Source organism: Rhyacophila brunnea, unplaced genomic scaffold, assembly GCF_057557595.1.
Source record: "Rhyacophila brunnea isolate RB1 unplaced genomic scaffold, BYU_Rbru_1.0 scaffold_13, whole genome shotgun sequence".
NCBI lineage: Eukaryota > Metazoa > Arthropoda > Insecta > Trichoptera > Rhyacophilidae > Rhyacophila > Rhyacophila brunnea.
Window position 1 is genome coordinate 8996014 of NW_028232785.1, and position 72089 is coordinate 9068102.

Genomic DNA, 72089 nt, shown 5'->3' on the forward strand with positions numbered 1-72089 from the left:
GAGTGAGGCGAACGGTTTGAGAAGAATGTTCGTCAGCTAAATCAAGCAGGTCACGACTCTGTTACAAGGTCCTCGCGAACAAGGAGAAATATTACATTCACCTAATTTATTTATACTTTTTAGATTCTGAGGGGGTCTGGACCTAAGACCCCCCCCCACCATGTGTGCGCACCTGGTACAATTATATAATATATTTTCCTAGCGGCGAGGGGTGGAGGTAGGTTTTTAAGATTCGACATAAATAGTGCACACTAAACTCTGTCAGACAATCGTATTTGTTCCCATTGAGATAAGTAATATTATAATCTGTGGATGATATTTGTTAATTTTTAAAATTCAATTAAGCCCTGCCTAATACAAGCAATAGAAGATAACGATAAAAAATGTTCGTTTATATATGAAATATCTAAAATATGCCATTTAACCACACATCATTTTGTATATTTTATTAATTTATGGTTTGGTCTTTGTGAATTTCAAGAAACGAACCAACACCATATACTTCTGTAATATGTATTCTTAATTCGATGAAAACAAAAGTGTAATTCTGTCGCTGAGTTTCAAAACCCGCTATAACACTTTTTCATTATGTTAAAACTTTTTGAACTAAAAAGGTTTTTGAATGTTTCAGCAGTATTATAGCGGTATTTGATAGACACATTGATTTTGTTTCATAAATGACAGTTAATCGTAACGGCTTTTGAAAATCGATAAAATCTTCATGTAGAGATTTTAATAACGAATCCAACGATAGATAGGTATATATTAATTATTTCAAAAAAGTGTTATGGCGGGTTTTGAAATTTAGCGTCACAATTGTTAATGAAAAATGTCTACTATTTTTGTCAGATCGCCCATAGTATATCTAAATAATCATGGTTGGACTAGGCAGGGTAAAATTGATTTTTAAAAAATAGCCAGTACCTACCATCTACAATAGTTTTGTTCAATAACTTTTATTTAATAGTTTTAATACTATTTCTAAAAATGTCATGTTGTGAACGCCTTAAATTAATAATTTGCAATGTTCACGTAAGTTTGTAAAAAAGAAATTAAATTTTAATCATTTTCTTGAATCATTTCAATGAAAATTAAATTTATAAGTAAGTAAGTACTTATTCAATATTATTGACAGATCTTGAAAAAAATATTTTGAAAATAGCGTAGTCTCAAAGAGATTGAAGACCAGTCTCTTTGGTCCCAATGTAAAACCGTCTCAAGGTACAACCCTTTCCCCTACGCCAGCGGTCGGCAAACCACGGCTCGCGAGCCACATGTGGCTCTTTTGCCCATTGGGTGTGGCTCTGCCACAAATGACCACGTACGGGCTAAAACAGTGAAAGATATAACAGTCAAAATGTTTTCGAATATAACCAACCAGCAAGTCGAAGATCTTAAATTGGTTTCAGCTTTCTCAATAGCAGTTAACGAGTCTTGTGACATAAAATGATACAGCACAAGTTTCACGTTTTGTACGATTTATTTCATCTACAGGTCCTGAAGAAGAACTTGTAGGATTATTGCCACTCAAATATCAAACACGTGGAGAGGATATTATTGCAAATGCTGTAATCGAGTGTATGGAAAAACATCATAATATTCCACTCGATAAAATTGTGTCAATTTCAACAGACAAGAGTTAAGTATGACCGGCGTAAGAAAGGGGAGGGGGTTGTTGCTATTTTGAAAGAAAAAAATATCACGAGATACTTGCTTACCATTGCACTATTCGTCAAGAAGTGCTTTGTGCGCAAATACTTGCAAAGTTATGGAATTGGTGATTAAGATTATCAACTCTATTATAGATAAAGAATTATGGAGCTCTAAGTTTGAACATCTCTGTGCTGATATGGACATGTTGGAGAAAAACAAATGTGAACATGTTTCACAGCACAAGTTTAGTAGTCTGCTTTGAAAGGCCTGGAGAAGGAAGACATGATGATTTTTAATACTTGTAATAGTATTACTGACTCATAATTATGATCAGTTGAAAAAACTAGCGTTTGCTGTTCTTTCCGGTTCTACATATTCATTCGAACAATCTTTTTCAAGCATGAACCTTATCAAGAGTAAATTGAGAAGTCGTTTTATTGATGAGAACCTGGAATCGTGCCTAAAATTAATGACAACAACATACAACCCTGACTTATCTAAACTTTTAAGTAGTTTGATGCAAGGCCATCGATCACATTAAGTGTTTGTTTGTCATTGTCATAATTTAATTTTATAGATACCTTACCTACAATTTAATTTTTATCAATAAATAAGATCATTATGTATTAAGAACGATTTCACGTTAACAGTGTACCTACCTATATACTTACCTAGTAAATTTCCAAAAATTTGGCTCTCAAAAAAATCTCAATCGTTGTACTGTTGATATTTGGCTTTGTTGACTAATGAGTTTTCCGACCACTGCCCTACGTAGTACGCAGATCGAAATTTTATTCGGTACAATAATATAGGTACCTACTTTCATAATAAAATTATAGTAGGTAGGCACGATTTCTACGGCTGAAAAAATTGTTTCAGTAGGTACCTAGGTACAGCGCTCGAAATGGAAAAGTTTACGAACCGGAGCGCTCGACAATTTTTCTGAAGATATTTACATAGTCATCAAATCGTATTTGTATTTTATAAAAATAAGTGTGTCAGATTTTTTATTCTATGGCCTATCTAGCTCAGACGATCAACATATTTTTTCCACGAGACGGAGCGATAATTTTACAAATTTCACGAGCCGGAACGGCGCTCCGGTGCGTCCGTTCAATTTCCAGCCCTGCCTAGGTAGGTACATAAAAAATGTATCGTTGGCATAATAACGTAATATCCTATTTTGGGACATATTTCTTGCAGGGAGGAACTATAATATAGTTCCTCCCGACAAGAAATATTAAAATTATATTTTCTCTCCAGTATTGCTTACCTACCTATATTCTTTTAGACGTATCGTAAGTGCTACAATTCCATAAAAAATATGACAACACTAAACAGTGGCATTATATCGCTTTTGTCTATGGCACAATTGCTTTGCCGAAGTCACATTGGCTGTCATAATAATCCCAACAGCAGTTTTGCTTTGAATACATGTGCAAAATGAATATTAAATGTGAATCAGAAGACGTCGATCGTGATGCAGGAGAGCATTGGTTTGAGATGCCCGTAAACAATCCTCACACCCCAGAGACGCTTACCCATATGAAGCTAAATACTGCCGACCCTGACGACTCCAGTGGCATTTGTGAGGTTAGTTTTTCCAAGCTGGTTTATTATGGGTTTTAGTTGGTCTCTTCTCTCAAGAAAACATGATAATAATTATATTTATATACATTGTATAATATGAACGACAGTGAAACACATAAATAACGGCTCAAAATTCATATTTTTAATGTCTAAGTCAAACCAATATGGACCTCTTCAAATGTCGACACGGATGGAAACAACACAAACATTGACCCCTCCAAACTAATCAGCCCTGCACCACGTGTGAAAGATCAGTAGTTTTACGCCTGGAATGTCTCAGGGGGAGATACCTAAGACTAATATCTCCACGCACTTAGGTCTACTTTAACTGAGTTTATGCTTTCTTATAAAAAGTGGCCATGGGAGAAGCTAACAAAAAATATTTTAATTAATAAATATATAGTACTTACAAAAAACTAAGTTTACACCATAAGGACATACAAAATTATGCGAAGAGATCTTCATGTCCGCAATAAGAAGTCATAAATTTAGGAATGCACGATGGACCGTTTTGAGCATCTCTTCTCTATCGGGACACATTTTCGGACATTCCCAGATAATGTGGTTAGCATTCTGTAGTTCTCTGCCATATGGACATGTTGGTCCGGTGGCAAGTCAAAGCTCAAAGAGTTTGGCAACGAATCGACCGTGGCCAGTATAAAATTGACCAGTGGAATTGTCAGGGTTCAAACCGCCATTGAACATTAGGAAAGAACAAACGATATTTGTGCCTGGCTTTGGTGGAGGCATTCCACTTCGCTACCTGGTCTTCCACGCCACGAAGAATGGTGGACAAAACCATTTACTTACTTAATATATTTATTGACATGGCGTATTGTAATTTCAGAACAACACCACGGTCTATGCCAATATAAAATCAGAGGTTGATCCTCATCGATTTGACATTAAGGAAGAGTGTATTGAAGACAAAGAAACCCTCTTCAAATATGGAGACTATCAACAAGCATGCTCAGTTACTCAGGTATTTTTTAATGAATATTCCATTTGCGAATGGTGGAGGTAGGCTGTTAAGATCCACCATAAATAGTATACATTAAACTTTGTTTGTCATACGTATATTTGGTTTTAGTGAACTAAGACTACAATTTATAGATGGTTTTGGCTAGTTTTTGATAATCAATTAAATCCTGCCCCACCAAACCATTATAGTTTTGATATATTTTGAGCGATATGAGAAAAATAGTGCACACTTTTTTATTCATACTTTATTTAATTTCGTTGGATTAAGAATACATATTACACATACCTAGTATTGGTTCATTAAAACTGTTATTTGAGCGCACGTTTCGTGGAAATGCCCTAGAGCAGGTGTTCACAAAGTGTGTCCCGCGGCCCAATTATGTCAGGCCTGACGACCATTCATTCTTGCCAGCGAGATTAATGTTAAATCTGTGCTATTTTGTATTCTTCATAATATATATAATAATGAATGGTCCAGAAAATTTGAGCCTAGATTGCAGGATATAATTTCAAACAATTGCACAAATCACATAGTGAAAAATTTTAATTATTTTTTAGTAAGTATATTAAAAAGAGTAATAATAACGTATATTTAGTTAAAAATATAACTTTACACAATGAAATATTTTTTTGCCTTATTTTTTTTAAAAACAAAATATTTACAAAAAAGGCGGGCCGCCATATATTTTTGATTTCCCTTTGTCCCTTTGACGATAAAGTTTGTAAACCCCTGCCTTGGATTCTAGTACCTTTCTAGGTTCTAAGTACCTTTTAACCATTGGTACCAAATTTGCGTACACTTTGAGACAGAGAATGAAAGGGTATGGCATTCTAAGTCTGTCTACGGGCAGCATTTTGCCTAGGGACGTCACTGCCGTTTCAGCCACACCATGGCCCCCACATCCTGAAGCGGGCCCCCAGACCAAGATGTTTGGTGAGCCGCCAATCTATCCATAATAGTTAAGAGTAGTGTGATGTAATGGTATTCCTCGGAACCCCAGAACTCCGCGAGGTAGAATTAAGGGGATAATATTATGGAGTAGTGATTGCGACCCCGTTTTGCGGTAGCGATGGTAACATGCAACCTTTCGCCATATTGGATAAATAGCCATTTTATATTAGACAGGAAACATATTAAAATCAATTATAAAATAAAATTCTACACATGCATTACCATTATATAATCATATTAAATCATCATATCACAACAATATGCATTGCATAGAAATTGCAATTTGCAATGCAATTTAGAATGATCTTCAAGTAAAATAGCACCGCAGGTGACTATTTTTACTATTACGTCAAATGTGTAGTGTGTGTTTACCTCACTTAACTGCTCGACCGCCTACGCCGGGCCCCCAGGGTAGGGCCTATCAGCCGCCCCTGAGCCACAGTCTTCTTATTATCCATTCATTTGATGTCCAGGCTTCGACTCGGTTGATAAGTGTAGGTTTGTGATATAGCATCTGATAACCTTCAATAGAGTGAGTCGATTGCGATCAGGACAATATATGTTGAATTTCTTCAAAAGTGCTACTTGGCATTAATCTCTATCTTGATCTCATGATTCATGTATGGGATACATTATGCATTCGCCCTGAATGCACTCAAATGATAGTGGCTTGTAAAGTGAATTTATTTAAGATTATACGAAAAAGGCTTATGGCTTAGACAAGTCGTCTGCAAACTCATTAGTCAACAGAGCCAAATATCAACAGTACAACGATCGAGATTTCTTTTGAGAGCTAAATTTCTTAAACTGAAATTATATAATATTATGTACACTGTTTATTATATTAATAAACTTTAGTTAAAGATTTAAGTCTTAAACTATTCTAAACTATAGGAACACTGAATAAAACTTGATATTATCATGCTTAATAATGATCTTATTTATTGATACAAATTAAATTGTATGTAAAGTATCCATAGAATTAAATCATGACAATGACTGACAGACACTCAATGTGAATAATGGCCTGTTGCATCTTCTTTTGGATAAGTTAGATACATTGGCGCACCCAGGGGGGGGCGGCAAAGGGCCCTAGCAACACCCAAACATGAAAATTATCAGAATGATTTTAAACATTGAAATTGAAAGCCGATAAACTATACATTGGGCTTAGACAAATAAAAACACGGAAAAAAAATGATTTGTAATTCTCCAGTACCCTTTTTAGAAAAAATTCGTAGATTTTAATTTCTAACACAAAAATTTCGAAATACTAATAAATGTCTGGGTTTCTAAAAAAACCTAATCCCTAAAACTATATTTTTTGATTATTATTTGTCGATACTCGGCAGCTCCATTATTAAAGTAGATGTATTAAAAATCGCCAATAATTCACTGTATGAGTACCTACCCTTAATTTGAACTAAAACACAATTTGAAAAACGTCAATGTAGTGTTTCACACTGCCTTTTATCTTATAGGTAGGTAGGGGGCCGCCAAATATCCTAGCCTGAGGGCCCGTTTCAGGATGTGGGGACCATGGTGTTGGTACACCGAATGCAATAGACAAAAGGCTGATAAACGATAAATTAGGCTGTTAAGAAGAAAAAGAGCCTATGGGACTAATTCTCCTCCTTGCCCCCCCCCCCCAATATTAAATTCTGGGCGCGCTACTGGTCAGATATGTATATTGATGATTTTAATTTTAAGCATGATTCCAGGTTCTCATCAATAGGACGATATCTCAATTTACTCTTTATTTCCTCTCTTAGTTGTAAAGTGTAGTTATGCGCTAATTTTTCCTGACAAATAATAAAGGACGGTAGACCAGTTAAGTTTTGAATACACGTGAAAGTCTCGGTCCATTTAATTTTAAATTCACGGTTTTCGTCATCCGTTTTTCTTTGATTCTTCTTTGTCAAATAGGGCAGAAGGCATTTGTGACAGAGCCGCACTCAAGGAGCCAAAGAGCTGCATGTGGCTCGCGAGCCGCGGTTTGCCGACCACTGGGTTAGACCTATGCTTAAAACAATTACCTATATTCATATTTTTATGGCGTAATATACTTCTTTTCAGAATCTGGTAACAGACCTGGGTACTGTAAATTCGGAGACGGATTCTCAGCGTGTTACCGTCAAGGAAGAGTTCGTTGAAGATATAAAGACCCCAGTTAATTACGAAGATGTTAAACCGGGTTGTTCTTATTTGGAGCGGAGTCCAGATGATCAGGTACCTACTAAATACTTACATTAATTAACTAGCAGGGGTGGCGAACGCCACTGGTGGCACGCGAGATGATTTTCCATGGCACGCATTGGAAGAGAAAAAAATACCTATAATAATAATAAATGACTTATTGCATTGTATAAAAAATAGCAGCCAAATACTCTTCAAGAATGAGTATTACGTATAATGTAAATATATAATTGCATAGATAGGTCCTTAGACTTGCGTCACATATAATATTATCACACTGACCTCACCTCAACAGGCGGCGGACGATGCCACGCCGCGAACCTCTAATTTTAATCGATTTACGATGCTTGAGACCACTGTAGCATAAGTATGTCCCACCTGATCGGAGCAATTTTTATGTCAATTTGTGCGATAATAACCAACCTAATTAGTACATAAACAAACAATTAATTCATTTCAACCCACGAAAAATGACCGAAATATATGGCGTAATTCAAAAAAATGATACCTAATGGTATACGTGTGCTATGTTCTGTGAGTGGTATCTATAACACTATCATTTTATCGAAATTTTAAATATTATTGTTCCTTCCTTACATAAAAAGGTTCGCCAGCCCTGAACTAGAGTACATAAATATTAATAGATATGTTTCCTTTTTGTTATTCCAAAGAAAGACTATTAACGGTTTCTCAGCGACAAAATGTTAAAACTACTTCTTAATGGTCGATAGAAGAGTGGAAATCATTGAAGCGATTATAAAAGTTTAAAAACCTGGTGACCTCTATTGGCCAATACTTTTCAAGATGTATTGTATTCCTTTAACCGTAAAATTCTCGAAGATTTAAACACACACATATATATATATATATATATATATATATTAATATATCCTAGAAACTCAGGTGTCAGAATTCTTTTCTCAGTTCAGACATTCAGATCTGGTATTTTTGTGTATGCGAGAGAGATATTGTGGGGATTTCTGTTACAAATTATAGGTCAGCAAAAAGTGTAAAATGATTAACAGAGATTTTAATATGTTAACTCCGCGCAGAGTTGGGTTTTATTATAATTATTATACAAATACCAATGACATTATTAATGGACAACGCACTCAATACAGTACCTTTAGCAAGTAAATTCGCGCATAGCGACATTCGCACATGTATAGGTATACGTCACGAAATTTCCATTATACGATATCGCGCATCGGGAATTTATAGCAATATCACCTTTTTTGTAATGGCGTTAGAACAGTGTTTCTAGTGTCAATGTTCATTTGAGCGAACTCTTTACATTACTGGGTATTACGAGATTCACTTCTTATTTATTTCGTTGTATCCAATGACATTAATATGGACGAATGATCTGGAAAAGAAAATGACACTCACTTTATTGTCGGGTCTGCCGAATGGCATAATCTGTTCTAACGCCATTACAATAAAGGTGATATTGCTATAAATTCCTGATGCTTTTTGTTGGGTCTGCCGAATCTTTCGGTTCGAACGGGTTCGCTCAAATGAACATTGCCATTAGAAACACTGCTCTAACGCCATTACAACAAAGGACATATTGCTATAAATTCTCGATGCTTGATATCGCATAATGGAAATTGCGTGGCGTCTACCTATACATGCGAATGCGCGAATTTACTTGCTAGCTACTGTATTGAGTGCGTCGTCCATTAATAAATTCATTGGTTGTATCACTGATTTGTTTCGTTTTTATTTCGGTATATTTAGAGACGTAAGCGTGAAAGTTGCATCGTATTGAGACGCCACGAGACCTCGCACGTGCGGGTTTAGCTCCCGCCCGGCTTAAGTTGACTTCCAACTCAGTGGCAAATTTTTAACTATCTTAAAAATATCTCTAATTCACATTTATGAAGGGTGGGAAGGAGATGTGTAGAAAGTTAGAAGGGTAGGTATGGCTTGCTTCCAGTATGTCCTCGGGGTCTTTAGGTTATCACAAAATCCCGTTACTTAAGGTCAAAGTGACCTCGGCTTCGCCAGCGACTAACCAGCAGGTACGGTTCGTACTCAAAGATAGCCCCTCACAAAATTATTTTCGAAATATTATTTGTAATATTTTAACAGGGCTTGTGCATTTGCGGGCAGGATTAATCAATTTATTAATGGGTGGTTTCTATTTTACATTCGATTTTTGATATGTAATTGGAGTCATTTCTTTGGAAAGGGTTAATTTGGTATTATTATATACATATATATCGTAAAACTGCAAGCCAATTGGCACAAACACTGCCTCCCGATGGTGTCTAACTTGAAAAAATCAAATATTTAAAATCCACAGTTGGTTTGCCCAAAAATTAACTTCGAATTTTGTGATTATCGATTTAAGTCTACTATCGCGTCGTTGGTACACGGAGGTTCTAATATTGATATATATATATATGTGGCACTTTATTGTATATAATTAAGTAGGTTAGGTACCGAATGCTTGTAAATTTAATACTACTTTTACTACATAATAAATCTAAACCGAATGAAGTGGCTAGATTGGAGATGTGGAGACCCGACGCACCAGGGTCGAAGGGTAGAGGTAGCCTGTTAATATTAAAGATAAATAGTGCACACAGAAGTTACAAATACCACATGGTGTTGGATAGTTTTTAAAATTCAATTGAACACTACCTGGATCAAGTCGTTATAGCGGAAGTTGGTTGTGGAGATCCAAAAAAAAATAATGTACACTGTTAGCATTATTTCATTTTTTACATTGAGCTAAGAATGTATAGGTAAACATAGCTATTGACACTTACGATGAATATAATATAGATAATTTTCTGTATGTTTAGGACATCGCTGCTAGCACAATAATGGACAACCATGTGAATCTGAATTCGACCTGGAGTATGTCTAAAGTGCAAGGACCGCTCGAAGACATACACATTGATGAAGATAATATTAAAAAAGAGGTTAAGGAATATAACGATAGGATAAAACGTGATAGGTTTAATGCTATTCAACCTTACCCCGAAGTTATAGTAGTTATACGGTTAGAAAAAACAAATCTCTATGAAAATAACTTTGCGTGCAGTATTTGTTTTGCTCTTTTTGGTTCGTCAGACTCACTGAAGGTTCACAAAGCGTTGCATAAAAAAGCAATAAAAAAAACCACATACACGGCTGTAAGACACAAGACAACACAATTACATGATAAGCCGTTTAAATGTGAAATTTGTAATTTCTCTTGTAAAACATCTGCTTACATGAAATATCATCAAAGGATTCATTCTAACGAAACGCAATTTAAATGTGATGACTGTAATTACTCATGTTTACACGCTAGTAAAATGATAGTACACAAAATGACACATACAGGAGAAAAGCCAATGAAATGTGATAAGTGTGATTACTCGTGTATACAGATTTATAGAATGAAATCACACAAAATGACTCATTCCGGTGAAAAGCCATTTAAATGTAATAAATGTAATTTTTCGTGTATAACATCTGCTCACATGAAATTACACAGTATCACGCATTCGGAAGACAAACCGTTTAAATGTGACCAATGTAAATACGCATGTATAACATTCTACAGCATGAATTTACACAAAAAGACTCATTCTGGTGAAAAGCCATTAAAATGTGATGAGTGTAATTACTCTTGTGTACTCGGGAGTAGAATGAAATCACACAAAATGACACATTCGGGTGAAAAGCCATTTAAATGTGACAACTGTAATTATGCATGCTCTAGAGCTGATAGCATGAAATCGCACAAAATGACTCATTCTGGTGATAAGCCATTTAAATGTGATGAATGTAGTTACACAAGTTTTAACTCTTTTACAATGAAAAGACATAAAATCACTCATTCTAGTAGTAAGAAAAAAACCCATTCTGCTGATAATCTATTATAATATATTAAATGTACAGTACCTCGGCCACATTATAAATGGTCGAAATTTCATCATTCCCCATCTTGTATTCTAAGGACAAATCAACGGTTAATTTAGCAGAGGATGACGTCACAATTGTTGGTTTAAAAACCTCCGTGATTAGTACGAGTACAGCTCCACTGAACTGTTTCGGGTGGCACAAGAAGAAAAATATTTTATTTTATACGTATACCTAGCATTATTTTAATTTTATACCTTTACCCGAAGTTATTTTATTTTATTATTATTGCTTATTATTAGGACTTCTGGCACTACAACTATTGGTGCATCTTGGCCTCTTTCAAAAACTTCCTCCATCCTGGACGATCCAGCGCCGATACTCTCCAGTAGCTTTAAACGAGCATTCTTAAATCCCCTGTGGCGTAGTCAAGTTATCTCAATTTCGACCGTCCAGGTCATCTCTTGCCCTGGGGGTTGCGTACGTAGCCCGGCTCGCCGGTATATCCTCCGGCATTCTCTGCACGTGGCTGATCCAGCGCAGTCTCTGTATTTTAATATGCCACGTTATCTTTTCGCTCCCATAAAGAATGTCATCATCATCACCAGCCTGAATCTATCCACTGCTGGATGAAGGCCTCTTCAAGCTACTTCCACTTCTCTCGCTTCTATGCATTGTGTTGCCACGTACTTCCGCAGAACTTTATCATTTCATCGATCCAGCGACCTCTAGGTCTACCTTGTGGACGTTTTGTACTTCTTGAATACCACAGGATGACTAGATTTGTCCAACGATTGTCTCTTCTTCGAGCTATATATCCAGCCTATCTCCAATTAAGGCTTTTAATAAACTCTAATACATCGCAAACCCTTGTCTGCTTCCTTATCCACTCATTCCGCTTTTTGTCCTTTCGCGTTATGCCCAGCATGCACCTCTCCATACCACGTTGTGCTACTCTAAGTTTCTGGATCTCTCTTTTACTTAAGGTCCATGTTTCACACGCATATGTGATCACGGGAAGCACACACTGGTTGAACACTTTGCGCTTTAGGCACAGTGAAAGGTCACTGAAGACATTATTCAGGCGGCCAGAAGCACTCCAGCCTAGCTTTACTCTGCGAACAATTTCATCAAATATACAAAGAATGTATTAATTCTTTATATGTATGTAACCTATGATTTTAATAAATTACCTTAAGATTAATATAAAATGTAGCAAATGTGGAATACAGATAAATTAATTGTAAATAAATATACCTACTTTTATGTGATTTATGTTTATTATTATTATGTGATTAATTTACAATATGATTTTTTTTGATTCTTCACAAGGTGTAATTATTGTATGTAAATTCCGAAATTTTTGTACTTTTGGTGTATTAGTGAAATAAATTAACGTTATAAAAGATACCAACCAGCTGCTAAAAATCAGGTCCTGGAAAAGATGTGCGGAGGACCGTACCGGCTGAGGACGGTGGTGGAGGAGGCCAGGGCTCGACTTGAGCTGTAGCGCCATCGAAAAAGAAGAAGTGAAATAAATATGATTTTTTACGATATTCAAAATAATACTATTTTGGTTGCACAACTATACCCTTTTTATCATACAAGTATGCACACCAAAATTATAGTAGGTTCACATACTCAGTTCGTTTGGAATTTGTTATTTGACCATAAAATACAGTGACTTCCTGTGGGGGTAGGCAGATTGAGCGTCGCTTGGAGGCGGAAACTCGAGGAGAATCATTAGGTATATATATAAATAGCTATCTAAACTTAGTAACAACGGAAATATCATTCCATTAAAAAAATCAGCTCACTTCTTGGAAACAACGTGTATTAATTACTATGACATGCTTAACAGGACTGTAATTTTTTGTCGGGTTCGCGATGTCTAGTTTACTTCCGTTGTCTTTGGACGTCGCGTCCTTGGTGATCAGCAATGACATGCGCAGGTTTGCGAATTACATTTGAATAATAGGTAGGTACATACTTCGTAATTTAAATTTTATTCAAATATTTTTAAAGTATAAAAAACTATAAAAGTTGTTACATGTATTTTAAAATTCACCTATCTGAAACCGTTGACTCAAAATATTTATCTATTGAAACAGAGATGGCATTCAAATTAGAATACATCGCACCCCCAGTAAGATACTGTCGTAAGTCTGAAATGGGCGTTTTCGAGTTATAGATGTGGTTGGATTCGTATTTTTTTTTGCTATTTTAATGAAATACTGTCGTATCTCAAACTCAAATAGTGTCAGAGAGAAAGCACTTAATACAGTACATTACTTTCCGAAAACTTTTAAATCGATAATAAAATAGTGTTGTAACTAAGTTACGACAGTATTTTACAAGAAGCTTTCTAAAAAACTAAAACAATACTTTTCAAAAAAATACTGTTGTAACTCTGTTACTACACGAAGATCTTGAGATACAGCGTAATTTTCTCACTAGTTGCATGGATATTATTTTTACAGTAGTATTGTAGTATTCAAACAAAAAAACTGGAAGCAGCAGAGGCAACAATTTTTGTTATCAACTTCAATTAAATGGAAGTAAAATAGAAGAAGTATGCAAAAAATACTTTATCAACATATTTGGGGTGAGTGAAAGGTACTGCTCCATTGCGTGGAAAACAAGAGATCTCCTTTCCGGAACGCCAATTCCAGAACAAAGAGGTCACCATGGCTATCACAAAAAAAATGATGATGATTTAAAAAAAGAAATAAGAGCTCACATTAAGTCTTTCCCAGTGATCGAGTAACATTATTCGCGTGCACAGACGTCTAGATTGTATTTAGATGGTAAATTAACAATTGCGGAAATGTATCGGTTATACAAAAAACAACAAGCTGACAGCAATATGACATTTGGAAAAGAACAATATTATACGCATCCATATTTAACCTTTCCCTTACCATGATAAAAAAATTACGCCCGTTCCCATGCCGTCCACTCAGTGTCCCGATAGAAATTTGGCATTTTAAGGCATTTTAAAAGCTAATTGATTGCTTCAAAAGGTAAAGTATGTTTTTAAATACTGTTTAGTCATCGTTTAACATTTTATTCTGTGTATATTACATGCAATTATCTTATAATCGTGTATAATATCGGACATCGATAAAAGTACGTCATATCTAAGCCACGGCGTGTCTCGGTCTGTTTTAAATGGAACAACCAACATACGCTGCCATTTCACGGAGAGTGGGGGTGGCTAATTCATCCGAAGCGAACGAGGGATGTTATTAGGTAGGATAACATCTGTGTGGACTTGCGTTATCACGTTCACCACATAAAATAATAGTTATAATTTTGCAATATCGATTCCCTATATAATTTTAAAACACTGTGATCTTATTGTATCATGTTATTAAGTATTTTTAAAAATCGTATTTTAAAACACATTAAAATAATATACTTACATAAGAACAATTAATCAAGAAAAATACTCCGATTGATCGTATAGTTTCCACTAAATATATTTTAATATCATGTTTCTTATGCTGAAATAATACACATTAATAAATATAAATAACTACGCTACTTGAACTTATACGCACGTATTAAGTCTATACCTCTAAGACTTTAGATATATCTTACCTACTTTTAGATAATTTCCCTAGTATATAAAAAAAATACTTATAATTTTGCAATATCGATTCCCTGATTATAATCTATAATATAAAAATGAATATTTGTTAGTTTGTTTGTTCGTTTTTTTATGCGCTGCCATACCGTTCATCCGATTGCGATAAAACTTTGTCAACTTATTGCTTGCACTTGCGCGCAGATTATAGACTATATCTTATACATACAAATGAAAGTCTGTCTGACATATGCGTTCCTATACCATTCATCCGATTGCGACGAAATTTTGGTGAATTGATGTGTGCACTACGGGTGCGAGTCATAGACGCTAAATGTAAAAGCAGCTGAAATGGTGGATTGCTTTGAGAGAAAGATCCTTAGGCGGATATACGGACCCATGAATGATGATGGGGAGTGGAGAATTAGGTACAACACGGAACTATACCGCTTATACCAAGATTCAAAACTCTCCAACTTCATAAAACTCCAGAGGCTAAACTGGGCAGGCCATGTCCAGCGCATGCCTGAGTCACGGATACCGAAGAAGATCCTCGAAGGAAACCCAGGAGGAAAAAGGCCAGTGGAAAAGCCACGCACACGATGGCGTGATAATGTTACAAAAGATGCCAACCAGATACTAAAAATCAGGAACTGGAAAAGACGTGCGGAGGACCGTTCCGGCTGGAGGATAGCGGTGGAGGAGGCCAGGGCTCGACTTGAGCTGTAGCGTCATCGAAGAAGAAGAAGATGTGTGCACACCCACAAAGGTTTCTGAATTAGAAAAACTATCTTCTTCTTCTTCATTATATCTTCTTTTATTCATATGGTTCCTATACCATTCATCGGATTGCGATGAAACCTTCGCCAGTTGTTGTGGCAACACCCGCAAAGGTTTCTGAATCAGTACAACCATCTTCTTCTTCTTCGTCGTCTTCATTCTATATTCTTTTATTCTTATGATTCCTATACCATTCGTCCGATTGCAATGAAACTTGCGTCAGTTGTTGTGCCGACACCTGCGAATGTTTCTGAATTAGTACAACAATTTTCTTCAACCTTTTTTTCTATTCTATCTTCTTCTATTCGTATGCGTTCTTATACCATTCATCCGATTGCGATGAAATTTTGATCAGTTGTTGTGCGCATGCCCGCGAAGATTACTGAATTAGAAAAACCATCTTCTTCGTTATATCTTCTTTTATTCGCATGGTTCCCATACCATTCATCGGATTGCGATGAAACCTTCGTCAGTTGTTGTGGTAACACCTGCAAAGGTTTATGATTTAGTACAACTATTTTCTTCCTCTTCTATTCATATGCGTTCTTATACCATTCATCCGAATGCGATGAAATTTTGATCAGTTGTTGTGCGCATGCCCGCAAAGATCTCTGAACTAGAAAAATCATCTTCTTCTTCTTCATCATATCTTCTTTTATTCATATGGTTCCTATACCATTCATCCGATTGCGATAAAACCTTCGTTAGTTGTTGTGTTAACACCTGAAAAGGTTTCTTAATTAGAACAACCATTTTCTTTTTCTTCTTCATTCTATCTTCATTTATTTTATATAGTTCCTATACCATTCATCCGATTGCGATTAAATTTTGGTGAGTTGTTGTGTGCACACCCGCAAAGGTTTCTGAATTAGAAAAACTATCTCTTCTTCTTCATTATATCTTCTTTTATTCATATGGTTCCTATACCATTCATCGGATTGCGATGAAACCTTCGTCAGTTGTTGTGCTAACACACGCAAAGGTTTCTGAATTAGTACAACCATCTTCTTCTTCTTCATTGTCTTTATTCTATATCCTTTTATTCGTATGATTCCTATACCATTCGTCCGATTGGAATGAAACTTTCGTCAATTGTTGTGCCCACACCTACAAAGGTTTCTGAATTAGTACAACAATATTTTTCCTCTTCTTCTATTCGTATGCGTACCTATTCCATTCATCCGATTTTAATAAAACTTTCGTCAGTAATTGTGCCAACACCCGCGAAGGTTTCTAAATTAGTACAATTATCTTCTTCTTCTTCTTCTTCTATTCGTATGCGTTCTTATAACATTCATCAGATTGCGATGAAATTTTTCTCAGTTGTTGTTCGCACACCTGGGATGGTTAGTATTATATAAAATACAAAGTTTGTTGTTTGTTTGTTCCATCCAATTTTGAATTTTTTACTACATATTAATACTATTAATAACGTTTGCATATTTTGGATTCGATTTTAATTTACAGTTCTTTTGTTTGACCTTTACTCCTATTAGAATTACTTTCATATTGTATTACACAGATATTTTAATATTAAAAAGATAATTTCATTATTATTTTTTAAATATCTAAGGTAAATGTATCCACTAAGCGACCCTGTGCGAAGCCGGGTATCTCACCTATAATATAATTTCAAAACACGTTAAATATTTATATAAGAATAATTAAAAACAAAAATAATTCAATCTTATAGTTTCCACTAAAATTATTTAATGTTATGTTTATTATGCTGAAATAATTACACATAATAAAAATTAAATCACTACGCTATGTGTACCTATACGCATGTAGTAAGTCTATAATATACCCACCTTTCGAGAATTTCATAACAAGAGGTTTTCTAGTCTATGTTAAAATAAATATATTGTATCTCCATAAAAATGTACTTTCATACATATTATATATTGCCAAACTGGTAGGTGCGCAGTGTTGCGAAGGTAGGCACGAAAAGTTTTACACAAATAAAGCCACGTCATGATTGCAGTTTGCAAATAAAGTTTATAAAACAGCCGCTAGTTATAAACTACATAAAAACAGTCCTAAAAAACGTTGTTTGTTAAACTGTCTGAAGATAATATGTAGACTAATTTTTTAATACCTCACTTCTATACTATTGTTGAGTGTGCTGGCTATCTCGTGAAAAAATGATATACAAGGATCAAATCATAATATTGAAATTTGAGGCAAATTTGTTAACGAATGATAACTGTTGTTAAATTTGTCTATTTAGTTAAAATTAAAAAAAAGTGAATAAATCAATGCAAGGACCACTAATGCATTGACTGATTTAAAAAGACAAAGTGAAGGCATACATAAAAAATTGGAGCTTTGGAAATCAAAATTTAAAAAAAAAATCGTCATGTTTCCACTTTTAAATGATTTTGCGCCAGATATATTGAAGCAAACAAAAATCTATTTACTGAGCGTTATGATAGTTTGCTAATGCACTTTCCCCATTATTTATTTCACAAATTTACTCTAATAGTAAAAAAATCATTTGATTTCAAAACTATGATATATTAAATATGTAGGTAGTTGTACGTTTGATGTGATACCTATATCATGAGTGATATATGTAATGATAACTCCCGTGTATGTGTATAATTTAGGAAACACTACATTATAGTACCACACTGCCCTTAACCTCAGAGATAGGTAGGTGGGCCCAACAAATATCCTGGCCTAGGGGCTCGCTTTTCGCAAAATCTTTTTTAAACATCCATCGCATGAAAAATAAATTAATTTAAATAAGTATAAGTAGTAATATAAGTAGTAAAACCTTGTTTATTATTTATATATTTAAGTTTTCTTTATTTTTGTATAAGTGCCTACATTTTTGACTATTTAAAAAGGTGTCTGAATTATTTAATGAAATAAAGGGGGGAGGCGCCAAGTTTCATTTTTTTTTAAAAAGGAGGCGTAATAACATTAAGTTTGGAAATCACTGATGTATTTGATAGGAACCGTAATTTAATACTTGTGTATTATTGTAGATACTAAACATTATACTTACCTACATATAATAAAACAATCATTAGATTTACTTAGGTGGAAGATAACGGTGTGAAAGACCCCTTACTTCAAAAATTGTACTGAATTCCACACCACCGTGGAGGTACAGTTAAATTGCGGGTTTTTTTAAATCTGTGGTTTTCCCATTACGACTATTTCATTGTACTACGTTTTAACATAATTTTCTAAGCATAACATATTATACAAACTACAAATGAATATATCTACATAATATTATCTAATTAAAATTTAAATGGTGACTCATAACTTTATATTATAATATAAAACAATCGAAATAATAAAACTACCTACTATTATATTTCTAAGAAAAATACTCACTTTCTGAAATGCAAAATATTAAGAATAACATTACCTACATAATATATACAAAATACATAAAAACATTTTATACATGTGATAGAGGTATTTTTTGCAATTTACATTAAATTTAGTCAATACCATTATGTACGGACTATGTCCAAAATGGTATACCAACATAAAATGAATTGATTTTACAGACATGGGGTGCAGAGAAATAATATTATATTATGTTTATACCTACATCAGATTGAGTATGATAACATTTTTATAATAAAATAATATTATTTGGTACTTATGACATTAAAAGCAAAATTAATAATTAGTAGGTAATCTTAAATGTATTAGTCCTACCTAAATAAATTCACTGATTTCAGGGACATAATAACATGGAGTTAATGTTATAGTATAATAACTACATGTAAATGCAACAGTTTCAATATAATTAATTATTTAGACATGTACCTACTCACTAATATTATTTTTTTTAAATAAAAAAGATAAAAATAAATATCAGTAAGCACTTATTCATTAGACGTAACCAACTGAAAGAAAGCATAGTGGTTCGTACCACGAGAATGTCGTGTATACTATACTATTGAAAATACTAAAAATACTTTCTGCGACTATTGTATACCTACATACTTCATAAACAAAAGAATATCTAGTTGTATTTGAAATGCATGTCCTGACTAAATAATATTCTTTTCGGGCATAAGTTATTATTAGTAATTTATAACTACAATATAATTTATTATAGAGGTAGAATATGCAAGTACTCATATGCACAAAGGAAAACCGACCGCTTGCTGTGCGTTTTTGTGCAGGTCACTCGAGGTAGGTATATTTTCAAATGCACATGTTCCACAAACTGATGTAAACTTTACAGACCTTGTAATAAGGGTTGGTATTCTTCTAAATCTGGGTAAAAAGGTTTTTATGACATGCCCGAGATACCGGGAATTTAAGGTAAGTGTTTAGGAATAAACGTCATATGAAGCAAAGTTAACATGATAAAATAAACACTAATAACATTACATTAAGGGTTAGTTTGGCATTTATCGTCAGATGCACAGAACATTTTAAATTTCAAGGTTCGTTATATTATGGGAGGATTTATACGAGCCATCAGTCATATAATTAAATTGAACAAACACATAAATTGGTCTCGCTGTTCTAACAAATAACATTTTATAATAGTGTCTCACTTTACAAAATTATTATGTGGGTTTCTCTAACGTATATCTTTTTACATAGCCCTATCACTGTCTTATCAAAATATCGATCAGACTTTGGAAAATGATTAATTTTATATAGAAAACATTCAATTAAACTACTTGTGCATTTTTATTTTTACGCATAAGCATTTTATCTACAAATAGCTAAAAGTAGATTTTTTTGTATATAATAATAAATGGGGTATCCATGATTTAAGGGCCTAAATAAAGTGCGAGTTCTTCATGGCAACGGGAGTGTTAATGACGAATTTAATATTGGCTTCCTTAAGACTAAAAAAGATTTGTGCGTTGAATGCGACCTATACAATAATTCTTCACCAGAAGAAAAAGAACAACTTCAAGAAAAGTATGAGACACATCAACCTGGAAAAAAAAGGCAAAGGATGCAAAGACCAAAGACGTACCTAGCAGAATCCCGAACTAATGGCCAAAATAGCGTCATTAATGTAGCTGTATATGATTTGCAGGCTGTTTTATCGCTTCCTTGCGGAAATGTGTAAACTTTCTATTATAAACGAAAGTTGGCCATTGACACGGCCCCAAAATGTAGGCCCTCAGCCGGCATTTTTCCTTAATAAATTAGTGACGTCACAACTTTTCGATCCGACCGTGAATGTCGATTTTACTTGCAAAATACGTGCCTAATCTCTAAACAAAGCTATAGTTATTGTGTATTGAGTCCCGTAGTGCAGTCTGAGTGACTTATAGCCCCTCAGAATGAACTACGGATGAATTCTCTTTCAAGGGGACCAAATGGTCTTATAAGGTGAAATGTAAGTAATTGAAATGTATAGGATTAAGGTTAAAAATAGATAATAAATTGTAAACGACTTATGAGATATCATTTGCTAAACATTGTACATAAATGTCCATTTCTATTTAATCTGATTTTGAATTATATAAAAATAAATTTTATTTTTCTAAATTGAGTCGCGATGTTTTCGCCGCGGCCAAAGTCAAATGCCTTAAATAAATAAATTATGATATCAAATATTGTCGTAATAAAAATCTAATGATTACGTTTTGTAAGTACTGATTACGCACACTTAATTTAAATAACAAATTAATATTTCGAATTATAATAAAAAGGGTACCAATTTAAGTACCTACTTTTGTAAAAGTTAAATGAAGGAATTTCGAAAATAGAAATTCTGACAATGTAAGTCTAAGGACTCGGTTGCTCTCTTAATTTACGAATAAAAATTATTCTTTAGATCTGTCAATTAACCTCGACAGATCAATATTAAATTACCCAAAGTAGGTAATTTTCAAACTTAATAAATGAAGGCTTGTCATAGAAATTTTGATTGAAACTAATGTTATACCTTTAAGTTGAAGTGTTCTATAAATATAATTGAATAAATTTTAACTGCAACCCTTTCCGATCATCCATAATTAGCCCGCAAAAGTTCTGCATAAAAGAAACGGACAAGTTTGTTTTTCTGCCATTCTCTTTGCAAATACGTAGCCAGTCGGTAGTCTTAATGATTCACGCCTCTGTTACGTATTATTTTTAGCGAAAATATTTTCATTTTTCTTTTCCGTTAGCTCGATAAATGAACTAACAGATATTTGGACAATTTGTGCCAAAAGCCCTATAAGGACTTTCACGATTGTTATCAAACTTGTACCGCCTATAGGTATTAATTAATTATATATTTTTATTCTATTGAATGTTCATAATTTTCCGGAAAAGCCGGGAAATAAACGACTTTTCTGTGATTGGTCCAAAACTTTGGCCATTAGCTCTGTGGAGGAGGTAGAACGATCTCCCATTGGTCCATATTTCGAATGACGTCAAAATCTCGGGTTTTTCCCGCTGTGAATCTATATAACGGCCTGTATTTTATGTACCGTTAGTCGTCGATTTTCTCATATCTCCGTGAGGTTGTGCCCGAGGGTGCACCAATTTCACATAGTTTTAATTATTTTCGCGAAGTAATTCGTTCGCGAAGATTATTCCTGACGCGTCACGAGTTGATACGTCATCGCAGCCGACACGTGTTCGGGCTGTCAGTTGATAACGTGAATAATACTGCGACGCGTCATCGTTCGCGAAGTTATTTCCGCGATAAATATTTTTTTTTTTTTTGAAAGAGCATAGCTCTTCAAAGTTACGGTCGGCGACTCATAGTTATAAGGTGTGATCGTACATGGTACAGTGGTACAGAGTCGTCAGTAGAAAACTACAGGCCGGTAGCTGTTCTCTCTACACCAGCAAAAGTTCTGGAGATGATCATGCACAGCATGATTTCTCCAAAAATTGAGTCATTTATAATGAATGAACAGCATGGATTTAGAGCAGGCCGATCAACGGAAACCAACCTGATGGTATTCACTGATTATGTGTCGTCAGTACTAGATAGAGGCAGCCAGGTTGACTGTTCTTACAATGATTTCTCGAAGGCATTTGACAGAGTCGATCACGATATTCTAATGGAAAAACTCCAACTTATTGGATTGTCGGATCGATTTCTAAAGCTATTCGGGAGTTATTTTAGGAACCGTCAACAATACGTTTCGTACGGCCTTTATCAGTCACAGACCTTTTACACATTTTCTGGTGTCCCCCAGGGCTCAAACTTAGGGCCATTGCTGTTCACGATTTTTATAAATGACATAGCATTGGTAATTAAAAGTGCTATGTTTTTGTTGTTTGCTGACGACTTGAAACTCTTCATGGAAGTTGTCACCTTGGACGATTGTCGTCAACTTCAACTTGATATAGATAATATATTAGATTGGGGCAGGCGTAACAAACTGGACTTCAATATTGATAAATGCAATGTTTTATCGTTTACTAAAGCCTCACGAGTATTGTTTTTCCAGTACTCGATGCATGGCAGAGTTCTCTCGCGAATAGCATCTGTAAGAGATCTTGGAATTACATTTGACGGTAAACTGACGTTTAGTGGTCATATAGATACCATTTGTAAAAAGGCGCTAAAGATGTTGGGCTTTGTCTTGCGTACTTCCCGGGTCTTTTCGGATGTTACGGTATTAAAAATTCTCTATAACTCCTTAGTTAGAAGCAGACTTGAGAGTGGGTCTATCGTTTGGGCCCCGCATCAGTTGAAGTACGGCCTTATGGTGGAGAGAGTCCAAAAGAAATTTTTACGACTCCTTTACTTTCGGTTGTATGGATATTATCCGTGGCTCTATCCGACTGATTTTCTCTTAGGGATGCTTACATACTGTAGCTTAAAATTTAGAAGGGATCTTTATTTAGCTACATATTTTTTCAGACTTATACGCGGCGTAAATGTGAACTCTGCCATTCTTGGTGGTATTGGCTTGTGTGTCTCTGATAATTACCTTAGGAATCGAGGGCATGCGTTGTTTGTTCTCCCACGGTGCAGAACTAACCTGCCATTAGTAATGCCAATTGGGAGGGCAGTAACCATGCTTAATGAAATCGCTTCGGATATTGATATATTCCACTTACGTGAGGGTGAATTTAGGTGGACGTTGTTTTATAAGTTTTTAAGATAGGGTTTATCAAAGTTCACTCTGTGTGCTTCCATCTACTTTTATTTTGTTACTTATTTAATTTATTTTCTTATTTTATTACTTTTTCTCTGTATTTTTTTTTTTTTTTTTATTATTAACACTTATTTTATGTCATGTCGTGAACGCTTTGAATTTATAATTTGTTATGTTCATTATATGTAAAATAAATAAATTTGATTTGATTTGATAAATTAAATATAAGAGAATTATAATTAATTAACTTTAGTTAATAATTAATTTAAATAAGTTTTATAAAATAATTATGCAATTATTTGAAATTAAAATTAAAGTGTATAATTGTTAATAAACAATTAAATAAAAGGAAGATAAATTTACTATTGCAAATAATTTAATAAATAATTTAAACTGAATTACCACAAGGAGTTTTATTTTGAAAATAATCTACGAAGTATTTTACGGAAAACATCTGATCTGAAAATAGTGACAGGTGGTCAGCTGTCTTTGACATTTACGTAAATATTTACGAAAATAAATTCAAACTGAAAGTTAATTGGATAATTAATAACCTTGACGTCTACATATTATTAGGTGGCGATTCTAAATAATATAAAGTTAAATAATATCGATCAAGTGTATTCCAAAAGTGTCAATCGAGAACTTTAGTTGATCACCCTCTCCCCGAATAGCACTGAGCTAGCCAAACAAAGGTTCTTGATCGGTCCGAGGGCAGGACCGGTTGTAGATAAAGTACCTTTGAGACTATTCCCGGACCGGGGTGAACGTCAACTTGGCGCCCGCAACGCGGGACTTTTCGACGTCATATGGAGTCGAACGAACCCGCAGAAATATTGGAATTGTCCCAGTATACAAAAGAGTGAGTAACATGAAATATGAACAGTGAAAACTTATTATCAAGTCTTGAATCGACATCGGAATATATGCGCGATAATATTAAATCAAAATATTATCGAAAATGAAATATATAGTAATTACTAAGTAAATATAGTTTTACTTTTATGGAAATAAAGTAAAGAAATAGTGTCTAGGTATGATACCTGACGATACTAGATAAGAAAAATTAATAAAAATTATACTTAGTAAATTACTAAGTAAATTTTATTTTAATATTTTTAAGAAAAAAATATAGAAATAGTATTTAGACATGATACCGGGAGGTATGGAACGAGAAAAATTGAAAAAACACTTATATAGTTTTTACTAAGTTTTTTTTATTTTCGCTTTTTATGGAAAAAAGTCATTAGTTGGATGTCTAGAATAGATATTAATATGATTGGGGCGGTTCGGAACCCCGGAAAGTGGATTTAAAGTAATAAAACTGAAAATGATGATTCACCATTTCAGAAACTTTTAAATTAAGAATATTTTACGAAAATTTTTGGAATTGAAAAATTTGTGAATTTTTTTTAAATTTTCGAAATTTAAGTTTTGAACTATATACCTGGAGGTATCTTTAGTCGATAACAAGAAAAAAATTTTCGAAAATAAAATTTTTTATGACTTTTGAAAATTTTTCTTTAATGTTGGTTATGATTACCGCGACGTTGTATACTGCAAGATACTCGTAAGCTGGTCTATAAACATGTTCACTTTGCGCGGCGAAGATCGGACGGTCTTTAACTAATATAGAGATTAAAACTGTTAAATCACTTAGCTGGGTGATATGTTCGAACGACGATTGCAGCCGAACGGTTTGAGGTAGAAGATCCAAACAAAAGCCAATCGGAGGCTGGAATTTTTTTTATGAATTTACGGTCGGGTGTTCGCTACTTACAACTTCGAGGAACGGAGGAATTCGAAGAAATAATGCCGAACCCCATTCCTGGTCCCAGTGTTGAAGAGGACTTCGTATTGGAAGAAGGTTTGCAAAACGCGCAAGTTTTCTCAGAGGATAGCCCTCGTACAGACGAAAGTGCCATACATATAAGACGCCCGACGGTAACCCCGGATAAAAAGATGGACACACATTGCAATTTCAAACCTGAACTCTTCGCTACATATGATGGAAACTTAAGGCAACGTGCCGATGTTTTTCTGAAACACTGTCAGGATTACTTTGAAGCGGTTAATTACCCACGAGAAAATTGGACAGAAAGAGCTTTAAAACAATTGACAGGTGAAGCCAAAGCCTGGGGAAGGAATATTAGTCCTTCGGATAGCTGGAAATCATTTAGTCTAACTTTGACAGCATACTTCGAATCGTCCACTCGGAGACGTTGTCAAAGGATAGATTTGCAGGAGAGGCCACAGAGACAAGATGAAGAGGCGTACTACTTCTTAGTACAAAAAGATGAATTGGCGGAAATTCTTTTGCCAGGAATGCAGTCAGAGACGTTGGCTGCTACTTTCTTCGATTTGTTGACGGAGAGAGATCAATTTCGGATCGACCAAGGGACGTGGCGTACGTTGCCCGAACTCTTGAAGAAAGCTTCAATGTTACATCCCTTGAAGCAAACCCAACCTCCAGTAATGACGTCTTGGGGTGATCATGAAAGAGTATACGACAATAATTATAGGAATAACGACAGAAGGGTCGTCGAACCGAATAGGTGGCAAGGAAGGCCACGTGTGGAACAAAGGCCTGAAGAACGTTTTGAAAGGATACAAAATGTTGTGCAAGAGAGACCTCAATATGGGGGTAATAATAGGACGCAAAATGTTGCCCAAGGGAGACCTCAATATGGGGGTAATAATATGAACCAACGTGGTGGTTCGGCTAATGGAGCTAGAGGTGGACGTGGAGGTATGCAGCCGGGAGGCGCCCGACAATTCAGTGACAATCGTAAATGTCACTATTGTTCGGGACCACATGACAACAGAGATTGTCCAAATCAACAGCGCCCTCAACGGAATGGTAATCCCCGAATGTGAGGATGGTCAGCGGCCCCGGTGTCTCGTCGACGACTCTTTGATGGCGAACGCCGGCTTACCGCCGGTAAGAAGACTAGTGTGAAATCAGCGGACTCTCTTCAAGCGACTACTGGTGCTACTAGTGCTTCGATGCGGACTCCCTTTTGGCGCCGTTCATAATTAGTTTTAAGTGATGTGAACGCTCTTCCGGCGAGAAATTTTAGTGATAATAATAAAGTTAAAATGGACACTCTTCCAGTGAAGACATTTAATACTAATGTTAATTTTAAAGCCGAAGCTGGCATTGATAAGTCTGCTATTAATAGTGTTGTCGCTCTTGAGAAGAGCATTGATAACGTAAGACCGGTAGAATATTGTAATGAAAATGTGGTAGAAACTACCAATGATTCGGTAGAAATACCGAATGTAAATATTAATAATGGGATATTGATTAATGCACCATCTGTGCAAAGTAAAGTAACTTCTAATTGTGGTAAGGTGAAAGGGGAAGAATTGCGAGGTATAAAATTTGCCTTGAAAATTGCCTCTTGTGATAAGAAAGTTGTTCATTCTAAAGGTAAAAATAAAACAAATCCCTTACACCATACGACATCTCAAATTAAACAACCGGCAGCCGAATTAGCCACAAAACAAGTTTTATTAGGGATAAGTTCCCAATTGAATTATTTAATATGTATGTTAACAAAACCAAAGTTAAAGGTTTATAAAAATAAACTTCGAAAGGTAGTTACCTGTGCCTTCGGTAGTTCCAGTTGTGTGGATGCCGCCCTTGCAGAGCCGAGAACTTCATTAAAGGTAGGTGCCAGTAATATCACTGAATCTAGTGACAGACATTGTGCATCCACTAACCATTTAATTAATCCTTATGCTCTTGCTAATTTGAATATGAATACTAACTCCATTAATAAATTTAATGTTGATTTAAATAATGCTAATAATAGTATTGGCGTATGTAAACGGGAAGTAAAGCCCGCGTCGAATTTGAACTTCAATGGTTTTCTGAAGTGTTTAAATTCAAGGATGGTGACTGGCCCTGAAGAGGTCGGGCCAAAAAGCGGTCCTGAAGATTATAATGTTGATAACTTTAATAAACGTGAACAGGAAATGGATCCTGAGTTGGAATTTGAACCTGAGAGTTCTATCGAGCATTTGGCTCCTGTGCTAGCTGTTGACCCAGAGGAGGTCGGCCCTAGGCAGATTAAAGGGAAAAACGAGATCTCTTTGAAGTCTAATAAAACCATTGTTAAAGTCGTTGGACGACTTGACAAAAATAAAATTAAAGAGGACGTCGTGGTATACCTCGAAGAGTATAACCACAAGAAGAGATTACATAGGCTTAAGGTGAAATTAAATAAGTTTAGAATAAAGTGTGTTAATTATATTAGAGATAAAGTGATTATTAATTTTAATACCATTGATAGGTTATATCGTAAAATTAAATATCGGAGGAAATTATTGGATGTGATTTCTGTCGCTAGAAATCTATTGCCCTATAATGAGGGGGAAGTCGGTGCGAAACCGATTAATGATCATTTAAATGATTATACGAAGAGCTATTGTAGAAGCGATAGTATATTAAACTTAAATATATTAGATAACGTCCTACGAGATGTATGTGTTCGATAATTTGGCAATCTACTTGATTAATTAAATAAATTATGTAATTTGGATGCTGAGTCGTCTCCAAATTGCATTAATGTAAATGCCTTCGTTAAATTTAGTCTAAGGAACTAAAGAAGCGTTGCTGAAAGGTAAGTGACTGGATCACTACCTCAGCAAGTAATCAAGTAGGTGTAAGCCCATTAATAAGTTAGTTCGTAATAGTAGGTTAGCTAGTAATAACATTATTTAGTATAACATGTTATTGAGTTAATAGTAGTGGTGAGACCATACTATATAAGTTAGTTATAAGATAAAAGTTATGAGGTGTAATGACGATTGACCATAACTTACTACCCTCTTATGCAGGGAGAGTCGGTGTGAAAACCAGCTCAAAACAAAAACAAACGATTCTACGGATTTTTCTTGGCTTGTAAATATTTTAGATCTTAGGGACAGGTGTAGTCGGGGATAGTAACTTTCGGCGTGTCAAAAGACACTACCAGCTGTAACGACTGCAGACCGTCCAAAATAGAGTAGTGAGATTGTGTGGACAATTGTAGGTAGTACTTTGGATGTATCGGGCGACGAGCTATTGCCAACTACTGCAATTGTGCGCAATATAAATATAATTCATTATAAGAAATATAATTTAGTGAGGTCATTAATAATAGTGTTAATTAAGTGTTTCAAATATTAATAGTGTAGTATGTTATATTCGTATTGTGTGAATAATATACTGAATGTAATTGACGTTTAAGTAATAAGTGATCGGTAAACAGGATTACTGTGAATATGTATGTTTTATGTGAAGTTCGGAGTGGTTATATGAACGTGTAGCTGGAAGAAGAAGTTTAAGCGAAACGAAGAAAGAGTTACTAGTGGCGGCATGGAGAAGTATGTTTACTTCTGCGCTAAGTCCCTACTAGTATTCGGAGCTGCGAGATGAAGAAGCTCATGAAGGAGCGGAGAATGAAGATGGATGGGTGAACAATTTAGTTACCCCTCTAACACCACATACTGAGAGGTTTCCAGTCATATCGGTGAAACCTGCGAACGAGAGGAAGTACCAGCAACTGGAACGAACCGCGTCGATGGCGGAACGAATTTCGGAACCACCGACGTCAACAGTGCCAGTAAGCAGTACGGAGACGGACTCGCGGAAATCTTACCGGTATACTTTGGATGTACCTGGATGTGCTTGAGTAAAAGAAATTTAACTAATTCACCGTTAAAATAATAGAAGGGAGAAAGGCTCTTAGTGAGAGGTAGGGTGTTGCAGTCGCAGCCAAGGGCTCCTCCACCTAAACGGCGCCCCTAAGTGAAACGTAGTGAACATATGGTTAAAATAGGACCAATGACCCTCAGAGAGAGGCAAGATGCGTTGGACGCAGTTTCACGAAACGCCCCCATCAAGACGAGGCCCCCTCAGAGGAGATATCTACGTGCAGGTCGGACGGGAAGGAGACGCATGGGTCGGTCTCTTCCTCCGGAGCTTGCGGAATAAAGAAAGTGTTGCTAAATGACGGCATGGGGAAGTACGTTTACTTCCACGCTAAGTCCTTATTAGTATTCGGAGCTGCGGAATGAAGAAAGTGTTACTAAGTGATGGCCTGGGGAAGCGTTTGCTTCCACGCTAAGTCCACATTAGTATTCGGAGCTGCGGAATGAAGAAAGTGTTGCTAAGTGATGGCATGGGGGAGTACGTTTACTTCCACGCTAAGTCCTCATTAGTATTCGGAGCTGCGTATAAGGATAAAAAAAGGAGGAGGATGAAGAAATGAATACTACGTTAATAATTTGTCATAAAGATCGTGGAGCGTGGGGAAGGGGACCCCTCTGGTCTTCTTATCCTACGTAAACGCTCACGAAGGGGAGGTTTAACAGTCTTCGCGTTAAGCTCTGTTGTTCTTAAATATTAAATGGAAAAATAATTAAGTTTACTAAGCGAAAGTTTTATTAGTTATTGATGGTTAATGGGGCAGTTACCCCTTTAAAATGTTAGGATACTATGATTGTTCCTTAGCAAGGAGAGTGCAGCTTACAACGAAGAGGCCGGTTGTACTTCCTCTCTGATGACGAAGACAGCTTCGCGTTATGCAGCTTTCCATTTGAAGAAATGAAATATATAAAATCAAATTTTGTTTTGTATCAAAATTTTATTACTTTCTTTTAAGACTCGATGCTGGGTCGACTATAAATAAATATAAATAAAGTAATCTATGTGCATCCACCCATTTGTAGTGTGTACTTCATTATATAAATTTAGACTAACTGCTTTTAACTGCTTTATATATGGTGAAGTTTAGAGGTGGGACGGACGTTATCGAGATCGGACACTCACAGTTGTGACTCTTTGAAGTAGGGACGTTTGACACGGCCCCAAAATGTAGGCCCTCAGCCGGCATTTTTCCTTAATAAATTAGTGACGTCACAACTTTTCGATCCGACCGTGAATGTCGATTTTACTTGCAAAATACGTGCCTAATCTCTAAACAAAGCTATAGTTATTGTGTATTGAGTCCCGTAGTGCAGTCTGAGTGACTTATAGCCCCTCAGAATGAACTACGGATGAATTCTCTTTCAAGGGGACCAAATGGTCTTATAAGGTGAAATGTAAGTAATTGAAATGTATAGGATTAAGGTTAAAAATAGATAATAAATTGTAAACGACTTATGAGATATCATTTGCTAAACATTGTACATAAATGTCCATTTCTATTTAATCTGATTTTGAATTATATAAAAATAAATTTTATTTTTCTAAATTGAGTCGCGATGTTTTCGCCGCGGCCAAAGTCAAATGCCTTAAATAAATAAATTATGATATCAAATATTGTCGTAATAAAAATCTAATGATTACGTTTTGTAAGTACTGATTACGCACACTTAATTTAAATAACAAATTAATATTTCGAATTATAATAAAAAGGGTACCAATTTAAGTACCTACTTTTGTAAAAGTTAAATGAAGGAATTTCGAAAATAGAAATTCTGACAATGTAAGTCTAAGGACTCGGTTGCTCTCTTAATTTACGAATAAAAATTATTCTTTAGATCTGTCAATTAACCTCGACAGATCAATATTAAATTACCCAAAGTAGGTAATTTTCAAACTTAATAAATGAAGGCTTGTCATAGAAATTTTGATTGAAACTAATGTTATACCTTTAAGTTGAAGTGTTCTATAAATATAATTGAATAAATTTTAACTGCAACCCTTTCCGATCATCCATAATTAGCCCGCAAAAGTTCTGCATAAAAGAAACGGACAAGTTTGTTTTTCTGCCATTCTCTTTGCAAATACGTAGCCAGTCGGTAGTCTTAATGATTCACGCCTCTGTTACGTATTATTTTTAGCGAAAATATTTTCATTTTTCTTTTCCGTTAGCTCGATAAATGAACTAACAGATATTTGGACAATTTGTGCCAAAAGCCCTATAAGGACTTTCACGATTGTTATCAAACTTGTACCGCCTATAGGTATTAATTAATTATATATTTTTATTCTATTGAATGTTCATAATTTTCCGGAAAAGCCGGGAAATAAACGACTTTTCTGTGATTGGTCCAAAACTTTGGCCATTAGCTCTGTGGAGGAGGTAGAACGATCTCCCATTGGTCCATATTTCGAATGACGTCAAAATCTCGGGTTTTTCCCGCTGTGAATCTATATAACGGCCTGTATTTTATGTACCGTTAGTCGTCGATTTTCTCATATCTCCGTGAGGTTGTGCCCGAGGGTGCACCAATTTCACATAGTTTTAATTATTTTCGCGAAGTAATTCGTTCGCGAAGATTATTCCTGACGCGTCACGAGTTGATACGTCATCGCAGCCGACACGTGTTCGGGCTGTCAGTTGATAACGTGAATAATACTGCGACGCGTCATCGTTCGCGAAGTTATTTCCGCGATAAATATTTTTTTTTTTTTTGAAAGAGCATAGCTCTTCAAAGTTACGGTCGGCGACTCATAGTTATAAGGTGTGATCGTACATAAATTAAATATAAGAGAATTATAATTAATTAACTTTAGTTAATAATTAATTTAAATAAGTTTTATAAAATAATTATGCAATTATTTGAAATTAAAATTAAAGTGTATAATTGTTAATAAACAATTAAATAAAAGGAAGATAAATTTACTATTGCAAATAATTTAATAAATAATTTAAACTGAATTACCACAAGGAGTTTTATTTTGAAAATAATCTACGAAGTATTTTACGGAAAACATCTGATCTGAAAATAGTGACAGGTGGTCAGCTGTCTTTGACATTTACGTAAATATTTACGAAAATAAATTCAAACTGAAAGTTAATTGGATAATTAATAACCTTGACGTCTACATATTATTAGGTGGCGATTCTAAATAATATAAAGTTAAATAATATCGATCAAGTGTATTCCAAAAGTGTCAATCGAGAACTTTAGTTGATCACCCTCTCCCCGAATAGCACTGAGCTAGCCAAACAAAGGTTCTTGATCGGTCCGAGGGCAGGACCGGTTGTAGATAAAGTACCTTTGAGACTATTCCCGGACCGGGGTGAACGTCACCATGTACAATCGTACAGTCTATAATATCACTGAAAATATTGCAAACTGATACATGTGGGACGAGAGTCAAGCTGCATGAGGGTCCAATGAAATTGGTAGCTGTGTACTCGATTACCTACGTGAAAAATATCACCACATTGAGCATTTTTTTTTACAGAAACAATTGTGCCGGGCAGAATAAAAATAAATACATTGCTGCAATGTATTTATATGCTATCGGGAATTCACAAAAAAAACAAAACGATCTCTCATAAGTTTTTGGTCACTGGGCATACCCTAAATGAAGGCGATATTGTCCATTCTACAATTGAGCAGCAGAAAACTAGCGCTCTAAAAAGTGGACCAATATTTGTGTCCAGCCAAATGATTACCATTGTACAAACAAGTAAGAAAACAGGACAACCATACATTGTTAAACCCATGGCGACAAATAATTTTCACAGCATGAAAAAACTAGCAGATAAAATCGGTAAAAATTACAACACAGATGAAAATGGAGAAAAAGTTTTGTGGCAGAAGATTAAAGTTATAAAAATAGACAGAGACTAGCCATACATTATATTTTTTAAAACCAGTTATCATGAAGAAGTAGGAAATTGAATGTTCGTCAACGGCAAATAGGTAAACCGTTACCAATGGATGGTCTCAATTTATCCAAAGCATATCAAGAGCGGCCAAAAATAACGACAATTAAAAAGAAGGATTTGCTTTCTCTCTGCACTGCTACATCGTGAATTTTATTATGATTTTTTTGCTTCTTTTCCAAGTGATGTTTAAAAATTAAAAATCGTACCTAAAATTTTTATTTACTTATTAAATAAAATAATTAAGTATTTTTTTATTGTTTTGAACTAATAATTGTATTTTTCTTGTTTTTTTATTAAATCTTTAAAGATTATACCATACCTAACTTAATATTTTGAAAACCTTCCTTTACAGTGCCCAACAAATTAGTCGAAATTATTAAAGTGATGGTAGGGAAATTTACATAGAAAGTATTGAGTTGATTCAAATTTTACCATGAAATTTTCAAATATCCTAATAAAATACTGTCGTAACTCAAAAATATTCAAATATCTCCATTTGTATATGTTTTAGAGAAAAATGGTGAATACAGTTGAAAATAGATCATGTTTTTCCATAAAAATGAGTAATAATTTTTACATTCAGACTTTTCCTGTATTTACAAAGAATATTTGAAACTTCAAATGGCTCTCCTGCAAAATGCCAATTTTTGGATTACTACAGTATTTTACTGGGGATGCGACATGTCTTGGTAGTAATATGTCCATTTTTTAGATATTGGTGTCATGAAAGGATGATAAAAAATACCTACGGTAAGTTTAAAAAATGGGTCGGCATTTTGTCACTGTTAAAATAAATAGTGTATGTTGGGCACAACACGTAAAAATCATGAACACCAATGAATAAGGAAGCTGACAATGTTACGCGATTGTGATAAAGATCGCTAAGCGGATGAAATGGTAATGGTTTGGAGATTTTGTTTGCGGAGGAGGCAACTGCTGGGCTAATTCCGACATATAGTGGTACGCAGGCGGGCACGCCCTAAAACTCGCTGGAGAGACTAACCACCGCCATCTTTAGATTAATAAAGCCTGAGCATAACTTTTTGCACAACCAACGAGTGGTCCACTGCCATACTATTTATTGATAACGTACTTGCAAGCAGAGTTTGATATTCTATAATGACTGAAGAGTATAAATTAATTAATAATCAGTTATTGTCGTTAAGAATCGACTGTCACATTGACAAACATCCTAGTATATTATGATATTATTATACACAGAAGAAGTTTACTACCGATCTTTGATCGTCACTTCCAATTATTAATAACACATAACCAATGAATGAGATGAACTCCAAGGTCTCCAAGATACGTTAAAATAATCTGAAACTATGAACACTTCGACAAGTGAACACGACAGACGCGTCAGTATGAGCACTCTATAGACAATGACAGGTCATCCATAAACAACGGGAGGGGCCAAAAGTAGGACCAGTCGTGTAATGTATCGGCTTCCTTCTTCAGTGGGCAATGGGGCAAGGGACTAACTCATGAAGTTTGGTGGATGTACGTAGCAGCAAAGAAATATGATGGGTGAAGAGTGTAAGGGAGCTAGGGGAGGCTAACATCCAGCAGTGGATCGACTCCAGGGGCCCGATTTCCTAACTATCGTCTCGTGTGGCACCAGACGACATGACGTAATTGTGACGTCAGCCAATACACGCTCGAGCTCGCTGTTGCCTAAAGCTAAGGCCACATAGGCAGGTGCCTTGCTTGGTGGTTACGTGCTAGGTGACATATCCTAGCGAACGGACGCACACTATGCCATCGCAATCGTAAATTCGCAAGATGGCGGATGTTTCTTCAGTAGGTATAACAAACGTCAAACACCATATATTTTGAGGTTATTAATAATGACGCATGGGATGAATTGACATTATGCACCCAACAAGTTCTAATTTTAGACTTTCGAAAAAATTAAAAAAAATCAATCTTAAATTCTCCGTGAGCAACAGCTCTCTGGTTAGTTTAGAGAGTGACATACTGTTGATGACTTGGCGCTCCCTAAAATGTCAAACGAATTTGTACATAAGTACCTAGCGTGTAATGTGGCAGTAGTGTTTTAGTAGACAAGCATTGCATCTAGCTCAGCACTAGCGAAGCACCTACTTATGTGGCTGAGGCCTAAGCGCAGGGCCGTGTCGTGTGGGGTGGCTGATTTAAGGCAGGAGCCGGCACCATGCCCAACTATTAGGACACTAAAGTATAGTAGAGAGTATTTTTCACGCTCCGTCTTCAAACAGAGCAATCTACACAGGAAATAATAGTCACCAGAGTGCAGTGGCGCACCCAGGATTTAATATTGGGGGGGGCAAGGAGGAGAATGTAAATTAGTCAGTCCCATAGGATTTTTTCTTCTTCACAGCCATTTCTCGTTTATCAGTCTTTTGTCTATTGTGCTCAGTCTACCTACACCATGGTCCCTACATACTGAAACGGGCCCTCAGGCTAGGATATTTGGCGGGCCCCATACCTACCGCTAAGATTAAAGGCAGTGTGAAACACTACATTACGTTTTTCAAATTGTGTTTCAGTTCAAATTAAGGGTACTTATACAGTGCATTATTGGCGATTTTTAATACATCTACTCTAATAATGGAGTTGTCGAGTATCGACACATAATAATTGAAAAATATATTGCACAATTATATAAGTAATTGAAAATGTTCATGGCCATGAGGTATAATAGCGCCGCGGGCAACTTTTTTTACTATTAAAGCTAATTTATGATGTGTGTTTATCTCACTTATCTGGTCAACCCGACACGCTGGGCCCCCCAGGCTAGAGCTCTGTCAGCCCTCCCCAGCCATGACTTACACCATTCCGGAATTCGGGTGGACACCGAGAATTTTTGTCAGTTCTATTAGGGATTGCGTTTCTAATAAAACCTGACATTAGTGTTTCGAATTTTTTTGTTAGAAATTAAAATCTAAGAATTTTTTCTAAAAAGGGTGCTGGAGAATTATTACAAATCATTTTTTTGCCGTGTTTTTATTTGTCTAAGCCCAAAGGTATAGTTTATTGGCTTTCAATTTCAATGTTTCAAATCATTCTGATAATTTTCATTTTTGGGAGGTGCCAGGAGGTAAACGAATAATGAAAAAATGTAGCAGTTTAAGTAAGCTCTTGTCAAATTAAATAAGTACCTATCTATATAATTTAAACCACATTTTCTGCTTTTTAATGTCTTAAATGGGTTAAAATTGATATTGCTAAAATAATTACTACCTACCTATGTAGAATGCGTTTCGAAGTGTGGTTGTATCAGCGTACTATAAAGATATCCTGAGCTGATCACATTTCCAATGAGTAGACTTTAAGACGAGCCAATTAGGGGAAGGGAGGGAGACATGATCCCCTGGGAGGCTTGTTCACCCACCAAGAACTCGTTATTGTGTAAATTTTATGAATTATAAACGAATACCTAGATAAATTTTGCAATTAATATGTTATAAAGAATTACTACAATCACAGTAGGAGAAAAATTATAACAACAAATATAAAACGGGGATCAAGTCTCCCTCCCTTCCCCTAGACAACAGAGTTTATAGCTACCGTGTAATTGATATTGTAGGTCATCAGTGAAACACATGAAGATAGTTTTAATATCGGTTTATTTTAATTAATTGTACATACATGGTTAATTTAGATGTGTATGTGTAATGTGCGTATGCTCTGTGCCCAGGCCTGCCATAGACTGACTTGAGCCGTGATACTACACTAATACATCAAAACTAGGTATGATATATTGTGACTTAGCAGGGGTAGGTAGAGGTCACAAAAAGCGTTGGTAGAAGGAAATTCTCTTGGGTATGCAACCTCTGTAAGTGGGTGGCTCAATAACCAAAGTGTTGGGTACCTACCTACTTAATATGATTGTCAATTGAAACAATCAGATAAACATGAAAATTAATATGACTGCTTCTAAGCGTCGACTAATCGTTCGAATTCAGTATATTTAAATTCAGATCTAATAAAATACTTCCCTTGCAGAAAGAATTGTCTGTATGCTGATAATAAAATGAATGGTGCATGACTTAATTCATTATTTTAACAGACAATAATATAAGAAAATAAAAATTCTGTCCCAGTAAATACAATCAGCAAATCGTTACTTAACATACATATTTGAAAACACTTCTGAGAAAATATATTATAACCAATAGAAAAAATCTTTATTTGAAAAAGGTAAGATAACCAGCAGGAATGGAATCTGCATCCCTCGCTGATCGTATATATTCATTAGTCATTTATTTTTTCTTTGTTTTACATCAAACACAATTTAATCCTGATTCAACAGAATGCGTAATTTTATGTGATTTCATGTAGGAGAATTGTATGCATGAGAAATTGCAATCCTCACATTTAAATGGTTTTTCACCAGTATGAGTCATTTTATGTCTTTTCATATCATTCGACCGTATGCATGAATAATTACAATCATTACATTTAACAGGCTTTTCACCAGAATGACCCATTTTATGCGATTTCAAGTCTGAAGATCGTATACATGAGTAATTACATTCACGGCAGTTATACGGCTTTTCGCCTGAATGAATCATTTTGTGTGATTTCATGTGAGAGAATTGTATACTTGAGTAATTACATTCATTACATTTATATCGTTTTTCTCCAGAATGAGTCATCTTGTGTGATTTCATAGAACCTGATTGTATACAAGAGTAACTACATTTATCACATTTTAATGGCTTTTCTCCAGAATGAATCATTTTATGTATTTTCATGCTGCCAGATTGTATACATGAGAAATTACATTGGTTACATTGAAATGGCTTTACACCAGAATGTGTCATTTTATGTGATTTCATATTACCATATGTTATACACGAGTAGCTACATTCTTCACATTTATATTGTTTTATACCAGAATGAGACATATTGTGTTTTTCCATTGCAGAAAAACGTGTGCATGAGTAATAACATTCCTTACATTTGAATGGCTTTTTATCGGAATGACTCGTTTTGTGAAATTTTAGATGAGCTGACTGTAAGCATAAGTAATCACATTGATCACATTTTAATCGCTTTTTTGCAGGATTAATTAGTTTATGTGATTTCTTGTGGGTGCGTTTATCACATTTCAATATTTTTACATCCATTACTGTCAATTCTTTTAATTCATCTTTGTGTAATGCTTTGTGAAGCTTGAGTAAGTCGAACGATCCAAAAATAGCAAAACAAATATTGCACACAAAATATTCTTTATAATAAGATATTTTATCTAGTTTTATAACAGCAATTAATAATTTAGGATCTACGACGTTGGATATATTATTTTTATGTTTATCAGTGCGATTAACAGCGTCTATATATTCTATAACCGTTTTTTTATACCCCTTGAATTCTTTCTTGATGTCCTGTTCGTCTATTTGTAAGCAAACACTGGGTAAATCTACTTTTGTGATCATCTTTGACGACTGGCGACTTGCAACATTCTCAAAAACTTTGCTTTCACTGAAAACCTAAAAAATAACCAATGGAGAAAGTACTATTAACATTGGATATTTGACAAAAAATTATATGGAAAATAAGACAATACTTAACAAATAGAAAAAAACGACGCCTGACGGGACTTGCGTCTGTAACCAATCCATTCGCACTAGAAATTAAGCTACGGACGTATTTAACCAGCAGTTTTAACAAGAAATGCTTTCCAAATTGCGTTAATTTTTAATAATTCTTTTTGAGTTTTAAATAAAGGTATCAACATATTGACTGCTGAGTAGATAATTACTTTTTAATTATTCCATTAAAATTACATCGATCGGCCGCCTGATCGATACGTGCTAGGTGCGTTTTCAGCGTCCAATGACTTAAGTGCCCTAATTACTAACCGACAATCACTCCAAATTTAAATTATAACGTACTTGCACTTGCTATTAATTAAAAAAACTATTTCTTTCATTCAACGAATAATTCACGAGAGTTAAGAATGTAACATTGTTTGTTATGAACATCTAATATAATTTGAAAACATAAATCAGATAAGTACCCAAAAATTGACTAATAATAATGTATAAACTATTAATTAATTTTGTCGTAATTAGATAAGTCGTCCGTAGCTTGGTAAAGCAAATTGACTCGAAACCAGTGGTAACATGTTGAAGTCCATCGGGTGTCGTCATCTAGACAAAAAAATGACACTCACTTTTTTGCCGGGTCTGCCGAATGGCATAATCTGTTCTAACGCCATTACAATAAAGGTGATATTGCTATAAATTCCCGATGCTCTTTGTCGGTCTGCCGAATGGTTCGGTTCGAGCGGGTTCGCTCTAATGAACATTGACACTAGAAACACTGTTCTAACGCCATTACAATAAAGGTGATATTGCTATAAATTCCCGATGCGTGATATCGCATAATGGAAATTGCGTGACGTCTACCTATACATGTGCGAATGCCGCTATGCGTAAATTTACTTGCTAGCTACTGTACTGAGTGCGTTGTCCATTAATAATGTCATTGGCTCTAGGTATATATTATAATATATCTGAGGTATTTTAAAATCATGTATGTTTAAAATAAAGAATGTTACATTTTTAACTATCGAGAATTATATTTATAATAGTGTATTAAAATATTTATAATTTACAGTGTATTTATACGGCTAAAGGAGCTGTTAGGATCATAACAACTTTTTAATGAGGTAAGCAGTATTTATAATACTAGAGTGTAATATACCTGTGTTGCTGTATTCCATTCAGAATTAGAGCACTCTGGTAGAGTGTTACAATTTAATGGGCGTACTGTGTTTTTAATAATCTCGTCCTTCATAACGACATGTTTAAAATCAGATTCTGACTTTAAATTGGCAACATCGAGGATCTGAAAACACAACATTATGTTTGTATTGTTTTTATGACGTTTTGTAAAAAAAAATGCATACCACTACGATGTCACATGGTAATTGATTACCTACACACTCTGGCTGACCAGCGCTATTTTTAGATTAATAAAGCCTGAGAATATCTTTTTGCACAAGCAACGAGTGGTCCACTGTTGAGCTGTCAAAATCAGATCCCAGATTGCTTGACATATTTATTGGAGAGGGGAAGAGGAGGTTGATGGATATGGTAGATAGATGGACTTCAATGAATCGAAAGTGGATGCGTGTTTGAGTAATTACCAATTTATTCCCTTCAACAATATTTGATACAAATTATTACAGACAGTATATTTATGATTGAATATTAATTTGACAATTTTAATTACGATGGCGTGTTTATGAGAAAAGTTTACTGATTCGACTGTAGGTTAGTAAGAATTTACGACGTATGATAACAGATTTTCACGCCCCGAGCTTTTATATGAATTTGTAACATAGGAAATTCACAATAACTCAGGAGCGATGACCTGAGGCTACATGTCACTGTTTACTGCATGAACTGCACTGAGTTCACGCAAATATGATCCGTCAGCATTTCCTGATTGCCTTTACAATAATGAAATACTTAATCAAGACATTCCTAAATACAATGTTGCTGAGCGAGTATTATAAATAATTAAATTTTATCAAGAAAGCATTGTGTTATTACGCAATTGATGACCGGCAAATAGCTAAGTCCGATTGACTGACCTGTACGTGCTGTCAAACCAGATTGTATGAATTATATAACACGCCTTTCTTATCAACTAATTTACAAAGTAGCATAAGTTATTCGGTACTTAAATAGATTATCATAACTTATATACTATGGTGAGATTTCATGGTACACCCACATATTGATTCGCCCTTTCTCGTTTCAAATTAAATTATGAAAAATTCTCAAATCAAATATATTAACTATCAGTGTTATTTTTAAATAATATACATTCCTATTATTCATCAGCTGTCAAAGTCAGTCTAGTCCTTCACACAAAAATTAGTGGTAATATCGATTTCCAAAAAATATGTAACATTGATCTATGCATTACATTTGTAGAAGGTGTGTTAATGCTAGTAAGTATATTATTTATCATGTATCTCATCTATCCAAATCAATCCATTCCCTGTGTGAACACGACAGACGCGTCAGTATGAGAACTCTATGAACAATGACAGGTCATCCATAGATAACAACGGGAGGGGCCGCAAAGGTAGAACCAGTCGTTATGAATGTGTCGGCTTTCTACTTGAGTCGGCAATGGGCTGACATAATTATTACATCAAATTATCTGCAAACTGTTTTTGGTTTGCGTACCTATCAACACCGTCGAACGTGTCATCTTTTAACGAAATCTACGAACCCCAAAGAGGCTCTAAGAGACAAAAGGAGATATGAGCAGGGGTGCGGGATGGATCCAGAGGGGCGTCGTTATAAAAATAGTGTTTAAGTACCTATGGGGCCGAGTATTATTTACCACACCTTATACAGTTGGCAACCCATCTACTGTCACGAGTATCTATAAGCCGGCCTCACATCTAAACTCGCCCGCCTGCCGCACAGCCATAAATCAAACCTTCCAAGAACGTCGATCCAGTGTTGCATATGATGACCGCGTACATCTACCTATAGACAGTCGCACGTAACCTTAGAAACGTGTAGATATTTGGATGCGGCGATCGGTGAGCCGGTATAGGAATGACCAATTCTCGTCAAGCTGATTACATTTCTCTCAGTCCTGTGAGTTACGTTGCCACGTACTTCCGCAGAACTTGATCATTTCATTGATCCAGTGGCCTTTAGGTATACCTTGCGGACGGTTTCTACCTCTTGTGTACCACTGGATGACTTGACCTGTCCAACGATTGTCCCTTTTTTGAGCTATCCAGCCCATTTCCATTTGAGGTTTTAAGGCAAGTATGCAACCAATAATATATCACTAAAATGTTAGCCATATGACACAAAAGCTGGACTAATATTGGCTAACGTGTAACAAGCAGTTGTCATATTAGAAAAAAATGGAAAGGTGTATAAAATGTAAATAGTTGTATCGTTCGAATGATAATAGTAAAAGAAGTTTAATAATTGTAATGCACAATTATTAAACATGGAGTGCCAACTAATTCAATCAATAAAACATGAAATATTTAGTACTATTAATCTCACAGCGTATAAGATTCGGCTTTCTGCCAACTTAACCCTGTGTAAAGAATGCTTTATAAATCATTTATCTACCTCAAATAAAATGTCATTTGTAAACTCGTTGAAATATTAAATTATAATTTTTGGGCGCCTTAAAAGTTGTGTATTTACAAATTAAATATAACAGTATAAAAATAAGAACACAGCTAATCGTGAAAAGTGTTATTTAATTACACACAAACAATTTACATTGAAATTTAAAAATGATACGGAAACATATTAAAATTCTAATACAAATTTGAGAAGCGTTCACTTGGTACAGTACATTAGAGTTTTTGTTGTAAGATGGTAATTATTACTTAGCTTTAAGTGTGATGGCTGGAATCTCATCTTGTCTTCTACCTTCCGTCCGAAGGGAAGAAGCGCCATTCTGCGTTGAAACTGTTTCTATTATGTTAACCGAGCACGTCCGATCTGAACTGAATCTAATCTTGGAGTGAAATCTTCTGGGCGGAAATAAGTTATTTGTTGATATGACGCTTTCAAAAAGGCGGGAAGAAACCTCATTGGCCTATTTTTAACCGTCATTGTTTTAGAAACAAGGTTGACACATACTTTTAACAAGGTTGTGCCAACTTTATTGTTAATTAAATTAACATTATTTATTTAAGTCTGCGTTTGAAATGTAGACATGTCACGTGAAATGTAACATGACACAGTCTTTGAAACTAAATGGTTGTGGAATAAGCCACATTTGAAAGTTTTTCTTTTTTTTGATTTGATATTTTGTATGTAATAAAGGCGGGTTTGAGGCTGTCTAAAAAAATATTTAACGTGTATTTTTCTTTACGAAATGTCATTCTAGGTTAACTTTTCAACAAGAGCCGTGTTTGCAAAATAGTACCCTCATTTGGTTTCTTGCGACCTGAACAGCCAATAGTCCTAAGACCGGAATTGCATCTATGATCTTCAAAATCGTCTAAAAATTACTTAAAACAGACAAGAAGCAAGTTTTCAAAAACTAACCTTAAAAGTGCAAGAAACACCATCGTCGTTCTCTTGTTTTATATCAGTTTGTACGTCTGGAATGGATGGCTTGATAATCGGCACATCAAACCAATGCTCTCTTTCTCTATCAGATTCGATATTGTCATCTGGTTCGCATTTCAAGTCCATTTTACAAATACTAGGTATGCGACATGCGTAAATGTGACACAGAATATTATAGTGGCAGACATTGAAGTTTGACAGTTGTGACCATAGACAGTAATTCATATTCAACAAGGGAACACAAACATAATGGGAAGTTGGTTTCGTTGTGGATGAAGCCGTAGGAGAGTTTAATTAATAATTTCTTGGGTCTGGAAAAATATGGAAGAAACACGTGTTAAAGAAAACATTATTTTCATCATAATGTATCATATTTTATTGTCAATAAACTTATAAGTAAGTACCTACCTAAAATGTAAACGCAACGTTGTTAACGCAATACTGTGAAAATATGAGAACATTCGATTAACTCTGTGGTAGGTAGGTATCTAAAAAAAATCGGTGTGTACTTATGTACGCACGTTAGAAGTTATACTTCTTTGGCGTAACAAAACAAAAGCAAAACTTGAGATGACCTAGATCTTAATTATTTTGTTAAATTACACACTCAAGAAAAAGGACCGCTTATTGGAACGCCGTTGGTTTATTTCCATACACCTTAACTTAAACTATTCACCACTACTCTTGAGGACTTATTTAGGAAACTTGATTTAGGGGAAAAAGGTGTTCCAATTAACGGAGAGCACCTCAGTCACCTGCGCTTTGCAGATGATATTGTTATACTCTCACAAGACACGAAAGACCTCCAAGGTACGCGGATGTCAGTCAAACGGTCGGTCTAAAGATAAATGTCTCAAAGACAAAAGTGATGAGGAACTGTTTTTCGGACCCTGCGATTATCTGTATTTCTGGCAACCAACTCGAGCACGTCAGCAGCTACATCTATCTCGGACAGCAAGTGTCCATAGACGGAAGCATGCACGATGAAATTGCTCGAAGATCAAAGCTGGGATGGAGTGCTTTCGGACGTCTGAATAGTATCTTCAAGAGTGACGTACCATTATGTCTTAAGCGTAGGGTGTTCAACCCATGTGTGCTACCCGTGCTCACGTATGGCTGCGAGACGTGGACCCTCAACACGAGAGATGTCAAAAGGCTAAGAGTCACACAGCGAGGCATGGAGAGGTGCATTTTGGACATCACGCGAAAGGACCGTAAGAGAAACGAATGGGTTAGGAAGCAGACAAGAGTACGCGATGTAATAGACGTTGCCAAACAGCTGAAATGGAGATGGGCGGGGCACATTGCTCGCCGAAAGGACGGCCGCTGGACTAATGCCGTCATCCAATGGTACCCAAGGGGTACGAAACGGCCACAGGGTCGCCCTAAAAGCCGCTAGATTGACGAACTGGTAAAGTTCGGCGGAAATACGTGGCAGCGAACGACACAGGACCGAGAGAGTTGGAGAAAGCTTGGGGAGGCCTTCATCCAGCAGTTGATTGAGTCCGGCTGATGATGATGATGATATAATTATTTATGGTTGTTTTTATTTTATATAAAAATATCTAAAAAATTATGATTTAATTACCTATTTATTGCATAATAATTTTTGAATATTTTATAGACAGACGAGTATTTTTTGACTATTATTGAATATGTCTTGGTTTTAGTGTGCACGGTTTATGGCGGATCTTACCAGCCTACCTCCACCCTTCGCCACTGAAATAATATAGTAGGTATGTACTCCAAAAGAACCACAAATAGATAATTTTAGGTCGCTCAAAGGATGGCGAAATTTAAATGTGGTCACGATCCTCAGCCTTGAGTGCACGACCAAGAAGAAGATATAAAATTATACCTACATATACCTAGGTAATTAATGGGAAATAAATGATTAGTAGGTACTAAATCAAATTTGGAAGTCTGATATTGAAAATAAATTGTACCTTAACGGCCCACATGCTCGTCGTAGGTCAAAATTGAGTTTTTATTGTATTTTCAAACCATATATTTTACTAAAATTATCTCGTCATAAATTATACTAATGGTTTTATAAATGCGATTAAAAATTAATAAATGTAGAAAATCTTAACACCACTGCACATTCATGTACCGAAATATGACTATATTCTTAAACATTAGAGCGAGAGGTTTAAAAGAATAGGTACTCTTTTATGTAACAAAAATACTTAATGCAGTAATCAAATGCTTAAAATAACTATAAAGGATAATAAGGCTTCAAAATTATATAAATAGATTATCTACAACGTTTAAGGAGTGTCCAGGATCATGGTTTGAAAATACAATAAAAACTCAATTTTGACCTACGACAAGCATGTCCCCCCTTAAATGAATCTAAAAAAAGCTGTGAATAAATAATATTTGGAATTTTTCATCTACCTATTTAATTTATTGTTGAATATGCCAATACTGTCGATATGGCAATACTATAGATAATAGAATACTGTTCAAAACACGTGGTCGTTTCGTTGTCCTGCCGCATATTTTACCTGTTAATTAAGTACGCAACCATGGATGTAAAAGAAAAGTCTGACAAGGGCCAATCGGATACTAAAGACAAACTTTTGTCTGATGTAAAAACTATCCCACCAAACTGCAACGGTCACACTTCTGTAAAGCAGGAGAAACCCGACAATTTTGAGGTTAGTTTTTATAAATTGAAATCTTATTATTTCATTGTCCTAAAAATTACTTTAGCACTTACTTGTCATCAAGTCCATCAATAAATTGGGTCTTTTGTCTGGCTCTCCGCCGTCGCTCGCTGCCATCTGTCAGTGAGAGCAGTGTTGCCAACAGAACTATAATTATAGTACATTTTGGTCAGTAGTATTAAGGCTATACCTCAGTTGAGGCACGGTCTAAAAAGATCGTGGCTAGGCGATGTGCGATGTGCGGGTCGCGGGTGCAAATGACGCATGTCAAACAAAATATAATTTGTCATATAAATCCAACATGCATCCATTTAATGTTCTGTTTATTGTTCTATTACTAACAATAATAATATATTCATTGACATGTTTTCTTTTTAAAGTAAATGTGTAACGTTTTTAGTCATCTTTACACGATTAAAGAATTAATACACCCGTCGCCATCACGAAACAAATTGACGTGTGACCAGCTCGATTTACTCTCTCAGAATGCCAGCGAGTAGTGAGCGAGTCCAAAATTTATAGCCTATTGTTGAAAATTATTTGCCGTTTCACTGATGTATCGCCTTAAATAAATGTATAGTACGTCAAAAATACCACAATTTTGAAAAATGGAATTAATTGAATTCGCTGATTAGCATTTGTCGTAAGAGGTGTTTAAATAAAGCAGGGCATCGGTATTTCTCCAATTCTCTGTTATGTTTATGTGACAAACAAAAAACTTACATTTTCAACACGTCCTATAATTTTTGCCGAAATACTATCATTTCTTGGACCGCGTACTAGGTATAATTCGATGACAAAAAAATAGCTGAATTCCAAAATGGCGACTGGCAGATAAAGATGGCGGAGGACCAGTCAAAAGCACCAAAAATGTCCTTTTTCTATACAATTGAATAGCTAGATATATTATGATTCACAATTAGGTTTGATTATCTGAAACGAATGATAGAAAATTTGACAGAAAGCGACTCACGTAGAACACGTCCATGCCGATGATTGTCTGACCAGGTATTAGACGAAAATTGACGTACTTACCTACTAAAAAAAACAAAAATACTGCCCATCGACTGCGAAATTTCCGTATCTGTAGTTATTTTAACAAAAATGATACAGCCATATTAGTAATTTTATCTCCAGTAAAGCCGCGTTGACACGATCCAAGTTCACTTGGACCGAGCGCACTCGTACGAGACATCTTCATACTAATTACTTCTATCCGAGCTAGCTCGGAAGAGTAGGGCGCGGTCCGAGTAGCTTGGATTGGAGTTATTAGTATGAAGATGTCTCGTACAAGCGCGCTCGGTTCAAGTCAACTTGGATCGTGTCAACGCGGCTTAAGTATTTGAACATTGCAGGAATAAACCTGTAATAGCCCGTAAATTGCCTCTAAGCTGTCAAGCGTGCATGACGTGTATTGAATTCAGCTTCAAAATAATGTCAGTTTAGAAATTGTTTAAAAGGATAAATCGCAGGAAATATAAAAAAAAATGATGTTTATCTTTATATTAGGCGTTTTGTACTTTGCTTTACCACCTTTACGTTACGGGTAATTGGCGTGGTATGTAATTACAAGATATGTGTACCAGTGGCGAAGTGTGGAGGTAGGCTGTTAAGATGTGCCATTAATAGTGCACATTAAACTTTTTCAGGCATACGTATTTGTTTTCATTGAAATAAGACTACAATTTATAAATGGTGTTAGTTAGTTTTTAAAATTCAATTAAACCCTGCGAAACCAAGCCATAATAGATACTAGTCAAAAATACTCATCTATCTATAAAAGATCTAAAATTATGCAATTAAATCATACATAACTTTGAATATTTTGTATATAGAATAATAGTTTTTTGTATTTTAGTCTGGTTTAGGCAGGGCTTAATGAATTAAAAAAAATAACTACCAAACAATATGTATAGTATGTATTCTTAATCCAACGAAAACAAAAATAAGTATTAATGAAAAAGTGTGCACAATTTTCTCGTATCGACCAAGTATACCAAATTTATTAATGTTTAGTTTAAGCAGGGTTTAATTGACTTTTAAAAACTAACCAATATCATCTTTAAATTGTTGTCTTTGTTCAATAAAAACAAATACTTACGACTAACAAAGTGTAATGTGCACTATTTATGGCGGATCTTAACAGCCTACCTCCGCCCTTCGCTACTGGTGTGTACTATTAACAGTCGGATAGGCATGACCCCCACTCCTGAAGCAGGCCCTAAGGCTAGGATCTTTGTCAGTCTCCCCTACCTATCGCCAAGGTTAAAGGCGTATTAATATAAATGGTATTTTAATACTTACGGATACTCCAACTATGGAGGTAATTATCAAGTAATGACACAATTCAAAATTACATCGCACAATCAGATATTTTAAAATACAATCATCATCAAAGGAAAATAGCGCCGCAGGCGACTTGTTTATCTCACTTATTTGGTCGACTCGCCACGCTGGGCCCCCATGAGCCCAGGCCCCTAGGCTAGAGCCCTATCAGCCCCCCCTTTGTGGGGGTCATGCAGATAGGTAAAGGGTTTTAAATATTTAGTTTTTTGCAAAAATATTATATGTGCCTGCCTTTGATGGAGGCATTCCATTCTTTCTGCTAGGTAAAATTTGTATGTATGAGAGATAGGGGTGAAGACGTACCTATGAGAATGTTTACATGTGGTTATATTTTTGATGGTTGTATAATACGAGAACAATGTTATGGGCTCACATACATTTATGTTTCTTTCAGCACCCTGCAACTGAGCTCGCTGATATTAAACCTGAGGCAGGCCTTCAACTAGTTGAGGTAAAACGCGAATTGTCTGAAGGCGCAAATCACACACTCTATGATGGAGGTCCAGCACCTGGATGTTTGTATCCACGTGGCAGGTCCATCCCAGAGGTACTTACTCTCATAGTATTTTGTAATAGCACAAGCACAAGCTACGAGGGTGGGTCAATAATTCCTTAGAAAAAAAACATTAAAACAGTTTTTATTTTTGTATTTTTTTTTTATTTCTCAACATAATCTCCTTGGAGCTCAATACACTTGGTTAGACGTTTCTCAATTTTTTTTAAACCGTCAGAAAAATAAGTTTTCGGAAGGTCCTCAAAATAAGCATTTGTCCGATCGATGACTTCTTCATTTGAAAAAAAACGTTGTCCACTTAGCCATTTTTTTAAGTTTGGGAAAAGGAAAAAGTCACTGGGGGCTAAATCTGGCGAATACGGTGGGTGGTCGACCAATTCGAACTTCAATTCTTCAATTTTAGCCATTGATCGTAAACATGTGTGAACACGGGCATTGTCCTGATGAAAGAGGATTTTTTTCCTGTTTAAATGAGGCCGTTTTTCTTCAATTTCGTTTTTTAGCTGGTCCAATAAAGATGCATAATAATCCCCTGTTATTGTTTTTCCTTTTTCCAAATAGTCAACGAAAATAATTTCACGTGCATCCCAAAATACAGTAGTCATAACCTTACCAGCTGATTTTACGGTTTTCGCCTTCTTTGGACATGGTTTGTCTTCGCAATCCACTGCTTTGACTGTTCTTTCGTCTCGGGAGTATAGTGGTGTATCCATGTTTCATCTACAGTCACAAAGCGACGAAAAAATTCATCCGGATTGCGTTGCATGAGCGACAACAGGGCTTTAGAGGCCACCACCCTATTGCGTTTATTGTCGACTGTGAGCAAACGCGGCACCCATCTTGCAGAAATATTTTTCATGCCCAATTTGTCATGTAAAATAGAAATGACGCTACCTTTTGAGATCCCTGTAACCTCAATTATCTCACTCAACTTTAATCTTCGGTCACTTAACACCATATCGTGGATTTTATTGATCATTTCTGGTGTAGTCACCTCTACAGGACGTCCTGAGCGTGGTTCATCCTTTGTTGATGTACGACCACGTTTAAATTCATTTAACCAGTTATAAATAGTTGCAAGTGAAGGAGCAGATATGCCGTGAACTAAATCCAACTCATTTTTTACTTCCTTTGCTGTTAACCCTTTTATATCAAAATGTTTAATAACAGCTCTAAACTCAATTTTCTCCATTTTCCATTTTTCCATTTTCCACAAGCAAATTTTTTTTTTAAATGTACGAGAAACACACAACAACCCGACCAATCTGATTGAAACTTCGCAGCATACTGAATCGGTAGTGTCGCTGCATGAAAACAAACCGCTTACAGTACTAGTCGCGCCACCTGTCGGCTTTTCTAAGGACTTATTGACCCACCCTCTTATCATCATCATCAACATCATCAGCCTGAATCTATTCACTGTTGGATGAAGGCCTCTTCAAGCTGCTTCCACTTCTATCGGCCCTGTGCATTGCGTTGCCACGTACTTTCGTAGAACTTTATCATTTCATCGATCCAGCGGCCTCTAGGTCTACCTTGCGGACGTTTTGTACTTTTTGGATACCACTGGATGACTAAATTTGTCCAACGATTATCTCTTCTTCGAGCTATGTGTCCAGCCCATCTCCATTTAAAGCTTTTAATAAACTCTATTACATCGCAAACCCTTGTCTGCTTCCTTATCCACTCATTTCTCTTCTTGTCCTTTCGCGTTATGCCCAGAATGCACCTCTCCATACCACGTTGTGCTACTCTAAGTTTCTGGATCTCTTTTTTACTTAGGGTCCATGTTTGACACGCATATGTGATCACAGGAAGCACACACTGGTTGAACACTTTGCGTTTTAGGCACAGTGGAAGGTCATTTTTGAAGACATTATTCAGGCGGCCAAAAGCACTCCAGCTTAGCTTTACTCTGCGAACAATTTCATCAAATATACATCTATCTATAGACACTTGTTGTCCCAGATAGATGTAACTTTTCACCTGTTCGAACTGAGTGCCATTGCTAATATAAGGGTACACCCTGGCTACAATAAATTCGATTGGTTTTATCATATAGTATACTTAGTTAAAAATTTCTGATTTTTCAGAACCCTTCAAGCGAATTGTCCACTACAAAATCGAATACTAATTTGAAGGGAGTTGATTTAATCCCAGATAATGTTGAAGGCACAATAAACCAACCCGTTCATGAGGATCCTCAAAGCAGTTGCTGTTATTTGAAATGCAAACCATTGAATCAAGTATGTATACAATTCTCTGTAAAACTTCAACAATGCATGAACTTACTGTCATAGTCTAAGGTTTTCAATGTACACAGCGTTTACTGTGAAGATAATAAGAGAGTGATCGATAGTATACAGTTGGCCGTACGATGGCAATACGATGGCCGCTCGGCTCAAGCGTCGGCCTATAATGTCGTGGTTTCCCAGGTTCGATTCGTGGGTCTGACAGGTACATATTTGTGGTACATTCAAATGGCTGTCATCAATTTTTCGTAAAAACAAAATCTTTTCTCCACTGTGCAGGGCCAAATGATCTTATAAGGATAGGACAAGGTTTGAAGATGATTAATAATATGGTCATCTTGCATTGCATTGTCATCATGGCTCCCACATCCTGAACCGGGCCCCCTACCTATCTTTAAGGATAAAGGCATTGTGATGCTCTACAGTAGCGTTTTCCAAATGGTGTACGCGGTAAAATTAATGTGTATATTTAGTGTTTTTTCTTCTATATTTTAATACATCCATTTGAATTAAGGAGTTGTCGAGTGTCGATACACAATTGAAATTTATATCGTATAACTGTATAATTTTAAGTAATAATACTACCGAAGGAAAATAGCGCCACAGGCGGCTTTTTTTACTGTTAAAGCAAATTTGTGCTGCGTTTTTATCTCACTTATCTGGTCGAATGGCCTCGCCGGGCCCCTCCTGAGCCCGGGCCCCCAAGCTACAGTCCTGTCAGCCCCCCCCTTGTGGGGGCCATGTTTGTCACCACTAACAATTAAAACTTTATCAAGAAACTATAAAGCATAATAATAATAAAATGAGTGAAATACTTACACGTTTTATTTAAATGGTTTCATAGTAGGTACCTACAAACTATTTAAATAATATATTTTATAAAGAGATACATTATTATCTAATAAAATATAATTTCTTCAAAAAACAAATTTATATAAATAATAAGGAGTAAACTTCACTTGATAAAGCGTAAATTGGTAACAGAAAACTTAATATAGGTATGGTATCTCAGCGCATCTATTCCATAAAAAAGGCTGCTATCGAGGGTAATTTATCATATTTATGTATTGAGGTATTATCTCAGAGTAATAATATAAAGAGAGTGGCTATTTTTCAGCAAAATGAAGCCGTGTTTCTTGCGTAAAACGCATAGTAGAATCTCAATTTTATTATTATTAACCAAACCATGAAAATTATTACTACTCACTTTATATTGAATACAAAAAAAATAAATTTCAGCAACACGTACTCGTAGTTTTTAAATAAATGTTGTCATTCAAATCAATATTTACCGGCGACGTTTGCAAAAAATATTTAATTCAGCCGTAGAAATTCTATCTTACTCTAATGCATATTGCGGAGAGAAAAGCGTGCCGAATGCTCTCTAACTCGCACTTATGTTCAGCTTTTATTCAGGCCTTGCGTATTATAATTATTACAATAAGAAGTATCTACTTTACTAAAAGTAGGTAAACGCAGACAAGAGAGATGTTGTTAAAATGTTGCACTTTTTGACGTTTCAGACGGTTAATTTATTGTAACAATCAACCGCCTCAATACATAAATATTATGATACACTACCCTCGATAGCCGAAGATAGCAGCCTTGTGTATCGATTCGATGCATAGGTAGGGTTATATAGTAATCTACTGCTCAAAGATATAGAGGTTTTCAACGAATATGTCGTCACTGTTCTTGCAGAAGACAGTAATTCGATAAAATGACATAATATATTGAGTTCGTTATACCAAAATGTTCCTTATTTCAAACTTTACTGTCTGAAAACCTTCTTAATAAATAAACAGTCTTTATTTTAAAGTCATCCTTTTTACGATTACTTAATAAACTCACATGATAGACCATTTCAAACATTTTAACAACTTCAAAGTCAAATTACTCAAAACTAGTATTCTCCAGTTAGTGTGTTCTGCGAGAACAGAGATAGACATGATTGACCATTTCAAACATTTTAACAACTTCAAAGTCAAATTACTCAAAACTAGAATTCTCCAGCTAGTGTGTTCTGCCAGAACACAGACGATGTATAACTTGAAGTAAGCGATTCTGATAATTATGAATTCTAGACTAAAGCTTATTAGAAATCCTTACAAGGTTAGGTAATTATCTGTAGTCGTGTTTCGCATTCCTGCCATATTTAAGCCCCGTGCGTACATTAGAGATAAGCAAATCTGGTGGTGAACGATAAACAAAGATCTGAATTTATATAATTATTTAATAAACTATCTCTTATATTCAAAAAATGAATTCACAAGATTTTGAGAATGTAACATTCCATTCCATATTGAACATACATAACTTGAAAACACCTCAGATGTATAATACTCACTAGAGAAAAAAATATATTTGAAAAAAATACAAAACTTGACGGGATTTGAACCCGTAGAACTATTGGTGTCGCGCCAATCCGTGCATTAACCTAATTAAGTTAATTAATATTCCTTGATTTAATACAGAAAAATCGATAGCATAAGCATTTTATGTATAACTTACTAGTTCGAATTGTCGTCATTAGATAGGAGGCTCGTAGCATAATTGGTTAATGCACAGATTGGCGCAACACTAATGGTTATACGGGTTCAAACCCCGTAGACTTTCGTATTTTATTAAAATGGTATTTTTTCTAGTTAGTATAATATATCTGAGGTGTTTTCAAGTTATGTATGTTTAATATAATATTTAAGTTTCAAGCTTAAGCGTCAATTACATTGAGCTTCTTTAAGAGCTGTTTGTTGGCGAATTTATAATCTGCCTGTAAAGTCTCCCAGTGTAATCATCGAACAAGCTAACATGTTCGATGATTACACTGGGCGACTTTACAGGCAGATTATAAATTCGCCAACAAACAGCTCGTAAAGAAGCTCAATGTAATTGAAGCTTTAGAGACCTGTCATATCAACAATCTCTTCAGATGTGTATAACATGTTTTACTTTGATGTAATACTGTATATTTTTTTAGTTGTTTCCTTCAACGTCTACATTGACCGATACCGCTATTTTCGCATTGCCAAAGGAAATAGAATTACAAGAGCCATACGATGAAATACAGATTGACGAAAAAGACATTAAGAAAGAATACGTGACATATGAAACCATTGATAATACAGACGCCGTCAATCAACCTCCTAGATGTGATCAAATACAACCTACTGCCATAGATCCAGAGTTGTTATTAGCTGTAATAAAGATAGAGAAAAAATCATTTCATAACAAAAATTTTGTATGCAGTTTTTGTTTTGATTTTTTTGCATCGTTATATTTATTGAAGCTTCACAAAACAGTTCATAAAACGGCAATAACAAACAAGAATGATAAGGGTGTAGGAAGTGTGCATTCTGGTATAAAACCGTTTAAATGTGAGCAATGTGATTATTCGTGTTTCAAATATAATGGCTTGAAAATACACAAAATGTCTCATTCTGGAAGAAATAAATTTAAATGTGATAAATGCAGATACTCTTGTGCACATGCTTATGCCTTGAAATCACACATAATGACACATTCTGGTGAAAAACCATTTAAATGTGATCAGTGTGATTACTCATGTATACTATCCAAATCGATGAAACAACACAAAATGACTCATTCTGGTGAAAAGCCTATGAAATGTGACCAGTGTAATTACTCATGTATAGTCTATGGTAATATGAAAAAACACAAAATGACGCATTCTGGAGAAAAGCCATATAAATGTGATAAGTGCGATTACTCATGTATACAGTCAAGTTACTTGAAATCACATCAAATGACTCATTCTGGTGAAAAGCCATTTAAATGCGACCAATGTGATTATTCGTGTATAACATCTGATCATCTGAGAGTACACAAAATGGTTCACTCTGGTGAAAAGCCATTTAAATGTAATCAATGTGATTATTCATGTGTCCGATCTACTCGGCTAAAAATACACAAAATGGTTCATTCTGGTGAAAAGCCATTTAAATGTAATCAATGTGATTACTCGTGTGCGCGATCTGATAAACTTAAGTCACACAAAATGACTCATTCTGGTAAAAAGCCTTGGAAATGTATCCAGTGTAATTTTTCATGTAGACGATCTGATATTTTAAAAAAACATCAAATGACTCATTCTGGTGAAAAGCCATTTAATTGTTATCCATGCAATTACTCAACTGCACGGTCCGATTCACTTAAATCACACAAAATGTCGGATTCTTGTAAAAAAAAACATACAAATTTGACAAATGAAAGTCTTCTTCAACTATCTATGTGAAATCACACAAAAATTCACACAAGTTGGCATAAGTACCAAACTATTTAATTACGATGAAAATATGTTCTGAAATTAAGTGCAGTACTGCATGCATCGACGCCGACACTCTGCGGGTTTCCGGTCTGCCCGTCGAGCTGGTGTCCAGGTTCAAATACTTGGGTGCCACGGTTGCCAATGATGGTGGTATTTCTAGTGAGCTTGGAATCCGCATGGGTGTGGCGGGATCTGCGTTCAACCAACTTGGAGTTGCATGGAGGTCAAGGCTGTATTCTGTGAGGACCAAATATCGTTTGTTTAACGCGTGCGTGCTACCTGTGCTCCTGTATGGCTGTGAGACATGGCATCTTACTAAGCGTCAAGAGTCTCGGCTTTGAGCTTTGAGAATAGATGTCTCCGCCGAATCTTAGGGGTACATTGGAACGACCGCGTAACAAACACTCGAGTTCGTGAGCAGACACAACAGCCTTCGGTGATTGAAGTTATCACGAAGAAACTCTTTACGTGTCTGGGACATGTATTCCGGATGCCGCCAAAGAGTGCGGCACTTCGTACCCTTGTGGCACAGCCTCAAGGATTCCGTCGCCGTGGCCGGCCCTCCCTCACCCTGTGGTGCTACAAGAGCGACCTACGTGTTACAGGTCTGACATGGCGGGAGGCGCAAGAGTTGGCGATGGACCGAGGGAAGTGGCGCCAACTTCTGCTTGCCCTATACCCCAATGTTGGGACGTGATATGGTAAAAGAAGACGATGTTGATTTGAATCTCTTCATTTAATCGGTATATAATATGTATTAGAATCACCATTATTATAGTATGAAAATTAAATTTCGAATCAATACGCATATAGTCTACAGAGCAGTGGTTCCCAAAGTTGACTGGGCTCCGACCCATCTAACAAAAATTTCCAATCTTGGGACCCACCTCTTAGCTGTCTTAGAGAAAAGAGGGCATAAATATTGGTAATGCTCAGATTCCCTAGTGGCGAGTCGTGGAACTACTTAATGCTGTCTTATTTGTTCTAATTGAAATAAAAAAAAATTTTTTTGTAAGTGTTACCAATATGAATGAAAGACTGTTGAAATAAGAAACACAACTTAAATAAAAAAAAATATTACGCAAGGTTTTTTTACAAAGTTATTTCAATGGGATGGATGTATTATTGTTTCTTATTTTTCTTCATTACAGTTTTAGCATCAACTTCAACTTTAGTTACTTTTAATCGCAGTGAGTTTGATATATCCAATTTATTTCGGTATTTAGTTTTAATGTTAACCATAGCCGAAAATCCGACCTCACATAGATATAAGGTAGTAAAGAGGAGGAGGACTTTCATAGCTTCATCGAACAGGCAAGAATAATTATCAGCAACTGAGAGCCAGAATTTCGTTAACTGTTTACGATTGAAACTATTTTTCAGTGACGTATCTTCTGATAAATCAATGAGTTCTTCAATTGCTTTTGTTGACATAACATCACAATATTTTCCGTAACTTAAGTTTATTTCAATTTTTAGGAATTATAAATAGCTGAATGAAATATCAAATTTATCACTTCCTATTTTTTTAATTCATGTATACAGTGGCGAGTGCCCACTCAATATTCGCTCGCGACCCATAGTTTGGGAAACCATGCTATAGAGCATATAAAATATGCATATACTGCGATATGAAATTTCCCGCGTATATTTTGTACGGAAACCATAAGACGCAATGAGTAAGGAAGAGAAACACTTTAGGTGAACTTTTTCTCATACTCTCGGCTCCATACAAGCGAGCGAGATAGCAAAGTAATTTCGTTCACAAAATGTTTAGTCGTATGGATGTTTATATCGATTCTTTATACCTACTTTATGTAATAGTTTGATTTGTATAATGTCAAATAAGAAGAAAACATATATCAGTATTAGATTAAGTTAATATTAGGCGATTAAAACTTTATACTTGTAATTTTAACAATGAATACGAGAATCCAGGTAGTGGTAAAAATTATAATTACGAAGGGCTGCGACTAGACAGTAAAACAATAAACTATAGGTAATTACTATACACATCAAACCGAGAAGGCGCACGAAAGTTAGATATTGGTGCATACAAGTTTGATACGGTCGACAGTTTTATATACCTTGGATCTCTTGTAACTCGACATAATGATATTACAGAAGAAATCAACAACAGAATCATGTCTGCGAATAAATGCTACTTTGGCCTGTTAAGACATTTTAAGGCCCGCATACTATCTCGCCGAACTAAAAGCACTCTTTACAAGACACTTGTAAAGCCAGTGCTCACCTACGCATCGATAACCTGGACATTAACTTAGCGAAATGAACGGGCCCTGAACATCTTTGAAAGAAAAATTCTCCGCCGTACCTATATATGGACCAATCGGGGATGGCGCCAATTGGAGGAGAAGACATAATGATGAGCTCTACGGGCTGTACGAAGATTGCAGCGCAGTTCAATCAATTAAGATTGGGAGACTGCGATGGCAAGGTCATGTGCAACGTATGACTGACAAATAACCGGCAAAGAGAGTGATGTCCAGCAATCCAATAGGGCTAGAAGAAGAGGCAGGCCAAAGATTCGCTGGTTGGATGGAGCTGACAGTTACTGCCGTATTCTGGAGGTACCGAATTGGAACGCGGCCACACTAGATAGGGACAGGTGAAGGGAGCTGTTAAAGGAGGCCTGCGTAATTATACGTAATTAATAATATTAATAATTCCCCTGTAAATCTAACCTAACCTGTATAGAATTAACTAAAAACTTGAATATCAAAGTAATGAACAGCTTCATTTGGCTGTAAACCACTATATAAGTAGGTATATAATAACGATCTGTGCAGGTATGTTCAATCCTGGCACGATCTATCCTCAGGTTTGCAAAATACAGGGGTAGTCACTTTTCCATCCCGTATTCTTTAAAACATAACAAATGTGAAAACTTAAACAGCGGAGCTCTCTCATCACTTTGACCTACAACTATAAATCATGTTAAAATGATTAATCCTTTCTATGCCGCAATTAGTAAATTGATAGTAATTAACATAAGAATTGGTGTAATTAGGGCGTCCAAAGACGCTTTGGGCACTTAACCGGTTAATTACATTTTCCTACCTGAAAAAAATTAACTTAAATAGGTAAATCCTTAAATGAAAATTTCAACCCTTAGAAAGTAAGTAACAATCAGATGTTAACTTTCCGCTTTGCTTCTACCTTGTATTCCAACATAGCAAAGAGAATTATTAATACCCACTTCACCTCTGAACATAAATATCAACGAAAATGTAACACATAAAACTAGTTCGTGCCGATATTTTCTATCAATTACCACTAGACATGGGAAAACTGGTCGATTTTGAAGACTAAGTATACTTACTACCAGTATAAAAAAATACTTAGTATATAAACTTGTTCCAAAATACTTACTAGTATTTGGAATACTATATAGATCGTTTGGCGTACGTATGCGACAAAAGTTTCATACTCAACTGAAACTAAAACCAACTTCATATTATTAGTATTTTAAAATACGTATCGGCTCAGGGAACTCAGACTGTGTATCGGCTTCAATATAATCGCTAAAAATACGCTGAGCTCCGCTTGTCGAAAAGTCCCATTTATTTTAAAAAATTAATTTTTTTGTTTTTCTGTTAGGTTACAATATTATTGTTAACGAAAATGAATATCGGTGATTTTTTTTAAAATTTTAAACATGGTTTTAGCGGTATATAACAAGCCTAAGCCTGTGCGTCATCTCACCACTGTGCTGCGACACAAAATGTACAATTTATTATTATATTATATACATTCGAACACAGACTAATAAATTCAAATATACCTATATTCAAGTGCTATTTCGTTCGTTCGCATTTAATGTCAATAGTGTTGAAAGTCTACCAACTGGCGAGTGCACAGAACAGCGAATCGCGATGATATCATCATAAGTTTTTGGGAATAAGTTTATTGGGCCACAAATACTAAGTATGGGTAGTTTCATCCGAAACTTGAGTACACAAACTGGTGACAGTATTTCCAGCTCACCTCTAATTACCACATCAACTATCAGCTCGCGAGGACGTAAGTGACGCGACGTCCCCGCGCACACATTTTTCTAATTGATAGATTCAGCGATAATATTATCATAAGGGTAATATTTTAGTTTTAATATTTTTACGTAAATACCGTAAAAACACCCTTAAGCCGTTTACTGAACATAGGTACTGAAATCGCTCACGTACATAAGTACCAAGGTTAGCAGCCCTGGGGCCTTATGTTAGAACTTACGAGTTGTAGTCGCCCGGTCGACATGACGTCATATGACATCATTGTGACGTACTACCGGAGTGATAATAGCATTCGAGAAAATAACGCTAGTCAAATGCTGGCGTTATTCATTGTCCCCATACACAAATAGGTGTTTCAGCGTAATAATATCTAAGGTGAGCAGTGTGTGTTGGGCGGCTTGCCTCGAGCGTGTATTGGCTGACGTCACAATTACGTCATGTCGTCGGGTGACTTGATATCACTAGTTAAAACATAGGGCTGCTGACCTTGATTTACAAGTTCCTACAACCATTTTTCTGATCAAACATGGTTGATCCTTAGGCATGGCCCATTGACCTATGAAGGTGTTAATGAAAATAGGGAAGCATCAAATTTTTTGTCATTTCTAATAATGCGAGCTTTCTCCGAAATAGCTTATTTGAAAGCTAATAATTAATTCTATTTTATGTTTGCTTTTGCATATTAGATTTTGCTTAATTACGTACTTCCACAAGATCTATTTTACGCTAGATTTTCTATAGTTTTAGTTTGACCCATACCTCTAATAAAGGTTCATATTCAAAGCTTTAAGTATACACGCAAAACATTTTCCTGATCTACTAAACGATTATTCACGTTAGTAAATTATCACGTGTATGAATTTCACGCAGTTTTCTCCTCAAGAAAGAGATGGACGAATTAATGTCGCTTTTCCTGGTGACATCATCACCAAAAAGCCCTGCGATTGACTATAAAAGCTCTAGCTTTCATACAAAATTTAATTCCGTCGATATTCTCCGTACCCGCGAAAGATATCTTCAGATCTTAGCAATCGCTTCTGAAGCAATTTGCATATAAAGTCCTCAGTTGCCTTCAAGCTAGGGACGCTCGCGGGTGGTTAGTTAAAGAAGCATTACTCAGTGTGTGTTGATGAATCACCCCATAGCGGTGACATCACCTCGTCATGGTAATCGATCGCAAATACGTCTCCGGACGCAAGCACTTTGATCAGCGGCTCCACAGGGAGTACCTAGTAACATACACGTGGTTTCCACCATTTTTTTAAGTGACGCAAACCAACGTGGATTCACGAAATAAAAATATAGTAAATATTTCATAATTTTAATGTGTCAATTATTTACTCAATATTGTCTTTTAAAATAAGTTATAAATAAATACATTACTTTTATGAAATTTTACTAAAAACGAAGTTTTATAAAATAAAATGTAATTAGATTTTATACAAATAATACCAGACTTTTATAAACTATTGTTACAAACTGAGTTTTATAAGATAAGTGACAATTAGAAATTATGTAGTAATTAAGTATATATTTTTTCCTTTATATAAAATAAAATATAAGTTTTATTAAGTATAACTTTATATAAGTGCATGAAATAAAATATAGACTTTACTATAACTCTTTATAAGTTAATAAAATAAAACAAAACAGTTTCCAAAAATAAATTTAGACTTTTATATTATTACTGAACAATATTTAATAAAGTTCTACACACTTAAATACCTATTGACTATATAGAACTTATACTTACTAAAAACTATATATAGTAAACTCCGATGACCTTGATCATGAAATGCTGTGACCTTGATCATGGAATACTGTGATATTAAGCAACAATAAATATTGTTCAACGTCAAAGTGACTTTTATTTGATTTACATTATATAATGTAATGCTACCACATAGCAGTGGCGAAGGGTGACTTTTAGAAACATGTAGACTGTAGAGAAAGCTGACTTGTTAGATGTATTTACGGGAAATAAGAAGATAATCCGACATAACTACTGATGAAAAGGTAGGTACACAAAAACCGATGAAATTTCAAAAGCTCACTGATGGTATAAAATTAAGTAATTAATTTGAAATATGTATTTTCCTAAATATAAACGCAAGATACACTCAAAATATATTGAAAATATCCGTTGTTGTGAATCTTTTCCATAAGAATTTATAATTTAACCCGTAAACTAGACATTTTAAAATAGTTCTATATTTAAAACACAGACTTAGATACAATATCAGATTTTAACAGACATAACTGGCTGAATAAATTGTCTTAGTCTATGAATAAACTAACTGACAAATAAAAATCACGAGATAAATTATCTATTATTTTTAACAACAATCAATATTTAATTGTGATAGAATTCCATAGATTTTTTTTTTAAATTATCTTATAATTTTTTTTGAATAAATGTGCACTTACGTAAAATGTAAGCGCTACATAAATAGCTTAACAATTTATATGGGCCGCCGCAGACGTCTTAAAATTATGAGAAACAAACTTAATATAAAAAAAGTTTTCGATTCACGCGAACATAATCCATACAATATGTGAAGCGAAACGAGATGTCGCTTATTTTTTTAAACCTTTGAGACATACCATAAATGGTGCTTATTGAAATAGTGGAAAAGATCGTAAAATTATTATGACAATTATACGACAGATGTCGTTGGGCATATTGAATATAATATGTGATTATATTATTTAATATGTCAATATAAAATTAAAAAATATTTTTCTTAAGGTAGGCTTAAATAATCGCCTAGTATGGAGTCTTCGCCACTGCCACATAGTGCTGCCACCGATCAATCCGAGTTTTCTAATTAGTCCTCCAGCTAAACACCACCCCTGAGCTGGATCAATCACATGCCTTGTAGAAAAGCAGGGGAAAATATTCATAATAGTTATTTTTGTATGTGTTCTACACTCGTAAAGCCTACCTCTTATATTAGTATTAAATAAGTGGGTCATCTTGAATGATTATTCATCAATAATAAAGAAACATCTCTAAAATAAGAAACAACTCAGGCGGTCGTATATATTCATTAGTTATTTATTTTTTCTTAATCCTGATTCAAGAGAATGAGTAAGTTTGTGTGATTTCATGTAGGAGGAATGTCTGCATGAGAAATTACATTCATCACATTTCAACGGTTTTTCATCAGAATGAGTCATTTTATGTCTTTTCATGTCATTCGACCGTTTGCATGAGTAACTACATTCAGCACATTTAATTGGCTTCTCACCCGAATGATTAATTTTATGTAATTTCAAGGACGACGATTTTATGCACGAATAATCACAATTATCACATTTAAAGGGCTTTTCACCAGAATGAATCATTTTGTGTGATTTCATGTTGCTAGATTGAAAACAAGAGTAATTACATTCATGACATTTAAACTGCTTCTCACCAGAATGGTTTATTTTATGTCTTTTCATACTTCCAGACCCTGTACAAGTGAAATTGCACTCATCACATTTAAACTGCTTCTCACCAGAATGGGTCATTTTATGTCTTTTCATAATTCTAGAACCTGTGCAAGTGAAATTGCAGTCGTCGCATTTATATGGCTTTTTACCATAATGAGACATTTTATACCTTTCCAAGTAACATGATTTTATACATGAGTTGTTACAATCACCACATTTAAAGGTTCTCATACAGCTCTTAGTGACCTTCTTCATTGGTCTGTTCACCATCTTTACATTAATCTCAGGGTTCAATTGAATTACATCACGTTTTCCAGAGCCATTTATATTTATAAACTTTTGATTGTAATCCTCGAGTTCTTTTTTGATGTCTTGTTCATCTATTTTTATGTCGTCATAAAATTCTTCCGTTACTCTAGTTTTCAACACTTTCTCAGCGTTAGTTGCTACGCTGCTTGCAGCGACAACCTAAAGAAAAAAGACAAATTTTATTTTATTCAACACAATTGCCGCCTATTCGATACGTGCATTCTAACGGTCAAAACATGACACCTGACAAAGGTTCAGAGAAACCGTATACTGAGCTTCGACAAACGATTTTTGTGGAGGATTACTGGGTATGCGATGGTTTATCTTTAGGAATCGACCTGCTACCCATGCTTCATTTGTCAACAAACATTTGTCAGTCATACTTTTATCTGTTTTCCATTGAACTAAGAATATGAATTATTTGTGTCAGATCTTCACAGCGTACTTCTACAATGATGGTTTGGTAGGCAGCGTTTAATTGAATTTTAAAAACTAATTTGACTTTCTACAAATTGTAGTCTTATTTCAATGAAAACACATATTATGTACAACTGAAAGAGTTTAGTGTGAACTCTTTATGTGGGATATCAACAGCTTACTTCCACCCTTCAACACTGGCACTTGTAGAGGTTTTACACAACCCTACAACTGAACAACTGGCATGTTATTGTCTGTGCTCATATACAATAGATCATTTCGTCAGGATTATTGATGAAAAAAATGGTGCATACACTTGTCCATATAAATAATAAATAACTGAAGTAGGCTGTTTCAAAATACTCTTCTGCAAAATATTTAAAATGTGAGTTAAAATAGTTCTGCATTTAGCTTACGATTTATAATAACGCAACGGAAATGACACGGAAATGAAAATGCTGTCAACACCAGCAGGCCAGATGTTTTTTTCAAAAGAAACAGTCGCATTCGACCAATCTGCGGAGCTCAATTTGGCAACGTGTGTTTTGTGAATAACTGTGACATCACATCGATGTGTTCGACACGTTTTAAGCGGACGAGTTTTAATATGAGAGCCGGCTTACATGTAAGGATCGTAGCTACGACCATACGACAATTTCGCGTTACATTTATGGACGCGACATTATAACGCGGATGTAATATCTCATATTTGGGCACGTATAGTTATAATTGCAGGCTAGGTGTTCATCGCTAGATTGAAAGTACGAGAGTGTATGCAGTGTGGGGAATGGTTATTGTGCCTGGAAAATAGCGGGACTCCAAGTTTGAAGTGACTAGAAACTATAAATAGAAGGCGGGGTAAATGCGAACGTCGGTGCCACCCACTAATTTGGTCAACCCCGCGTATTTGCGCTTCTGTGACACCAATGTTCTCATCGTCACACAAGCGCCAAGTTCACGGTACAAGTTAAAGGTGCCTGCATTGTAAACCTACCTGGACTACCTGTGTGCACACTGAATAAGAGCACCCGGGTTGTGGATCCTCATTTTTTATTTGGAGTATTGTGTCTTCAACAAACTCCTGCTTGATGACAGTTTTGGTAATATCAGTCTCAGGTTTTATCGTGGTCAAGTCAGTAGCTGGATCCTGGAAATTAACAAACTATTATTTAAAAAAAACTGGATTCATTTCACGTTCAGCACATGCACTGAACTTCAAAAGTATTTTTTTTACTGTGGTTGATTTTCACACGCCTGCACCAACGCAGATCAAGTGGATATAAATTATCAGAGACTAATAAATATAAAATTATGCTAGAAACACATTACCATCATGTCACGTGAGCGCACGAGCTATAACAATTAGAACATTCAATAATAAAACTGCTAAATTACAAAAACAATGTGTCAATTACCTGTATATTTTGTAGTCCCCTCCCTAACCACTAAAACCAAACATACGCAAGGACACGTAACTAGAAAATGTGTACAATTTTAGAAAATAAAAAAACTTTCCATCACGCATGCGTAAATTGGTGTGGGGGGTTTGGTAAATTTTGGCAGATTTTACAAAGTTCATTTCCGTTGAAAACATGCTACAACATCGCACACTTTTTAACTGTGTTGCGAGCTTATTACAAGCTCATTTGCTCCCACGCGACGTGATCGTAATGTGTTTCTAGCATTAATGATTTTAGATAATGGGTGGCCAACCCACAGCCCACTGGGTGTCAACTTATGGCCCGTGGAGCAGTGATGAAATAAAAATAATATCAAATGCTGCCGCTAGATGTGCTAATTTCGCAAATTGAGATTCGATATTGGCTCAAGATTTTAAAAAGCACCGAGTGCTTTTTGCTGCATTTGCAATGCCATTCTCCGTAGACGTGAATTTATTACCGGGAAATTTACAAATGGAACGTCGTGAAATATGTTGCGATGAACAGTTGAAAAAGAAAGAAAAAAGGTTGTTTTGGAAGAGTTTTATAAAACATATTATTTGGAAAAGGAGAAATATCCTGCATTTTACAAACATGCTCTAATGATGACTTCGCTATATGGAAACACCTACACGTGTGAACAGCTTTTTAGTCGGATAAAGCATATCAAATCCCGAGTGAGAACATGAATCACTGATGTGCATTTGGAAAACTGTTTGCGTGTACGAACAACCTCACTGGATATCGATATTGATGTTCTGCCACACAAAATCAACCTTCTCACTAAAATTTATTATTTTTTATTATTTAAAAAAAGTCTAATCTAAGAAATATGTTAGATTCTTAATTTTGTTTTTTTATTAATATAATATAATATATGTTTCTTTTTTGTTTTGTATAGTAAAAAAAATCGGTTGTGCTGCCCGGTAGGAAGTCTAATTTTTAGAATCTGGCCCGGCTGTTGAAAAGGTTGGCCACCCATGCTTTAGATGAATCGAAATTTCAGTCAGGAAGCGATAATAGGTAATATTATGTTGACATTCTTAGCTAGTCACCAGTAAACGAAATCTCTGCCTGTGCAGTTAACAAATTGGCTGTATTATAGTTTACGATGAGGTGTTGTATCGGAAACCGGTCGCCGTATAGCATTGAAATCAAATACCCAATAAAAATCACCGAACACAAAGGAAAAGATATAAAAAAACAGCTATTGAAGTTATTTGTAAATATAATTTTGGGTGTTCGCAGGATGATGATGGAGTCGAAGATGTGTGCAGGAGCGAGTTTTATTTGGCAGCGTAATGATCGGTACAATAGTATGTTACAATGGTTCATGTTACAATACTAAACTTATGATAGGTACGGAGCCGAGGTCCGCATCTCGGTACAATCAGATATTGGGCGAAGCGATATAGAGACTGCGATGGTAACAGACTGCACCGCGATTTCCTAACTATCGACTCGTGTGGCACCAGACGACATGACGTAATTGTGACGTCAGGCCAATACACGCTCGAGGCATGCCGCCCGCGCGCAGTGCCCACCGTAGATATTATTACGATGAAACACCTATATGCGTATGGTGACAATGAATAGCGCCGCTGTTGGAGTAGCGTTATATTCTCGAGCGCTATTATCACTCCGGTAGTACGTCACAATGATGTCATATGACGTCATGTCGACCGGGCAGCTGGCACTCGCAAGTTCTAACATAGGGTCCCTGGAAACGTATATTCGAGTGACATTTGATAAATCATTCATCGTAATTTATACAGTCGAAAGTAATACATAAACATTATATTCTAGTACATAATTATCTTGAACGAGTCAGCGGTGTAAATTCGAGTACCTGTGAATGTATTTATTATTACAGTCATAATATAATATGAGACATGGGGTATGGATATTCGACTACTTTTCCATTGCGATAGCGTATTTCATATCACCATCCAATCTGCTGATACAGATAAAAGTTGTTAACTGGAATATGATTCGCTGGGAATATATTATTGCGATCGAATAATTTGATACATTATCAATAGATATTTGATCGCTAATATACTGACAGCTACATAATCATAACGTAAATATGTATTTTCTTAAATAATTAAGATATTTGATACCTACCAATTAATAAAAGATACCATTTTTATTGAGTCTTAGTATTAAATTTGCAACACTACTGTCCGCAATACTCCATGAACGCGTTATTTGATTAATATCAGTACAAAATAATAGCGTTGTGTTTTCGGTACGACAGATCACGGCGAAATGTCATACGTACAAGTTATAAGTAATAATATGAAATAGCGCCTGTTGTACACGTGCATGGATTTACTTGCACCAATTAATAGTGTGTATTTTAAACTATCGCGATACTACCTGTGTACACGTAAAAGTGCTGACTGTCTCGCCAAACTCATTTTTCAAGAGTAAGCGAGACGCGTTGTTGACATTTTATGTTACTATTTGACAGGTCGTGTTGACAAATCGGTTTACCTCGAAATGTGTCTGCGCGGTGTAGTTAGTTTTTTTTTCCGGCTGGTTCACAACTGTCGTTCTGCTGCGCATTCGCACTGCCATGTAAGTACCAATTATTATTATTGCGTGAAAATTCAGAAGCTTTACACGTGAAATTATTTGTTATGGCCGCGATAATATGTACCTACTGTCAACAGTAAATCCATGTACGTGTAAACGGGGTATAACTAATGTGACCAGAGGTCCCGTTTTCAGGCGCCGTGTCCCGGTGTTCGCGAACACAGCTTCGGGACGCCAAAATGTCCCGTTTTCGAAAAGAAGGAAACTTGAGACCAAGATACAGAAATATTTGATGAGTATCACTTTTTTCTAATTACATTACACCGCAAAAAGTCTCTGAATACAACACTGGGTATGTTTTAACTGAAAGTCGATGGTTCGTATAATATTATTGAATATTATATTTTATGCCTGCCCAGCACTAATGCACCAGTAGAAAGGGTCTTCTGTCTTATGAACAAGTTGTAGACGAGTTAATAAACACACTTGAAAAGCGTCAATTACATTGAGCTTCTTTACGAGCTGTTTGTTGGCGAATTTAAAAGCGGGCGATTCAGCTACGGCGATTTGATGATTACACACAAAACTTTCCATTCGCTGAGAAGCCACAAGCCAGCGACTATTTTGACAGAACGTAGTTCGTTTTTTTACCGGGATGTTGCTACTGCGCTCTACTGCGCAGACGCAGTAGGCCCACACGTCGGTGTGTAGCGTGTAAAGTTGACCGGCTTTCAACTTTTCTCGGTAGAGTGTTTACAACCTGCTTGTTAACTTGTTCAATTATTACACTGGGCGACTTTACAGGCAGATTATAAATTCGCCAACAAACAGCTCGTAAAGAAGCTCAATGTAATTGACGCTAAAGTAGATGCCCTTAAAGCAATGTTAATTATACACGTAAATTCGAAAAAATCCTGCCAAGAATTTCATTCGTTTTTGATGACCAGATATATTATACTAAATTTGTTATTCGAAAAAATATAACATCAGACAAACTTTCCGTGTACCTCTGTGTACTTTTCATTAATAAATAAAATAATATATACTATTAAGAAATATGTAGGACTCAAGCGTTGTACCTACTTATGCGCCTACTCAAACATACCTACCGATAATCTTCAAACAAATAAATAAAATAGGTAACCTAATAACACCAACATAAAATACCGTTTAAATATCTATGATAATATATATATTTGATGGCCCAAACATTGTCACATAATCTTTACCCCAGCGGCTTTATAAAACTCGTAACTAAAATCCCTTGGTAAATCGTCAAATTATCTTTCTATTTTCAGTTTAAGTCCTCGCCCTGTGTATGCACTGGTGTACACTAGGTGGGAAGAAATTGAAACAAGTATGCGAGGTGACGAATGGAGTCAATAGATTATGAAAATATTTAAATTGTTTAATTATGTTTTCAAATAATATGTTGTGTACCTAGCACGTAAGTTTTAAATAAAGAAATATCTTAATAATAAATATGTATACTGGTATGTGAGGAAGATGTAAAATTGTTATACTATAAAGGAGATGAATGCCGGAGTAAATGAGAATTGAGATGAATAAATGTAAGCGAGGATTAAAATATAATAACATGTATAGCATAATTACCGCAGAGAGTTACTATTAAACTCAGTAGTTTTGTTTTGTATAATTAAATTCAGTAGCTTCATTTTATAATTTAAAATAATACACGTACTGCACTGCCTTATCCTATAAATCACTGTATACTGCATATGCGTGAGTCGGAAGATTATTTTGATAGTATGTGTGTACTGTTATACCGATACGATTTGAACGAATCGGCTCGGAATTCCCTATCCATTTTTTTCTTTGCGATGTTTTTATAATTTGTAAATTTTAATAACTTCTTAAATACTTAACTTTCAGCGTAGCTTTCTTCCGTAATTATGTTTTAAATAATTTTACCTAGTTGTTTATAGATTAGAATAAGAGTTTATAACAAATTAAATGTTAAGGAATAATACGCGCGATCGCACTGCTAATTAGGTGGTGCCTCTGAAGGGGGACAGGCTTTAAAAAATAGGTCCTTTCCCGAAATAGAAGTAGTGTGATTCAGTTCGATTCTGTCCTTCTAATAAGATAGTAATGTAGTTCGATTTCGCTCTTCTAACAAGATAGTTGAGTTCGATTCGGCTCCTCTAGGAATATAGTATAAAACCCACGCTCCTTTATGGCGTGCCAGTTAATAACTAAATAAATAAAAATTATCAATTGAATACCAAAAAATAAGTTCCTAAATAAATAATCCGTTTATATAGAGTTAATAAAAATTAAATGTAGTAACCCTGTAATGTTTGAAATGATAAAAAAACCGTGTTTATTAACAAAATAAATAAATAAACAGATTTTAATATTTTCTTTAAGACTTTAATTCACATTGTATACATTTCCAAAAAAACCTATAAACATTTAATAACCACCCTATGGTACGTGCACTAACAAGTGAGCTAGCCAGATTTGTGTCGTGCTATTAAGGGTGTGTTACTAATATGACATGAAAAAACATTACTATCTTGTCAATTATATTATATTATGAAAGTGTGAGGCGCCTGAAATGGATAAGTACCTACCTTTTTTTAGGTGTCCCGGTTTGGGGGAAAATATAAATGGTCACATTAGGTATAATCGTTATATTTCTTAATAGAAAATAAATTTGTTTAAAACTAACCTCAAAATCACAACTGACATTTTCTTGCTTTATATCGCGACAGTCAGTACCGACTATTGGCACATCAAACCAACTCTGCTTTTCTGCGCCAGTTAAAAATTCATCTGATTCACGTTTCACGTCCATTGTACGATTTTAAGTCGTAAATTAACGTGTTAAATTTGTGACTGACCACTGGACTGATACACCAATAAAAAAACACTTTAGCGTCAGTGGCAGTGTTGCCATATTTTGAAAGCGGAATTATAGTACAGAGCCTCCAAAATTATAGTATTTGGGGATAAAATATAGTACGCGTTGTCAACTGTTGAAAATGTATAAGTTTTCCCGATTTTCATAGTCGGCTCGTTTTTTATAGGGAAAATATTTCGCCGGGGGCCGCAGGTTCCCCAATTTTCATGGTCGACTCGTTTTTTTAGGAGAAATATTTTGCCGCGGGCCGCAGGTTCCACAATTTTCATAGTCGGCTCGTTTTTTTTAGGAGAAATATTTCGTCACGGGCCGCAGATTTTCAAATTTACGAAAACGAGTCGATTGCAAAATGGCAAATGCAAAATTATAGTAATTTTATATTAAATTATAGTACGATATTCAAAATTATAGTATTTTGGGCGTACTATACCTATTTTATATCGTACATAGTACGCGGACCAAAATTATAGTACAAATACTATAATTATAGTACGGTTGGCAACACTGGTCAGTGGCAATGTTGCCATATTACACCTCTTCTTTATCGAGCCCTCTCTTTGAATATTCATGATATGAATCAATGCGTCATTTGAAGCCTGCCTTATTTTCTTTCTTGTATTGATAGGTTATTTATATTTGACTAGGTAGGTAGTACCTACCTAAGGGTATTATTTTGACATAAACCATTAAGAGGACGCTCTACAGAATCGGCCTTGAGAATTGAAAATATGATTTTTTTACATGTGGTCCATAATAACTGGTCTACTAGTTAAGGTGACGCATCAGTGAAACGCCAAATAATTTTCAACTGTACGCGCGACGAAATTTTGGACTCGCTGCCATTCACTGAGAGAATGTTGACCCGGGAACACGTCACTTTGCTGCGTGATGGCGACGGGTCAATTAATTCTAAAATCGTGTAAAGATGAATAAAAACGTTACCCGTTTACTTTAAAAAGAAAACATGTCAATGAATATATTATTATTGTTACTAATAGAACAATAAACAGAACATAAAATGGACGTATGTTGGATTTATATGACAATTAATATTTCGTTTGACAGGCGTCATTTTCACCCGCCACCCGCAATCCGCGCATCGCCTAGCGACGATCTTTTTAGACCGTGCCTCAACTAATGCATGGCCTTAATATAAAAAGGTTGCCGCCAATGTTTGTCTCAATAAACTCCCTACAAGTGAAGCTTGTGAAGTGAAGCTATGGGGTGACCAAAAAATAGTACTTTCTAATAAATTTACTAATAACATTTAATGTTACTAAATTCAATATGTTTATCAGTTCTTTGGTGGGAAGTATTGCAACTGATATGATGGATATGATAACTTTTTTGATGATGTGTTGGCCACGATATAAACTTAATAATATATTAATAACTTTTTAACCTGAAATTGTCCGAGAACTAAACATACGAAGGATGTTGACATACATATCAACCTACATTTTTATTTCATGTGCTATCCAAAAAACATTACTAATGAATAGTGCTTATTTGTAATGTTTAGGACCTACATATTAAAAATAATAGGTATTGTTTAATTCTAATGCATATTTTTTAAAACGTAGAATTTACTGTCTGCCTATAAAAAGAA

General features: G+C 35.3%; 1 protein-coding gene and 3 long non-coding RNA genes across 4 annotated transcripts; 2 read left to right on the plus strand and 2 right to left on the minus strand.

The window, feature by feature from the left end:
• Positions 1-3024: 3024 nt before the first annotated feature.
• On the plus strand, positions 3025-12751 carry LOC147076376 (uncharacterized). The gene is made up of 4 exons (XR_015069288.1): positions 3025-3246; positions 4091-4225; positions 7253-7405; positions 10186-12751. It is a non-coding gene; the product is annotated as an uncharacterized LOC147076376 (long non-coding RNA).
• Positions 12752-36868: 24117 nt separating this feature from the next.
• LOC147076377 (uncharacterized) lies at positions 36869-43560 on the minus strand. The gene is made up of 3 exons (XR_015069292.1): positions 43326-43560; positions 39976-40119; positions 36869-38756 (listed from the first exon to the last, which is right to left on the minus strand). It is a non-coding gene; the product is annotated as an uncharacterized LOC147076377 (long non-coding RNA).
• A 2218-nt stretch (positions 43561-45778) lies between these two features.
• LOC147076378 (uncharacterized) lies at positions 45779-56499 on the plus strand. The gene is made up of 4 exons (XR_015069289.1): positions 45779-46012; positions 48762-48914; positions 50975-51127; positions 54111-56499. It is a non-coding gene; the product is annotated as an uncharacterized LOC147076378 (long non-coding RNA).
• Positions 56500-62372: 5873 nt separating this feature from the next.
• On the minus strand, positions 62373-70505 carry LOC147076379 (uncharacterized). Its single transcript, XM_085940251.1, has 3 exons — positions 70289-70505; positions 64608-64760; positions 62373-63355 (listed from the first exon to the last, which is right to left on the minus strand). Exons 1-3 carry the CDS (start codon positions 70412-70414, stop codon positions 62504-62506), a joined length of 1131 nt encoding a protein of 376 aa, XP_085796377.1. The 5' UTR covers positions 70415-70505; the 3' UTR covers positions 62373-62503.
• Between the last annotated feature and the right edge of the window lie 1584 nt (positions 70506-72089).

Bases quoted from the DNA above. Each gene is read 5' to 3' on its own strand.
- LOC147076379 (XM_085940251.1), bottom strand. From the start codon at position 70,414: ATGGACGTGAAACGTGAATCAGATGAATTTTTAACTGGCGCAGAAAAG. The intron at 64,761-70,288 runs GTTAGTTTTAAA...GTTAATTTCCAG, and splicing joins ATGTCAGTTGTGATTTTGAG to GATCCAGCTACTGACTTGAC. The intron at 63,356-64,607 runs GTAGGTTTACAA...TTTTTTCTTTAG, and splicing joins TGTGCACACAGGTAGTCCAG to GTTGTCGCTGCAAGCAGCGT.